General features: G+C 36.8%; 2 protein-coding genes and 1 long non-coding RNA gene across 4 annotated transcripts; 1 reads left to right on the forward strand and 2 right to left on the reverse strand.

The window, feature by feature from the left end:
• The first annotated feature begins 12,265 nt into the window (after positions 1-12,265).
• Positions 12,266-20,039, forward strand: LOC141592059 (receptor-like serine/threonine-protein kinase ALE2). 2 transcript variants are annotated; one of them, XM_074412623.1, is made up of 9 exons: positions 12,386-12,798; positions 13,850-14,018; positions 15,199-15,297; positions 15,401-15,502; positions 16,397-16,765; positions 16,866-17,132; positions 17,672-18,061; positions 18,662-18,902; positions 19,042-20,039. In XM_074412623.1, the coding sequence occupies exons 4-9, from the start codon at positions 15,472-15,474 to the stop codon at positions 19,724-19,726; spliced, it is 1,983 nt and encodes a 660-aa protein (XP_074268724.1). In that variant the 5' UTR covers positions 12,386-12,798; positions 13,850-14,018; positions 15,199-15,297; positions 15,401-15,471; the 3' UTR covers positions 19,727-20,039. The 2 variants fall into 2 exon arrangements, with proteins under 2 accessions (XP_074268722.1, XP_074268724.1); XM_074412621.1 differs by lacking the exon at positions 13,850-14,018 and having other exon boundaries at positions 12,266-12,798.
• Positions 20,040-25,035: 4,996 nt separating this feature from the next.
• Positions 25,036-29,725, reverse strand: LOC141592051 (uncharacterized). Its single transcript, XM_074412608.1, has 3 exons — positions 29,471-29,725; positions 27,077-27,234; positions 25,036-25,314 (listed from the first exon to the last, which is right to left on the reverse strand). Exons 1-3 carry the CDS (start codon positions 29,628-29,630, stop codon positions 25,207-25,209), a joined length of 426 nt encoding a protein of 141 aa, XP_074268709.1. The 5' UTR covers positions 29,631-29,725; the 3' UTR covers positions 25,036-25,206.
• Positions 29,726-41,293: 11,568 nt separating this feature from the next.
• On the reverse strand, positions 41,294-41,952 carry LOC141592052 (uncharacterized). Its single transcript, XR_012521036.1, has 2 exons — positions 41,661-41,952; positions 41,294-41,553 (listed from the first exon to the last, which is right to left on the reverse strand). It is a non-coding gene; the product is annotated as an uncharacterized LOC141592052 (long non-coding RNA).
• Between the last annotated feature and the right edge of the window lie 30,137 nt (positions 41,953-72,089).

A 72,089-nucleotide genomic window follows, 5' to 3' on the forward strand; every position in this document is an offset into this window, starting at 1 on the left:
AACCTTATTTACTTAATATCTTAAGTTATCGTATTAGGTTAATAAATATCTCTCCTATAAATAGGAGAGACTTAATTAGGTTTAGTGATCCTCATTATTGCAGAATTAATCATTCAGTTTTAATTACTTTCTTACTCTCGTTCGACGTTGCTTTCATTTTCCAGATCTTCAATTGTGTAATTTCTTTACTCTCTTTTATTCAATTCTCCTTTGCAACACTTAATCTCTCGTCCCTTAATTACTGTTAGTCATTAGGATTTATATTTAGTTTATGCAATTTTCTCTTATTCATCTTTATACCATGTTTAATATTGCTTTACTTATCGTTGTTAGTGTTATTATCGTTATGAGTAGCTAAATTCCTTTTTGCTAGGATTAGGGGAGCCATGATAGTAAAACACTGACGCTTTAATTAGTTTAGGAGGTTTATTGTGAGAATTGTTTTATAGCAATATAACTGTAATTACTTGGTTGAGTGCACGCAACTAATCTAATTAACCCGGTTAAATTCAGACCTAGATCGGAAGATGGGAATGAATAGACCTGTTATGAACAATAGACTACCCTAATAAGAGCGGAAGCTATTTAGGAAGAATCTAGGGCGGATAGCGGACCAGAAGGATCTTACCACTACCGTTCTCACATCAGACTGACTGACCTTACCTTTAGCTGATTTGCGTAATATCATGGTGAACCGACATCCTAGCATCTTTCTCTCTATTTGATCACACTCCTTTTCATTCTTGCTAATTTTGATTGTTGTTTCTTTTATTGCTTTTAATTCAGTTCATTAGCTTAGTCAAAACAACTCAATCAAACACCCCCAATTTGTGACCGTAGACAAACTAGATAACAAGTAGATAGTGACCACCTCCCTGTGGAATACGATACCCGACTTACCTCTGCTATATTAGTTAGAGCATGTTAGGTTTATTTTTTATAGGGTTGCGACAGCCGTGTCAAATTTTGGCACCGTTGCCGGGGAGGCAACTATTTTATTTGCTTGTTTTATTTAGTTTGTTTTAGTCTCAAGGGATTTTTCATTCCTTGAGACGGCTCTTATTCTATTCTTTTAGTTTTGTTTATGCCCAGGTCCAGCAGGTCAGAGTTAGTACCGGCTGATCCTGAACCAGAGAGGACATTTCGTCGTAGACAAAACTTACTGAGGGAGATTCGTCGAGAGGAAGACTTGAGTACTCTTGACCCAGTTCTAGATAATTTTACTTTTGCAGAAGCTCGGTCTTTAGAGGAAGACAATTCTATTTCTTCAACCGTTACTAAATCTGTGAAGATGCCTAACATTGCTAGTCATTGTGAGCCGACAGCTGATTCTATTCCCAAGGGTTTCAAGATTTCAACTGATAAGGGGAATACCTTTGATATTCGGCCCTCCTATGTTAACCTGGTGGAGAGAAACCTGTTTAGAGGAGTAGCCGGTGAGGATCCAAGGAAGCATATGGAGATCTTCACATATTATTGTTCTACTATCCCTGCTACTAAGGGAGTGACACAAGAAAAGATTAAGGAAGTCTTATTTCCTTTTTCTCTTACTGATGAAGCCCGGGAGTGGTTGACTGACTTGGATAGGACTACAGCCGAGATTACTGATTGGGATACCCTAGTTCTTGCCTTCTACAAGAAATACTACCCTCCACAGAGAACTAATGCATTGCGAGGGCAGATTACAAGTTTTAAATAGAATCCGACTGAGACCTTGTATGAAGCATGGAATAGGTTTAAGAAGCTGGTTAGGTCTATCCCACATCACGGGTTTGGCCAGTTATTTTTGTGCAACCAGTTCTACAATGGGTTGTATGATGACCATCGTGTCGTTTTGGATGTTGCAGTCAATGAAAGATTTCAGAAGAATATTGATGATGATAAGGGCTGGCATATTATAGAGGAGATGGCTTCCCATTGTGCTGAATATGGGAATCCAAGGAGTGGTACTAGAATAGTTGCTGGAGACAATAGTGCCCTTGTGGCTCAACTGGAAGCCATGAATGCAAGATTTGACAAGTTAGAATTACAGGCTACGGGAAATCAATAGACGGTTCATTTGTTGTCTAGAAAAGAGACCGTCTCATATGAGAGATGTGGTATTGATGGCCATAATGCAGTTGAGTGTTTAGCTGAGAAGGAGCAAGTCTATGCTTTTCAACAATTTAGGCAAGGGGACTCTTATTTTAACAACTAAGTTGGAGTTCATCCCAATTTGAGGTGGTCTAGTCAGAATGTGTTGAATCCTACACCTCCACCGCCACCACAACAAACCAATGTTCCGTCTCATCGAAATCAACAACAAGGCTTTCAAAAGCCTCATTCTTTCCCACCGCCGCCTCAGCAAGGTGCCTCTTCTAGTAGTAATAATGACATAGCCGAGTTGAAGTCACTGGTGCAACAACTTGCACTCCAAATGCAGAAGAATGACCAAGCAAAGGATGCTTCTATTAAATTGCTTGAGTCCCAGTTAGCTCAATTGGCTACTAAGCAAGCTTCAAGACAACCGGGCCAATTACCGTCACAACCTGACAAGAAAACACATGAGACGGTAAATTTGATCAGTTTAAGAAGTGGTCTTTTATATGAGGGACCCAAAATGCCAAATGAGAATACTGAATTTTCAGACTCGGAGGTTGAAGCTACTGTTCATGGAAAGGCGTCTTTTGACAAAAAAAGTAACGGATTCACCTGGTGTACTCGATCGCCTAGTTTCTGATGGTCGATCGAGCAAATTTACTGAAGAAGTGCTCGATCGAGGAGATAAAAATGATCGATCGAGCAGTGAGGAAAACAGGCCTCTCGACGAGCATCCCAAACTGCTCGATCGAGCAAAATTGCTGAGAAAACCTCTTGATTGAGTGGTGAAGTTGCTCGATCGAGTAACATTAATGCTGAGGATGATAAATTGTCATCTAAATCTAATTTGGACGATAATTCTGCAAATAAGGATAACTCCTATAAGCTCCAAGCTCCATTTCCAGGGAGGCTACGGAGGACAAAGACGGAACAACAATTTGGCAGATTTGTCAATCTTTTGCGAAGTCTTAAAGTCAACGTGCCATTTGCCGAATTACTCACCCAGGTACCCTCTTACTCAAAATTTATGAAAGAAATTCTTTTACGTAAGAGGAATGTAGATGAAGTAGAAACGGTGGCTTTGAATGAGGAGTGCTTCGCACTTCTTCAGAATAAGACTCCACCGAAATTGGCTGACCCGGGTAGTTTCTCAATTCCTTGTCATATTGGGACTTATTTGATTGATAATGCGCTTTGTGATCTAGAAGCTAGCGTAAGTATCTTACCTCTGTCTCTTGCAAAGAGACTTGGTTTGATAAAATTTCAATGCATAAACATGACCGTACAGATGGTCGATCGCTTATTATCACGGGTTTAATTCCGCGATTTGGTTAAGGTGATTAGAGATTATTATAAATTATGCTTTTACAGTTTCTAAATCATTCTTTTACCAAAACTAAACGACGCTCACATCTCTCTCTAATCACCCTAATCATTCTCAAGGCTAATTTATCGGTCGCAAGCCTACACTTCCGTCTCTTGTCTCGATTTATTTGGTAAGTCTCTAGTTTGTTGTAATCTGCTAATAGGTTGTCTTTTAGGGTTTGGCCCTAATTATTGTTTGGGTTAATTTGGGAGTTTAGGGTTTGGTCATCATATGTGTGTTGATTGTTGTTTATCATTGTTGTAGGTGATGATGTGGTATTTGTTATGTATTTGTATGATTGATTGCAGCGTAGCGGATTGCGAAAAGGTAGGGTTTCCTTACTCAGTTCCTGTTTAATTGATTTAAGTTTATATTGCAATTGTGGTAATGGTTGTTGTGATTATCTGTTGTTGTTGGAGTGTTGGAGTTGGTGTTGGGTGGTGACGATTGATGATGATGATGGTTCGCGAGGTGCATCCTCGTCTGAGTGGAGTCACTTGCGGGAGTGGCTTCACGCCCTAGTTTCGCCACCCGTGGAACCCGCCACGGGACGGGATGTGCATATTAATGGACAGGGTTATCGCTCGTTGATGAGCGGGGTTTAGGTGGGGATTGGATGCGGTCCCCCACTGGCGGCGATGATTACCTGTTGCGATGGGTAATCCGGCAGGACTACACACCTTGGTGTGTAGTCAGTGATTGTGTGTCACCGGGGGATGAGGTGGATGTTGAACAACTGATTACCTTGTTGTACTTGTCTTACTTTAATTATTAAGTAACTGGCCCCGTTGTTGTTTTGTAAAATATTTGGTGATCCATTCGGGGATGGTGAGCAGATTGTGACAGGTGATGCAGTCGTTTAGCTTTGGGGCAGTCATGGGGAGTCACCACACAAGCTTAGCTTCCGCTGTCAAGAGTTAATTCTTTGGTTTGAGTTTTCTTTGAGACGATGTAAACATTACTTTTTCGCACTTTAATAAATGTGTTTTGGATTGTTACTTTTGATATACTAACCTCGGGCAACCGAGATGGTAACAACCTTTCATGCTAGGGTAGTTCTTGGTAAGGTACCTTGGTATGAGGGGGTGTTACAAAGTGGTATCAAAGCCGACGATTCCGGCACCTAAAACTAATGAACCCAATGAACTTAGAGAGTCTAAATAAAATGAACCCGGGGAGAGTTATTTGGAGCTACCGCAAAGACTTGGGAGACGTCCCGAAGTCACACTAAGGCCCTTACGATCTCTAACCGGTCACATGGGGGAGTCTTGGAAACTGTTGTATGTCGAGTCATGTATGTGTAGTACTTGTAACTTGAATTTTGTGAAATGATTGGATGAAATGGTGAAAGTGATGGAACATGGTAGTATACGAGAGGTGGATTATGAATTCGTATATGATAGATCTTGAGCATGAAGTATGTTGATCATGTTACCTGTTTAATACGATCTTGAGCATGGAGTATGGTAGTGGTACATGTACAAACGAACAGGATGATGTTAATGTTTGGTTGTTGGTAGTAGCATGTCAGCATGTGGTTACGTCATGCGTCTATATACATGAATGTCGTGTTTAATTTTTATGTGGGTATGATAAAGGCTCAACTATGTACTGGTTTTTAGGAGTATTGAGTTGTTATTGTTGCCTTATGCATGTTCAAGTTGTTTTGGTTTAGAAAACTTGATTTGTCTGAGAACCGACTATGGTAGGGCTGTCTTAAAAATGTCATAAGTCGAGTTATAGAAATGATATTGTTGTAATTCCAATTGGAGGTGATAGCTTGTCCTCTTACGATTCTAACGATAGGTCACACGCCCAAAATGACCAAGTAACGAGTGAGATATGACTGTTTTGCGAAAATTGGACTGTGCTGAGAACTACCGAGTAGGCCCTACTCGGCCGAGTATCTTTCATACTCGACCGAGTATTCCATATTCGGCCGAGTAATCTTTATGTGATAATTATGTTCAGCTTCTGGAATCGTGAACTCGGCCGAGTAGTCTTATTACTCGACCGAGTATCCTGTACTCGACCTAGTATACCATGCACTCGACCGAGTACCTCTTTGGGCGGTCATTTTGAGTCGATGGCTATGTACTTACATTTGTTTTGAGTTGTAGGGTATGTACACATGTATGTTTTGGGTCTTAAAGCGTTCTTTTATATATGTGACGGTCTTGATACGTAAGTTACCAAATGCTATGATAGGGAGAATGCCGGCTTATGAGGGATATGTGTTGGATATGAAGGACATGAGTTATATGTGGTTGTGAGGGATAGTGGAAAAAGGAAAGGGAAGAATGATGAGCTAATCGAGGTAAAGAGCGTGTTTTTTGAGATATGGTGAGTGATATAGTCGTGTGTTGAGTAATATAAAAGTAAGTGTTTATGGGCAAGAGTGATATAAGTGTAAAGAAATGTAAGAATGCAAAGGTTGAGATGAGGGATGCGGATAGTGTTAAATTGGGATATGTAATGGTTTATGGAGGGAGACGGTTAGGACTCTGTTGGTTAAGGATATATGTGATGAAAGGTCGTTATAGAGGGATGGAAACGAATGGTGTATAGTGAGATCGAGTTATGCCGCGATGGGTAGATAGTGGTCGAGTTTGGAAATCTGGAATATCAAGAGGTGAGCCTAGTGTGTAATTCTTTGGGCAATTAACGGTATGAGGTGAATTTTTGGTTTCTAGAGATACGAAAGGGATATACGACTAATTGAAGAGTAACCGTTAGTGTGTGGACTTGATGGTGACAAGTGTGAGTGAGTAGTATGATGAGAGAGGATCGGTGATAAGGAAGAATGAGAAGATATTTATATGAATTAATGGAATTTGAGTTGTGAAGCAACAAGAAGGTAATCGGATACCAAAGAGTTAGGTAGAAGAAGGAAGGAGATGAATTATTAGTTGGTATTATTGTTTGGAAGTAAGTTGGGAGAACGTTGATCAAAGTTATGGGACATGAAAATAAGGAATCATGGAAAGGCACGATAACATCATGAGAGGCGGTGAGCTAATAGTTATATAGGAGTTTCGGATGACATGTTAGCCGTGAGTTTCGAGGTATTAAGGGGGTAAGAAGCTGGCAGAGTGTTTGCACGATATGAGATTTTGGTGGAGAGTTAGGTGACGATATAATAAAGGATAGAATTGGAAATAATGTTGAGGTAAATTTTGTTGATGCATTTGATGTTCGTTATTCGGGATGACAACCAAAAAGCGGAAATGAATTGTTATATGAAGAAGTGATAGTAAAAGAGCGGTCACATGAAGGATGGTGGTGTCGTATTGTTGTCACTAGTGGTTGAAGATGATGTTACATTAAGGAAGTTAGTGGTTCTAATGGGGTTGATTTTGTGGAGACTGATTGGTATGTATGGTTGTGAGAGAGTATAAGATGTGAATATATGAGGTGTTCGCTCGTAGTTGGGTACTGATGAAATGGTTACATTGTCAGGAAGTGATAGTTATGCGAATGGGAGTATGTAATAGGAGAGGCATACAAGTTAAGCACGGGTGAGAGGTAACCTTTATCAGGTGGTAACTTACGTAATCAGAATTTGCTAGTTACATTTGATTATGGGTCCTTGATATGTGTAAATGTTTGTGTGAGGTTCTAACCTCACGAGTCATGGTATGGATAATATTCATAAGGCTGGTATCTGTGATTCCATTTAATATGCTACGTCGTGATCTAGTAGAGCAATTTTAAGAAAGTCATGTGGTCAAGGAAGTTGTGCTGAGTCAGTGTTATGAGATTGTAAAAGTTGCGATGACTACCGATGTGGTTGTTGTGCACTGTGCACGGTAATTCGTGTTGTGATACGAGTATTTTTCGTGTTGTCATAGATTGTTGTTTATTTACTGCTATTTCACGTCAGTGTCGATCGGGGCATATAGACCGTTGTTTTGTTTCCCGATGTTTCTTACCAGTGTCGGCTTGGGAGTGAGAATAGAGTATGATATGAAAGAGAGTTGGGTATGGTTCTGTTGTTGTCATGGTATAGTAATATTTTGTTGATGGGACACAGTTGTGAGAGGCTGTTAGAGTACTTTTAATCTTGTTTTAGATAAGGCGTTGGTAGACATAGTTGTGGCAAGAGAATTGTGGAACATGTGTGGTATGAACTGGAAACTACAGGTGGTTTAGCACCTTTTCTTGGGACAGTGAGTACGGAGTTTTGGGACTTAGTATCATGTCAAGTTAAGAGTGAGTTTTATGGTAATAAAAGAGATGAACTTGAGAAGCTAATGTGAGTATGTGTAATATTTTGTGGATTGTGAGCTAAGATCGTGGAGATGAGTGTATAAGTATATAGAAGTATGTTGTTTTACGGTAATAAGGAAGAGATGGAGTGGTGATTATACTGAGGATTTTATGATATATGTAATGTGAGTACAGAATAATTGGAGGCACGAGAACTGTTAGAGAAAGAGAGCCCTGGATATAGGAATGGTTGTAGGTCTTGAGGTTATAGTGGGTTATCGTTGACATGCGGTAATAATGAGGTTTATGGGAGGTATAGCAAAGGACCTAGTATTAGTGAGTTACGAGGACGTAGCATTTATCTTAAGAGGATTAGAAGGGGAAAAGAGAGTTTGATGGTTGTACATATTATAGTACAATTGGAAGTTTGAGTGTTGGTGTAGAGTAAATGATGGATTCGTGTTGTGGTTGATTTTATTACAGGTAATGGCAGTGCTCGTAGTAGTATGATGTTTAGGAGTGTGAGTAAACTTCGAGGACGAAGTTCGTTTTAAGGGTGGTAGAATGTAACATTCCGTCTTGATGGTTGATCTTGTCCGGTGGATTGTCTTCGTAATTGAGGGTGCTAGTGAGCGTTATGGAAGTATGACAGAGTTGGTAACACTTATGTTGTGGGTATCCGATAGTATTATGGAGTTAGTATTGGGAGTCTATGCTGTAGTTGAGACGATATCGTGAGCCATGTTGTGGAAGGAAGCGTGGTTTGTGGAGGTAGTGTTAGGTATCCATGTTTTATAGGTTGGGTTGGAACTTCGGGGACGAAGTTCTTTTTAAGGGGGAAGATTGTAATACTACGGTTTTCCTAAGCTGGTACTCGGCCGAGTATGGCCTACTCGGTCGAGTAAGGGGTGTCGTGTATCCTGGTTTGGCTACTGCCCAGGAACACTCGACCGAATATGTGGAATACTCGACCGAGTAGAGGGTACTCGGCCGAGTATACTCTAAACTCGGGCGAGTATCCGGTCTGACGGGTTTAATTCCGTGATTTGGTTAAGGTGATTAGAGATTATTATAAATTATGCTTTTACAGTTTCTAAATCATTTTTTTACCAAAACTAAACGACGCTCACATCTCTCTCTAATCACCCTAATCATTCTCAAGGCTAATTGATCGGTCGCAAGTATACACTTCCGTCTCTTGTCTCAATTTGTTTGGTAAGTCTTTAGTTCGTTGTAATCTGCTAATAGGTTGTCTTTTAGGGTTTGGCCCTAATTATTGTTTGGGTTAATTTGGGGGTTTAGGGTTTGGTCATCATATGTGTGTTGATTGTTGTTTATCATTGTTGTAGGTGATGATGTGGTATTTGTTATGCATTTGTATGATTGATTGCAACGTAGCGGATTGCGAAAAGGTAGGGTTTCCCTACTCAGTTCCTGTTTAATTGATTTAAGTTTGTATTGCGATTGTGGTGATGGTTGTTGTGATTATCTGTTGTTGTTGGAGTGTTGGAGTTGGTGTTGGGTGGTGACGATTGATGATGATGATGGTTCGCGAGGTGCGTCCTCGGCTGAATGGAGTCACTTACGGGAGTGGCTTCACACCCTAGTTTCGCCCTTCGTGGAACCCGCCACGGTACGGGATGTGCACATTAATGGACAGGGTTATCGCTCGTTGATGAGCGGGGTTTAGGTGGGGATTGGCTGCGGTCCCCCACTGGCGGCGATGATTACCTGTAATCCGGCAGGGCTACACACCTTGGTGTGTAGTCAGTGATTGTGTGTGACCGGGAGACGGGGTGGATGTTGAACAGCTGATTACCTTGTTGTACTTGTCTTACTTTAATTATTAAGTAACTGGCCCCGTTGTTGTTTTGTAAAATTTTTAGTGATCCATTTGGGGATGGTGAGCAGATTGTGACAAGTGATGTAGTCGTTTAGCTTTGGGGCAGTCATGGGGAGTCACCACACAAGCTTAGCTTCCGGTGTCAAGAGTTTTTTGTGTCTTTTGTAGTTGTTGATTTCATAACAGTACTTTGGTTTGAGTTTTCTTTGAGACGATGTAAACATTACTTTTTCGCACTTTAATAAATGTGTTTTGGATTGTTGCTTTTGATATACTAACCTCGAGCAACCGAGATGGTAACAGCCTTTCATGCTAGGGTAGTCCTTGGTAAGGTACCTTGGTATGAGGGGGTGTTACACCATTTTTAAAAGTCTTGCAAGGTTGACGGTTCAGCTTTATTATAAACATTTTATAACTCGTTTGCATTTGACAGTTTGTGCTATAAGTGTTAGTTTGCTTGCATTAAATTGCTTTAAGTGGACGATTTGTAGCTAGCTCTGAGTTTTACTTCGTTCCACTAGGTTCTTAGTTGCATAAGTTTGCTTGGGGACAAGCAAAAGTTTGGTTTGGGAAGTTTGATGCGTGTTATTTATATAGTCTTTTTAAGCTTTATTTGCACGCATTTCTATGTATTTTACGTAGTATTATGCTACAAATGTCCCCCGAGTCATATACTTTGATTTGTTTTGTCTTATTGGCAGGAATGTACCAAAGAAGACGGAACTAAGCCTTTTACTGTCCTTTTAGCTTGCATTTAGGAGATGGAAGGAATTTGAGCGAGAATACTTCTGCCTTGGGATGTGTGAAAACGTCTTGGAAGCAAATCAACGAGCTATGTGCTGATTCAGTGGCAGTTAAGCCGATTGAGAGCTTTTGTTGGCCTATATGCTCGATCGACACCTTTTAGATGGTGAACAGTTCTTGATCGAACTCTTGCTATGTTCGATCGAGAGGTGGGTTTTTGGTGTTCCTCGATCGAGTAGAATTTATACTCGATCGAGAGGTTTTGGCTGGAAGTTGATCGATCGAGGAGTTTGGAAGTGCTCGATCGATCACTTTGTTATCCGACGCAAGATTTTTACTGGTAAACCTTATTTACTTAATATCTTAAGTTATCGTATTAGGTTAATAAATATCTCTCCTATAAATAGGAGAGACTTAATTAGGTTTAGTGATCCTCATTATTGCAGAATTAATCATTCAGTTTTAATTACTTTCATTTCTCTCCTTCGAGGTTGCTTTCATTTTCCGGATCTTCAATTGTGTAATTTCTTTACTCTCTTTTATTCAATTCTCCTTTGCAACACTTAATTTCTCGTCCCTTAATTGCTGTTAGTCATTAGGATTTATATTTAGTTTATGCAAGTTCCTCTTATTCATCTTTATACCATGTTTAATATTGCTTTATTTATCGTTGTTAGTTTTATTATCGATATGAGTAGCTAAATTCCTTTTTGCTAGGATCAGGGGAGCCATGATAGTAAAACACTGACGCTTTAATTAGTTTAGGAGGTTTATTGTGAAAATTGTTTTATAGCAATATAACTGTAATTACTTGGTTGAGTGCACGCAACTAATCTAATTAACCCGGTTAAATTCAGACCTAGATCGGAAGATGTGAAGGAATAGACCTGTTATTAACATTAGACTACCCTAATCAGAGCGGAAGCTATTTAGGAAGAATCTAGGGCGGATAGCGGACCGGAAGGACCTTTCCACTACCCTTCTCACAGACCGACTGACCTTACCTTTAGTTGATTTGCGTAATATCATGGTGAACCGACATCCTAGCATATTTCTCTCTATTTGATCACACTCCTTTTCACTCTTGATAATTTTGATTGTTGTTTCTTTTATTACTTTTAATTCAGTTCATTAGTTTAGTCAAAACAACTCAATCAAACACCCCCAATTTGTGACTGTAGACAGACTAGATAACAGGTAGATAATGACCGCCTCCCTATGGAATACGATAACCGACTTACCTCTGCTACATTAGTTAGAGCCGGTTAGGTTTATTTTTAATAGGGTTGCGACAGTCGTGTCAAACTCTCATCTCCGCAATCAAATAATCGAGTAGGGAGGGCGGTATGACCAATGAGGTATGATTCTCAAAAGGTGATCGAATCAATAGCCCTATTATGTTTCCAAAATAATGTAGCTTTGCCATTGCCAATCGAAGACCCGATGCGCTTTCTAAGAATATCCATCGCTTCCACAGTTCCATTCCAAGTATTCGAGCTGGCCTGTTTAGTCTTAAATAGATCGACATCGCATCGCCTTTGCAATATTTATGTCTTAAGACTAGCCCATAGCGAGTTTGGTTCCGTGACCATGCTCGAACTAAGCTTAGCCATAAAGGCTATGTTAACCTGGTGCTTGAACGAATCCGAAGTCCTTTGTCGATTTTTTTTTCATTAGTGACCATATTCCATGAAACAAGACTGAGACCCCGCGAGTCTTGGTCACCACATTGACACCACCCCATAAGAAGCGGCACGATTTTTGGTCAAGATCATCATAAAGTGAGCGAGGCCACTTGGCATGCATAAGATGGAATTGCTGATAAAGTGAACTGGATTCATACTCTCACATTATAATAACAAAACGTCTTATTTGTAACAGTCTCTTCAAAAAGATCTCTTACAAGTTACAACCCCTCCCACCCACTTACCCCTTTATCTCACGTCTTTTCAAAGTGACAGATTTTATCATCACAAATGAGAATTCGTATTATATTAAACCTTTAACGTTATCATTCTCGAAACAAACATCTACTTTTAAAAAAACTCATTGAAATATTGAGTCATACTATGAGTCAATGAGTCAATCTCTAGAATCAAGCAAAGCGAGCATAGTTTAAAACAGTAAAACACAAATCAACATTCAACACTGCTACTGCCTACTTGTACTCCCACTGCTACTACTTCACTATCACAAACCCCACACACTTTCTCTCTCTACATCCATTTTCTCTCTCTTCACCGTAACAACCACCGCATACCGCCGTAGATCGAGCTCCACATTCCCCAGATCTACTCCTTCTCCTCCTCCTTCTTCTCCGCCGCCGACGCTGCCGTTGCCCTCGTCGTCGCCGGCGGCATTGTCGGCCTAGGGTTTCCTTGAATTTTTTTAAATCAAAATGGGGATTTTAATTTCGAGCTTACTCTATAAAAAACAACAACCACCACATTTTTGACTGACTTCTTGTTCTTGTCGTTGTTGTTGTTGGTGTAAAAAATGCGGCTTTCAGTCTTTCTCCTTTGTTTCTCTCTCCTCCACCTCACTCATTTTTCCTCTGGTATATATTTTTAATTTATTTTTGTTTTTTGTTTGTTGTTTTTTAGTTACTACTAACTTTTTTGTCTTTTTGATTAATTTGTTTGGATATTGACTATTGAGTTGTGATGTTATTCATTTTTGTAGACATTGTAGGTTTGTGATTAGTGACGTTTTTTTTGTAAGCTTTTCGAATAGTGGCGGAACCAAGATTTGAAGTTGTTGGTGGGTGAAAAAATAGATTAAATTATTTGCCAACCCCGGTGTACTAGTAATTTAGGAAAAGGTTCAAAAATTTTCACTCAGATGTCATTTATTGGCGGAACCAAGATTTGAAGTCAGTGGGCGAGAACATAGATTGAATTTTTTTTTTTGCCAACCCTAGTGTAGTAATTTAGTAAAAAGTTCTAATTTTTTTCACTCGAATTGTAATTTAGCGGCGGAACCGAGATTTGAAGTTGGTGGGCAAAAACATAGATTGGATTTTTGCCAACCCTAGTGTAGTAATTAAGAAAAAAGTTCGGAAAATTCATTCAAGTTGCCATTTAGTGGCGGAACCAATAATTGAAGTCAGTGGGCGAAAACATAGTTACATAGATTGTATTTTTTTTTCAACATGACTGTAGTAATGTGATATAGAAATTTTGAAAAAAGTTCGGAAATTTTAACTAATGTTATTAATTTTCTATTTGGATGTTTAGTCCCCTCGTTCGGCCACTGCTTCCGTTATAGTTTTAATTTTGAGGTTAGCTGGGCAAAATGGAAACACAAGTTATTTTTTTTATAAGTTGTTAGGAAAATCGGGGAATGCTAATTTAGTTGGATATAAGGCGTGGTATATTGATAGATTCACAGGTTGTTGGAATGAAGGGTGCATATTCTGTTCTTAGGAACGGATGGGGGTCGATAGATTATATACGTGGTGAGGCAAGGTAGGTGATTGGTTAGTTAGGGTATTTTGTGCAAAATGGTAATTTTTAACCTTTTTCTCTAGCTTTTAGGAAACTTGGAGCAATTTTCTATTTTGGTGATGTAGATATTTTGGAAGGATTCTTACGTGATCAAGTTAATAGGAAATTTGGAGTATTCGTAAGTCGTAACGGATTTTAAGGATGGAGTAATGGTATGTGTAAAGACGAATGAGGAGTTGAATAACATGACAAGACCAGCTAAGTGGGATTACGGACTAGAGAGTAGGCAAGCAATCAAGCACGTGTCCTGGAATTTCCGCTTTGTGAGCTGGTCAGTTACTTACGGCATTTCTTGTGCTTTGATCCATACTATAATGAGTGTATTTGATGGGAAAATAGAAAACTGGATTCTATAATTTAGGAGATCAATGCCGGGAGAGCTGTTTGTTTAGCGTAACTTGAACGGGCAAGGTCATGTAGTAATTGATGCATGACAGGGACTGGACGGTTTTTACTTTGTTTCCTGCCTTAATAATGTCGGTTTGGGAAGTTGTCTTTCTTTATCGCTGAATCTGGCGGAAGTGTTTGACTATTATCTCTTTATACCGAAGAAATGTGGGTCAGTAATCAGGATCAATATTTTATATTCGATACATGGAACTAGTGGAGGATTTTGTCGTTTAAGCATTTCATACTTACTAAAGTCAGCTTTGACAGCTGTTCTTGTATGTACGCTTTTGTCGTGGCATGCCTGTGATTTTAACGACTTATGTTGTTATGTTCCAATCCAAGGAATGATAACCATTTACCTTATACGGAAAACTCTACAGGAACTAAGAAAGGAATATAAGATTTTTATCTGATTTTTTTTTTCTTCATCAATTCAAGACAGTCCTTCCTTATCTAACTTGTTTGTCATTATCTTACTATAGTTTTGGCATGGCCGTATCCCTTGTCTGATAACAAAAGCTTATAGACACAATTCCCTAGCGGTCATATAAGAATTGAGGATAGCTGTGCTGCATTTTTGCAATATTTGTTTTTTAATATATTTGTGCTATTGTTGACATTCTGACATCATGGGGAATTATTAATTCAGTGTTGATGATGTGTCCCTAACTCCCTAATGTCTGAGTTGAATGCCTGATGTTGTGTATCTCTTGCTTTAGTCACATAAATGGTTTTAATATATTTGGATTATGGAGATGTGATTTAATGTGCTGGCTCGATTTTATTTGGCTAAAATTATGGGTATTTGAGTGGTTCCCTTCAATCTATTTGATTGAAATAGGTAGTACTTCTATATGGATGTTAGTGAAGAGTGGAAAAATTGAAAGCCTTGATAATGCCATATTCTCCTTTATAAAGGAACTTTGGTTACCTCTCTCTGTACTTTGGTAGATTATCTTGTTCTTATTTTTTTAAGTAATACTTTGCTTGAAATTGTGTTTGTTTTTGTCAGCTACACTTTCCAATCTAGTCATTAAGTGAAATGTCTTTTTTTTTTTCAGGTGGTTTGTTTTTGTCTTTTACAACGAACCAATTGCAACGGAAGACTAAGCCTTCCGTTGGATCTTCAGCAGCTCCCTCACCCTCTCCTGCATATCAAGGTCTTCATCCTTAATCTTAACTCGAGACATTTCTATATCGTCAACTATAGATTGGAAAGGTGGCTAGCCTGTATTATGTTGTTTTAATCCTACGCCTTTTCAGGACCGACTACTTCACCACATCATAGGCCTTTTCACAGACGTCGTGGTCATCACCATAGATTGAGACCACACATGCCATCTCCTGCTCCTGCTGCTACACCAGGTAATAATGGGCCATTAAAATTTACTTGGGAGTCAGGAACCAATCAATTTTCTGTGTGGATAGTATAACTAATTTGTTTGTTTATGAGACTTGTGAAAACCAATGAGCTCGCATGCTTGAAAATGTCAAGTGTAGCTGATAAACTCTCACGCGTCTCTAAAATATGGTTGAGAAATAAGGCAAAGTATAATATCTTTCAGAGAAATACCACAGTACTTATTTGCTGTCTAGCATCTTTGCAAATCCTACTATCTGCTTGAACTAAGCTTTGATTTTACAGCAGAAAACTATTAACAGGGTTACCTAAACCTTTGCCTTTTCTCTTTGTATTATGTTATCTGTCCTATGGCTGCTGATAGTAATAGGGTATTAAATAAGGGCTTTGAGATTAAAACTCGACTGCTTTGTAAAGGTGTTGAAGATCACTGTAATCACATTTTTCCATATTTGAGGCAGTATTGGCCACATTCTACGAGATTAGGCGATGTCAATTAATACCATGACATTGAAAGAAACCGAGATTTAATACCATGGCTGATATTCTCTGGAAGGATGCTATTAATACTTCGTTCCAATATGGAATGTTGCAGCGCATGAACTGAATTATCATATATTCCATCCATTCACAGGGATTTACTGTATTTACTTTTGGACCAAAGGTTTTGGTGATGGGAGATATGTGAGAGAAGAATGTTGATTGTGTTATTTCTTACCCAAAATAGAAATGCAGTGAATTGATTTGAACATCTCCAAAAAAGTAAATGTAGTGAATCCAAATGTATAGGTGGGAGTAATAGGTTTTTGGTCTCTATTTTGGATGTTTGCTCTTTGCTCTCTGTCTGAATAGGTGTCCGAACTCTGATCTTGATTCTGACATCATATTTTAACTTGCAGGCTGTGGTCAGACATGTTTGGAACCGCTGGCTCCTGCTGTAATAAATACTCCTTGCGGTTGTGTTTTCCCTATGAAAGTCAGGCTTTTGTTAAGTATTGCTGTTTATGCTGTGTTTCATGAGGTTAATGAGCTAGAGATTGAGATTGCGTCAGGAACGTATTTGAAGCAAGATCAAGTTCAAATAGTGGGTGCTACCGCTGATTCTGAGAATCAGGAAAGAACACTAGTTGATATTAACTTGGTTCCTCTTGCTGAGAAGTTTGACAATACCACTGCTTTACTGACTTATGAGAGATTAAGACGAAAGGCCGTGCCTCTAAATACAACTCTTTTTGGCATTTATGATGTGATTTACATTAGCTATCCAGGTACTATTATTATCTTCCTTCATACAAGTAACTGTTCTTTTTGTCATGTCCAAGTTTCCCAACAGTTGTGTCTGATGATATTTTTTTCCTGTTGTTGCAGGACTTCCTTCACAGTTTCCATCTGGGGGCGATGTTGGCAATGGTCCTGCTGGAAGTGTTGTGGATGGACAATACCCAGTTACTGCCAATGTCATGAACAAAAACAAAAAAATAAGTTCCGGAATTGTGTGTGTTATTGTGTTCTCTGCTTGTGTTTTACTGGTAGCTTGCTCTGCAGCAATTTACATAATTGTAAAATGGAGAATGGCTAGAAACACATCAAATGCATCTGGACTGCTCTTTACACCATCTACTGATAAGAAAAATGGTAATTTTTTTTAAAAAATAATTTGTGTTCGTATCAAATATGAATATTTATACCTAGTCGTAAACTTCTAACGTCTATAATTGATTAGCTTTTTCCTCATAATTCAACTTTTCTGTTATTGACTTGTGTTAACAACTTAACCCAATCACAAAAAGCAGTAGACTTCTCGAATACTTCTAAATATGTGCTCCGACTCTATTTACATGATGTAGGGGGATGTCTATATCCCTTTAGAATTTAATGTCTTCTATAGTAAGTACTCTTTGTCTATAACCTGGGAATGCTTAGCTAGTGAGCACCAACGTAAGCGCTAAGTTGCTATTCTTACTAAACTGCTCATCCGAAAGCAATAAATCAAATTTTGTATTGATCGATGCTTTAGGACAAAATTCTGACCTCCTAAATAAGGCATTTGATTTATTCATCAAACTGAAACATGTTATTTTCTCTGTCTCTTCAGTCATATTGCTTACATATTGTGTTCTTGAGGGATAGTCTGTGCACACAAATTGTTTACTCTCAACATTGCTTAAATGCAGGCATTGGGTCTACTTTGTCAAGCAGTATAGCAAGCTCTACATTCATGTCACTCTTCACATCCATTCCTGCATATGCATTCCCCGTGAAGACCTTTACGATTGCTGAACTTGTGAAGGCCACAGATAAGTTCAGTTCTTGTAGAATTTTGGGTGAAGGAGGTTTTGGGCGTGTCTATCATGGCGTTTTGGAAGATGGAGTGGAGGTTGCTGTAAAGTTGCTGACAAAGGATGACCAGAATGGAGATCGTGAGTTTATTGCAGAAGTAGAGTTACTAAGCCGATTGCACCACCGCAACCTTGTGAAACTAATTGGTATATGCATTGAAGGACACCGAAGGTGCTTGGTGTATGAAGTGGTGCACAATGGCAGTGTTGATTCCCATTTGCATGGTGAGATTTTTATTTCGTCGTGTCGAGTATATATGCATTCTGTATAGATCACCAAAAACCATTCGATCATTCCTAGTAACCCCTTATCAACAAATCAAATCATGAAAATAACACCTCCAAGGGAAATCAATTCCAACCACTTGAACACAAGGACCCCAACTACCTAATCAACAGAAATAGTAAGCCGATTTCTACCATATAAATCAAATACAATGAAGAGTGATAAAACTGATGTAATGTGTCGCATAGCCCAAGAAACGAAATTAGCAAAAGACTAAACAAACTAAGGTTTTAGAGTTTTTTTGGGGGGTGGGGATTAGAAACTTCAACCAAAATTTTGAAAAAAATATGTTGTATCTAGACATGTATTAAGAGAATTTAATGGTACAAAGATGACACTGGTTGACCATGAAGTCAAATGGAGATGATATCAAAGCCTAAAGGGATACATTTTTTTCTTAGAACAAAAGTTGGACAAAATGCAGAAAAATTTAGTTTTCGATGTCCAGGACCCCGAGCCGTTGTTTGTAGATCTGCCAGTGATGCCACCATCCTGACTGTTTAAACAATTTACAGAAGAGACCTTTTATGATGTTTCAGGTGTCGATATGGAAAAGGGACCTTTGGATTGGGATGCGAGGTTGAAAATTGCTCTTGGAGCTGCAAGAGGTTTGGCTTATCTACACGAGGATTCTAATCCTCGAGTTATTCACCGAGATTTCAAGGCCAGCAATGTTTTATTAGAAGAGGACTTCACACCGAAGGTGTCTGATTTTGGATTGGCCAGAGAAGCAACACAAGGAAGCCAACACATCTCTACTCGTGTCATGGGAACCTTTGGGTATGTTATTGTTTGTATTGTCTAAACATGTTTTATTTCCAGAACCTGCTTTAGATGGTAGCGAGGCCAAATATATGTTGTCCTTTGGCGCCATGGACCCACCCCTGAAATACTGATATGGTGAACTTTAAAAATACAGGTATGTTGCACCTGAATATGCAATGACTGGACATTTGCTTGTTAAAAGCGATGTTTACAGTTACGGGGTTGTCCTGCTGGAGCTTCTTACAGGTCGAAAACCTGTGGACATGTCACGACCTCAGGGACAAGAAAACTTGGTGACATGGGCACGGCCTCTCTTGTCCAGCCGAGAAGGTGTAGAGCAATTAGTGGATCCCACCTTAGATGGAAAATACAATTTCGATGACTTAGCCAAGGTAGCAGCGATCGCTTCAATGTGTGTACATCCAGAAGTGACTCATAGACCCTTCATGGGTGAAGTGGTTCAGGCCCTTAAACTGATCTATAACGACAGTGACGAGACTTGTGAAGATTGTGGTAGTCTCAAGGATTCTTCAGTTTTGGACATGGACAATAAGAGTGATATTGAGCAGTCCGAGACCAGCTGGTGGAATGCAGGCTATGGACATGGTGGTTCTTTCATAACTATGGATTATAGTTCTGGTCCCCTCGATGCAACAGAAAACAGACCGTTTTCATCTCCGGGGTTAGCTGGAGAACGAGGAACATTGCCGCATGCAAATCGATCAGGTCCGTTGAGAACAGTAAAGAACAAACCCTTGTTTTACCGATTAAAGGGTAGTATGAGTGAACATGCCGGTTATCTCTCAGGACGAGCTCGAAGTGATGGGTTTTGGGGTTGATGGTCTTATTCTTATACTCAAGAAAAGAGTGTTTCAAGTGTACAATTTGGGGGGTACCTGTGACGTGAATCGTGTATGAGAAAGTATCTAGCGTGCGACCAACTAGAATCATAATGTAATCCTCATTCGTAGCAGAAAATCAGTGTTCCGGGTGTAGCTACCTAGCTAGCATAGATAATATGGTTTTCTTCCATATTTTGAGAAAACCGATGGTTTTCAACTTGAAAATCGATTCATTTACGCCATACAGAGCTGCCATTGTAAGTTGACATAACTAATTTCTTAAGTAAATAACTTTTTTTCTTTTTTCTAACTTGGACGGATGCTTGGTGAGTTTCCTCTATCATACATGTGCTCTGTGATTTTGGATGTTCTTTAGATGTCATGTACTATTATTATTCTTGATGTGTGGTAGTCTTTCCATGATGGCAATCTTGCATAAGGTAATATCCCTTGCTATTGATATTGTCTCCCTATCCTTTTTTGTCCTTAATGAGGTACAATGAGAGGAACAGATTATGAACATTCGGATATTTTGCGTCGCTGGTTTTCCTTAAGATGGCCGCATCCGTGTTAAATGTAAAAAGGGTCAAATACTCCCCCCCATATAGATAGATGGGACAAGAGTGTCATTCTTTTGGCATTATGTGTTTTGTCTCATCAAGCTATTTGACCGAGTTCTTGTTTAAGTTGGATATGACCGTCTTAAACAAGAATTTGTGATACACCGGAACTTAGAATCTTTGATTATTATTCTGGATTCTTTTGTTAAATCCAAAGTAAGTCTTGACGATTGAAAGTGTTGGTCAGTTGGCGATTTAAGTAAACTCGGGGCAAATATAAGGGTTGAAATACTTTTAAAGAAAAACGCGTTCTTGTAAGTATCATTTGCTTATTCGATCCAACGTATTCCTACAGCAGAAGGATTGTCAAGGTTTAGCTCGATCCATGCTCTAACAGAGTAGTCAATATTCGCATTTTTTTCCCTCATTGCATCATTCCGGAGGACTTGTACAGTCGTATTTTGCAACACCTTTGTGTGTGTTTTATGTGAAACGATCTCACACAAGTCGGGAAAAAACATAACAAGAAAACTTGTTCAAAACTCAATTGGCTCTCTAAATAGGTCGATACTCGATATCCAACAACTATAGAAAAAAGTATGATATTTGATCCGTTTTAGTGTTAAGACGGTTACAGAAGACTAACCGACAAGTATAATGCAAGTAGCCATCCCATTAGTGCTCCATGATCAAACTTAACACATTGCATTACATCACAAAAACAGTATTACACACATAAACAAACACAAATACTCAATCATAAACTAACGGCTAAAAAGACGCTTGCAGGCCTTGACAACCTTAGACCCCACATGCTTTTTCCCTGAATTATTACTACTACTATTATTACTATTACTATAATCATTATCATAATCATAATCATAATCATCCTTGTTCTTCTTCTTCTCCTTCTCTAATCCATCATGATTACCATAATCATGATAAACATAATCAGAATCTTCAACATTCTTAGGTTGATCATAAATCCTGCAATACCTGTCAGAATTACTACTACTATTATTAACAGATGAACATCTCCTCATTGAAAATGCTCTTTTTACTGCTTCCTGTATTACTCTTGTACTACTTTGCCTCTCTAGTTTACTGCTTTTCCCATTCTTTTGAAACCCTGACGACGTCGTTGAACCCGAAATTGTTAAATTTCTCCTTAAAACATTTCCTGACACTTTTGTTTTGGTATCTTCATGATCATGATCATCTGTTTTTGCTTGGAGTAAATCATCTTCAAAAATGTTGGGTTTTTTATCATTTTCTTGGGATTTTTTGGTGTGTAAATTTGATGAATTTACATCTAAATATTGATCAAGAAAAGGGTTTTCTTTTTTCGATTTGGATCTTTGAGAAAATGGATTGTTTTCTTTGATTTTTGCATACCCTTTCATTTTTTATCTCTTGGTTTTTTTAAGCTATAAAATGAATTTAGAGAGATTTTGTAAGGTGGAGTAAGTGAAAGAGAGAGATTTATCTAGGGTGGACTGAGTGAAGCAAAGATGCTGCGAATTTTATATTTATATACACTTATACGGATATATCCGTCTTAAACTTAAAACGAATCAAATTGCATATATATGACAAAAATAGAGATCCTAGTAGGAACCATCAAAACACTTGTCAATAGAACATTATTTAACCCATTTTATATAAAGGATATTGTATAAGAGTTTAAAAGGAAAATGATAAAAGACATGAAAGTCCTAAAATCAAGGAAGTCGGTAAGATAAAAGGATTTTAAATTCAGTCCGTCTTGATTCAGATCGCAAAATCCGTCTGAAACAATAAGACCTCTCACAACTGGAAATCACATGAGTGGTGGGACACCCCATGTACTTTTCCACTCACTTCCTAAATGGGTATTTTGTGAGAGAAAACGGTCAAATCTTATTATTTCGGACAGATCTTACGATCTGAAATAAGAATTTGTGTTTTAAATTAGGTAGTGGAGGACTACCTAGGAAAATGATGAGCAAGATATATGACTTATGAGTGATTATAACTTGTGGAGTTATGGACAAAAATTTAAATGTATTTTATGGATCCTTCTAATGTGCTCTTTTTAAAATTAAAACGAGAGTGAATTTTGTATTTTATTTCGTGTTTTATTATCCCTCTTTTTGACATATCCTCAATTTAATATAAGTCATTACTTTTTTATTATGTGAGTGACTATGTGTCGTAAGATTAAGGTTTTACGGGACACAAAAGTGAAATAGAAGGTTTCAACTCAATTCAAACTTGGATGTTAGAAAAACCGTTTATATTTGTTTGCATAAAATGAACATAATTCATGTTATGTTTACTATTTTATTTTATTTTTTAATCGAAAGAGACGGAAGAATAATACTCCTACGATATAGGTGGAGAATATGATCCTCAATCAGAAACATAATATGCACCCGTCTTAGCCGCTAAGTTAAATCTAAAAATACCTATCTTGTAAATGAGTTAACGAATTGATTAAACATTTAAAGAGTAGATAGATTGATAGATAGAACTCATAGAAGTGTGGTAGTAAAAGTAATGGTAAGGAAGAGATCTCATGTATGTGATTAATCTAAGACACATGCAATGTCTCAATAATTTTGGGAGTCCCATAACTAATAAGTAAGCACAATTAATCAAAATAATCACCACGAGATGGACATTGACTTGCTCATGCCTAATCGTAAACTCCGGAATTTGTCCATGCACTACTTCTTGTCCATGCCTTCTTTCAACTACAACCATCATCTTCATTTCTCGAAACAACTATCCTTACCTGTGACGAAAAAATACTTGTGACTAATGGAGTTTTGGGTTCAACCTATAAAGGACCTCTACTGAAGAAAAAAAAAAAATCCACCGAATCCTAACTTTGAACATTCATAATACACTAGACGACGTTCTCAATTTGTTTTGTGACTGTACTACTTTGTTTTATCATATTTTCCCTTTCAAGTAGTAGCCGATATTGTTAACACTATTAAGTTACTCCTTTCTTTCAAGTCATGAAGTTACTCCTTTCTTTCAAGTCATTTGTTTACCTTTGATTAAAATACACTTTAAAAAACTTAAAAAAATAAATAAACAAATGAATAGGACAATGTGAAAACATTTTCTCACATGAAAAACTAGAGGTATAAGATTAAAAAAAAAAAAATTCTCATTGTGTAGAATATTTTTCATTATTATGAGGGTTTTTTGTCAAAAATTACCTTATATTTAGGAGTATTTGTAAAAAAACTACCTTATATTATTTTTCTTGTTTTAAACTACCTTTGTTTTCTCTTTTCTTGGTCAAAAACTACCTAAGCTCACGATATGACGAGATTTGATCGATTTAGCGACATTAACATATCTCACATGACTCTGTTAACATCAAACAACAATGATAAACCGCATAAAAACCATAATTTAACTTCGGCTGACCAAGATTTATGTTTTTCACATTTCATTAATAACTATGAGCATCTACTAAAAGTAAGCGTAAGTACATCATGACTTTCCAAAATCTGGTTTAGGCATGATTTAAACATTAAAGAGTCGTATGAGATAGTTTAAAGCCGAGAAAATAACCAAATTTGTCTATACTCTTAGGATAGATAGTTATTGACCAAAAATAAACAAAATAAAGGTAGTTGAAAACAAAAAAATTAATATAAGGTAGTCTTTTTACAAATATCCCTAAATATAAGGTAGCTTTTGACAAAAAAACCCTTATTATAAGCCCATTACATAGGTACAAATAAGTCAACAAATTATGTACTCTGTATTAACTATAACTATAAGTTTGCTTGAAGCTTTTGACCTCCACAAATTCTTATAGACGTGGAGATATCGTCTATAATTATAGACAAGCCAAATATCCACCCACTTTAAGGATAAGACAAGTTTCATGGTGGGACCCAAAAAATGTCACCGCTTTAAGCATATTTGACCCGTATTTCACCTTAAACGGATATATCCGTCTATAGTAAGACTAATTGTTTGACCTCTCACAATCTCTCGCCCACTTACTGACTTTCCCACTTGCAATTTGTGTGAGGTCACAAACTTGTGACAAAAAATATCCGTTACAAATGAGAATTTGTATAAAAGGAGTATACTGTATATAGAGTTGATACATACCACGGTTTTATACGAGTTTTCGAGTGGAATTATTGGTCAAACACTCTTTTAACATATGAACAGGAACATCGATCTCAGACACACGAGTCAGTAACATTTGACTAAATTGGCTTCAACAAGACAACAATAGAGCATGTGTACACATAATCAACCATGCAAGCAGCCGTACACATAAAACGAAATTAAAGCATTTTCCTCCGCATCCGCCCAGCATGTAACCACACACATGTCACAACTCACAACACTTCATTCATTTCCATCTCAGGACTCCTCATGACTTGTGCACAAATTCTCGTTAGGGGAATATCCGTTTATAGCTATAGACGGTTAAATATTCACTCATTAAGCATAAAACCAACAATAAGTTGCATGGTAGGGCCCAAAAATGTCACCACTTTAAGCATATTTGACCCGTCTATAGCTATAGACGGATATATCAGTCTATAACGAGACTAATTGTGACTTATGAGTCCGACTTTTTCTTTCGTCTCAATCATTTGTTTATTTTTATTTTTTTCTTTGTGGGATATTTTAATTAAAGATTAAACAAATGATTGGAATGAAGGAGGTAATTACATAATTAAATGAAGGTGGATAAAAAAAAATTAAGGCAAGATCAACTTGTGTTCAAAGTGGGATGAAACTGAAAACTTGCGAAATAAAAATGTGTCTGTATTGCAATTCGTACTTGAGCTTTCAAAGTTTCAATGCTCTTGTAAGTGCGAGCGTAGCTAGAGCAACATGAGCATCAGACATTTCCAAGAATCATTACTCCTGATAATCATCGCCAAATTATAGGGAATTAATCATCCTTTTCATCTCGGCAGATCTGCGTGCATCTGGCTCCTCAATGGCCCTCTCTGTCAAGACATGTTTGATCCGACACATGGACTTCCTTACCTGCATTAAAGATACCAAAATATAGTATGGAGTAGCTAAAAATGAGTCCATGAAATATGAAATTCAAAAGTACATGTTACTAACACAATATACAAATTGAACAAAAAAAAATCTCGAAGAGTACATATTAATTTAGGGTTATGATAAATACAACCCAATGGGTTGTATTTAAGAAACTAAAAAAGGAAATAAACACTTAATATATGCATTAATTGCATTGATTCATGTGTAATTTATACTCAAATTTCTAAATTAATACCAAATTTGGAAGGGTATTAAATGCTTAAATACAACCCAATGGGTTGTATATAGCATTTCCCATTAATTTATGTAACAAGATAGAAAGTAGAGGAAACACAGGGTATGATACAGGCACCAGTGCACCACATTAGAAACCTAGAGAAAATCGTTCGAGCATTTCATGATAAAAGTCTCATGAAACAGAATGGAATGAAGTAAGAAATTCTGTCACCAAACGATGGATGGATGGATGTATTATCTACCCAGTCGAAAGTCGAGAGTTCCTCGTTCGTAAACAAAGACTATGTACCCCTACAAAGTCACAAATTGATTTGTGAATTCGTATTGGATAGTCTATTTAAAATGCCTTGTGAATCCATGCACTCCCTCCGTCCCGGTCAATTGTTGTCCTTTGGTTTTGGCACAAAGACCAAGGAAAGGGGAGGGGGTCAATTACTAAACGACAAGTGGAACAAATTGAGGGTGAATGATCAAATTGCTTATCAAGTTCATTCTTAAAATAGAAAGGACAACAATTAACTGAGACACCCCAAAATGGAATAGAACAACAAATGACCGGGACAGAGGGAGTAACACATTAGTAAATGATGTACACCAAATTAGCCATCTTGATGTCCTCAAGGATATTGGGAGAGGGAAATAATCCTTTCAAATCTTTTCTATTTTGGAAGGATATGGTCTTGTACAAAGGCAGATGAATCTCTCAACTCCCCTCCCTTCCAATCCAGGCAACTGACCAAACAAGGGACCCAAAAACTGAGCTTGCAATGGGTGAAATAATGCGAAGTTTTAAAGTGTAGGAGCAGTTTTAAAAGATTCAAGTAAATAACTACCACATGATAGCAGAGCAACACTTTGCCACATCTCACCCATTTGTTCCACGTTTTTGTATGGATAACAAGATATAGCGTAAGGATACATGAAGAGTAAAATTTTATGTATGACACCTGAAATTTGTCAAGACCCCCGAAGGCGATTACTGGATTCACTCAAACCCCCAACGAATCATGAATCGGTTGGAGCGTATTCTATTAAGATGTTTGCATAAAATCTATAGCCGGGGCCTATTAACGACTTAGGCAAACTTGGTACTAACCTGCACAATCTTGTAGGTATGGTCCCAGGCTCTCAGGTACAGTCACTACGTAACTCACAATTCCCACATGATTCTACATAATGATCGAACATTTGTAGGATATATTGAGAGTAGAGGATATGGGGTCATCATTATCATACCAGTGCCTCCAAGGAGGCTCTGGCACCAAGCAGAATTGAGTTGTCAAACTAAATACACAGAGTCAAAAACTCAAAAGAAATGACCACTTTGGCGGAACTGTGTTGAGATGTTTCTATGAGAGAATGGAAGACAAATGTTGACATGCCCACACATCTTACAAACCAAAGCACACTCCACAGCATTTAACATTGATGTTTCCACTTAACCATGAAAAAACTATTTTAATCTTTAAAAGGAATAGGATCACACGCTATCCACAATTACCTTTGATACTCGTTCTGGATTGGGAAACCGGAGGTTCTGAGCGTTGAGCATCTGACGCTGTGACATCAGCATGTTTTTCTCCTTCAAAAGTACATACCAAAGCTTATTGAGATCATCCCAAGATTTGAGTCGCAATTCGCTGGCTTTCCAACTTCGTCCTACAGAAATTAGGCACGGCAGATGATTTACTTCAGTAGGAAATCACGAGTACAAATGGAAACACAAATGTAAAACAACTTTTCTATCACAAGCAGAAAAGTAGGTAAGATGAAATTTTTTGAAACAATTCCTTGCATTAAACATTGATGACCTACAATCCAATAACCAAGTGACTCTAGAGTAGACTTAAAGAAATGTTTAGATAGAAAAGGGGGAGGGATGGGAAGAGGAAGGGGTGGGGAAAAGGAGGGGGAGAGTTCTCCTTCAAATATTTCCTTTGTTGAAGAGATTTGATTCCCTCCACCTACATTTTGTTTAAGAAACAAGTAAACCATCGCCCTTCATTTCCCTACTCTCCCTTTCCCTTCAAATTCTTCATTTCAAACAAAGCGTAAATAGTCAAAAGAAAGAATAGTGTCATATTTGGCATGTGTCCTTAGCACCAAGCAATGGAAACAACAGCTTCAACACCTCACCAGCTATTTGCTTCTAAAAAGTTTTGCTTTATAACCCTTACATGGAGGAACTACTATCTAACCAATCAGAATCAGATCCCTCACATAGAGTCCAACGTAGCTACAGGGAACCGACATTACAGGATGGGAAGGAAATCTGTTGACAGTTAATTCGTCCAAACACTTTACAGTGTCACCATTTGACATTAGTGGTCAAACGATGTCGACTTTAAGTGTACTCCCTCCATCTCATTTTTATTGTCCCTTTTTCGCTCAAAAATATCCCAAATTAATTGTCCCCTTTGAAAATTTAGTACTCCGTAAGTAAAAGAGTGGACATTCAAATGTACCCTTACTTAAGTAACTACTATTATCTCCATCACAATTAATTATCCCCAATTCTCCATAAGTCAAGGGGTAAGATTGTTATTTTCTCATCTTTTGTTTAATCACCCCAAAGGCAAGTAGGACAATAAAAATGGGATGGAGGACGTATTTTCCTTTCTAAAATAGTTGCGACTTTTTAAAAATGGTAATATGAACATAAATAGTTTGATAAATCGAACTTGACAAAAGTTTCACTCTTAATTGCTGAGTACAAAATATCGAGAGAATTAATGGTCAAAGTTCTCATTGGTTGGCCATAAAAGCTAAACGGGAATGGGTAATACCGTATACACTACATATAAAAGTAATAGTGTACTCATATTGAAGGTTGTGAAGATCACACCTTTACTATCTGTCTATCTCCAAATGTAACTTATAAACCAGACAAAGCTAAAATTCATTAAATCCTTCCTTCAGCCAGCAAAAACAAATGAAATGAATTTACAAAAGATCCAGCCTATTGCTACTGCTGCTATTGCTATTTCCACCGAGATTTAGGTGCAAAACTAAGCAGCGGCCTTTTCATTTTAGACTAAAAGCCTCGTGGATAAGGGATATTAGTACTTGGTTAAAACCGTGAAGTTGATATTCACAATTTTTATATACAAGCAGTCAATTACGCTATGGCATGTTTGGTTAGAATTGGAATTGAAATTGGTTCAAATTCTTTACAATTCGAACCTAGTCCTTTCAATACATCACTATCCGGTCTCTAATCTTAGACTTGTGTCACTTGTCAAGTAGTTCATTTTTAAAAAGGATTTTTAACTTAAAAAGAGTTCTAAATGTTGATATTTTATACACACTATTTTTATTTTCTCAAAAAATACATACTTCACCTTACACAAACCTGGACCCGTCCCACTCAATTCCAATTCCAACTCCAATTGGATTTGGAATTGAATTAGAACATATTAATTTCTACAATTGAAATCATGAAAATGAAATTAATTCCGCGTTTCCAAACAATCTAAGCAAATAACAACGAGCTATACGATGAGTAATACAAACAAACAAGCAAACCAACGAAGTATTCATATCGCTGCGACGACTATGTTACTAAGACGGGATAGAAGTATCCTACCCACCCACGGTGCGTGACCTAAGCGACAGAGAGAGTCGAAATAACAAAGGACCGGGAGACTCACACAGTCACGCTCAGTGAAAACCAATGCAATCAACAAATTAAATACAACACTACAAATCGCACAAAAATCATTACAATTTACAATCCTAGTAGCCTAATCTTCCCTCCGTCCCAATCATTTGTTTACCTTTGATTAAAATAACACTCGGAATTCGGACAGAATAAAACGAGTAAAGAAATTAATGAAACGGAGGAATAACTACATACTCTAGGTATTAGGAATGAAAAAAGCGAAAAGAAGCGAACCGTAAACAATGCGCTTATCATCATCAGCAGAGCGATCGGCCTCGAAGAACTCCTCAAGAGGATTACGCAAACCCGCGGAAGCAGCAGCGGCGGCACCAGGATGTTCAGAATTAGCTGCTGCTGAAAGAATTCTACTGCATATTCTTCTCAACATCGCCATTGTTTCGATAAACCCTACCTTAAAAACAACTGGTTTGTTCAGCAGTTCAGAGGGAAGTGGCTAAGTGAGGGATTTAGTCACTTTAACTGTGCTCTATTTTTGGGTGGTGAAAATGGTTTGCATTTGACTAGTTTTGTACCCGTGCACTGCACGGATGGTGATATATGGTGTTAATCGAAGTAGATCTTATGTATACATGTTTTTGAGTGGAGGCGTAAAATTAGGTAAATTATACCATGCACTCAGGTGTATGGTGCATGATACTCTCTTTTTTAAATTTTTTCTTATACTAAATAAATCTTAAATATAATAAATTAGAAAATAATAAAAAAAACATATCATTATTCATAATTTTTATTTCTCTACAAATAGAGGTCATATTTGATATATTTTGTTATTTATTTTATTTTTCCTTAAATATTCACATCACGAAATTGACATATTCATATCATATCACATAATTATTTTTATTCCTTTAGATTATTTTATATTATGCGGTTTTGATATGAAATAAAACGTTCATGATTATTGTTCAATATATTTGAACAAAAAAAATTCATATTCACTAAACTATAAATGTCATATTACTAAAGTGAAAGTAAATATAATAGAACCATGGGATGAATATCACACTACATAATACATATTTATCAAACTACACTGTCATATTCACTAAACTGAAAGTGAATATGATAGTGTCATATTGTGAATATCGCACTATAAAGCACACATTCATTAAGCAACATTGTCATATTCACTAAACTTTTTTTTTTCATGCATTCCCGCACCACCACATGGACTATGTAAACCACCCCCTTCGGGGGCTGCAGTGGCCAAGTGATCATCGCCCCAGCTGGTAGTCGAACCCGGAACCTCTCAACTCCTGCATTTCTGCAAGCTTCAAGGTTTAACCCGGCTACCACTGGACTAACACCACTTGGTTAAAATGAATATATATAACATTGTTATATCGTGAATGTAACATTATGTAACACTTAAACTGAATATGACTGTGGTAACTTTCTTAAAAGTGGAAGTTAATTTTTTGCTTTAAAATAAAATAAAAATAAAAATAAAATAAAAAAGAGGAAGTTGAGGATAAGTGGGGATTGGGGGAGTTGGAGGAAGTATGGAGTATGCTACACATGGATGTAGGATATAAGAATTGGTAAGATTAATTCATTAGTAGATTTTAGATAAACTTTTAAAAAGTTATTTTGTTAATGCATACTCATATTAGTATAGTTAAATATCGCAATATATTTATAGTAGTGCTCGAGACCCACCACCAGACGCACCACCGCACCCAACCCCTCCTTTCTACTGGACCACAACCTCCCACTCAATTTATATCTCAACACCTCCCTACCAACCAACCAACCAATTCATATCTCATTAGTCACCTCCTCGATTGAACATCCCCTACCCCCTCTTGTCTCCACCATCTCGTACGCCCCCTCACACCGTCCCTCCGACATAACTACAATCCCCTGACCCTTACCTATACGTGACCCCTAATGTAACACCCCCATATACCAAGGAGCCTTAACGAGACCTTCCCTAGCATATAAAGGCATTAACATCTCGGTTGCCCGAGGAAAGTAATTATCAAAAGTCGATAAAAGAACATTTATAATTTATTACAAGTGATTAAACCAAACTACTGATACAAAAGATACAACTCGACATCCTTTGGTGAACTATCTTTTGACGTAACTTGTGAAAGACCCATCCCTGCCAAGACTCCAGCCAACTTCCAAGACAACACCTGAAAGACCGACTGCTCACCATAAGGGATCACGGCAGACACAACAGAAGCAAACAAGAAACAACCACACAAGGTCAGTAACTGAGGCAAGACACAACTTCGACGACCAACATACTACAAACACAACCAAGCACACACGCAAGTCACAACCACTCCAGCCAATCACCGTCACCGACTGTCCACTGGACCAGCCCTACCAGTGGGGGACCGCAGCCGTACCCACAAAATCTCCGCTCATCATACCGAGCGATAAACCCATGACCATTAATGTGCACATTCCCTCCTCTGGCGGGTTCCACAGAGGGCGAATCAAGGGCGTGAAGCCACTCCCGCAAGTGACTCCACTCAGCCAGGGACGCGCCCCGAAGAACACAGACAGTTATACAATAATTACAAACACGCCAATCGAAACAACACAACACCAACCAACACCACAATCAATCCAATCATACCGACACTACAATCAACACAACAACTGACACACTAAACAACCAACAGAAACTGGGTAGGCGAACCTACCTTTAGCCAACCGCAGCAATTCCTTGTTCAATCGTATGAAATCAACCAAGCAAGACCCCTATACAAACAGTACAAACACCTATTACTATTACCACAACCCTACAAGAAACAACAATCGACAAAGATGACGATGATGACATACCTACGCATAGCATATCGGTGTCAAGACCGCTACCCGACTCAAGCAACCTATCCCCAAGGCGCAAGCATCCTCAAAGGCTCCCATGGAAGGAATTATGGTGAAGGAAATGAGGAAAGGCGACATCTAGGTCTGAAGGAAGGAGGCGAAAATGATTTGCGATGCTATCAAAACACGATTATAAACCCTCGTTGTAAAGACGCTACTTGATCGAGTAACCAACTTACTCGATCGAGTGGCCCCTACTCGATCGAGTAACCAAGCTACTCGATCGAGTAGCCTCTACTGTATCGAGTACCACTCATCCCCAAAGTCTAACAAAACACAAAGGATCTCTTACACGCACTCCTAAAGGCTCTCACATGCCCCCAAGGTCGGTCAACGTTGGTCAACGGGTCCCTAAAAGGACGGGTATTATAGTCTTCCCCCCTTAAAAAGAATTTCGTCCCCGAAATTTGACTCACCCTCCCCCAAACCACACGACAAGAAACCAAGGTCGACATCACCGTTTTCCCGACACAGGTCCACAACTCTCTAAAAGCATTATCCCACTATGTCATCATCATCAACTGTCCAACCCACACCACATATTCAAGCCTCTGAAAACCACTACTTGAATTACCGAACACACCACACGCAGCAAACGGTTCTATCACGGACTCAACAATGTATGATTCATAGTCACATAATGTAAAACTACCAATGATAACCCTGCTACTGCTCATGACATCTTCTTCTCATTATGACCACCTTCTCATTATAACACGTAAATTACTCATTTTCACTTAAATATGCAATTTTCTCAACAACACCATTAAAACAATTACAAACTCGTACTTGAAATGTAACAGAGACATTATAAAACGTTATAACACCCCCAAATAGCAATAAGCCTTAACGAGACCTTCCCTATCATATAAAGGCATTACCATATCGGTTGTCCGAGGAAAGTAATTATCAAAAGTCGATAAAAGAACATTTATAATTTATTACAAGTGATTAAACCAAACTACTGATACAAAAGATACAACTAGACATCCTTAGGTGAACTATCTTTTGACGTAACTTGTGAAAGACCCATCCCTGCCAAGACTCCAGCCAACTTCCAAGACAACACTTGAAAGACCGACTGCTCACCATAAGGGATCACGGCAGATACACCAGAAGCAAACAAGAAGCAACCACACAAGGTCAGTAACTGAGGCAAGACACAACATCAACGACCAATATACTACAAACACAACCAAGCACACACGCAAGTCACAACCACTCCAGCCAATCACCGTCACCGATCGTCCACTTTGGACCGACCTACTGCCCGGTGGGGGACCGCAGTCGTACACACCAAATCCCCGCTCATCATACCGAGCGATAAACCCATGACCATTAATGTGCACATCCCCTCCTGTGGCGGGTTCCACAGAGGGCGAATCAAGGGCGTGAAGCCACTCCCGCAAGTGACTCCACTCAGCCAGGGACGCTCCCCGAAGAACACAGACAGTTATACAATAATTACAAACATGCCAATCGAAACAACACAACACCAACCAACACCACAATCAATCCAATCATACAGACACTACAATCAACACAACAACTGACACACTAAACAACCAACAGAAACTGAGTAGGCGAACCTACCTTTAGCCAACCACAGCGATTCCTTGTTCAATCGCATGACATCAACCAAGCAAGCAAAACCCCTATACAAGTAGTACAAACACCTATTACTATTATCACAACCCTACAAGAAACAACAATCGACAAAGATGACGATGATGACATACCTACGCATAACATATCGGTGTCTAGACCGCTACTCGACTCAAGCAACCTATCCCCAAGGCGCAAGCATCCTCAAAGGCTCCCATGGAAGGAATTATGGTGAAGGAAATGAGGAAAGGCGACATCTAGGTCTGAAGGAAGGAGGCGGAAATGATTTGCGATGCTATAAAAACACGATTATAAACCCTCGCTGTAAAGACGCTACTCGATCGAGTAACCAACTTACTCGATCGAGTGGCCCCTATTCGATCGAGTAACCAAGCTACTCGATCGAGTAGCCTCTACTCTATCGAGTACCACTCATCCCCAAAGTCTAAAAAAACACAAAGGATCTCTTACACGCACTCCTAAAGGCTCTCACATGCCCCCAAGGTCGGTCAACGGGTCCCTAAAAGGACGGGTATTACACCTAACCCTGGCCATACCTGTATGAAACCCCACCCCATTTTACCCACTTATCGCAACCCTTCCCCTATCACGACCTCTAATCCCACCATCGACAGAGCCCCTTCATATCTTTATTCAAGTTGTCAAATACCAATAGTTTTATTTATTTTCTTTTGTTTATTATTTTGACACTTGTTTCACAACATTGTTCATCATTTTGTCATGCAACCAAAAAATTCAACTTACTCCGTTCCATTGAATAGTTTACGTTTTTCATTTTAAGCTGCACCTATTCCATTTGATCGTTTACGTTTCCTTATATGGATTTCTTTGATCAATTAAACGACCCACATACCCTTGTCTACTTTTGTACCTTTTGGTGTGGGTGACAAAAGGTGTGAGGCTCCTATGAGGGTAGTTTTGTAAGTACACCAATTCTCATTTAAGACAGCATTATTCGTCTTAAGCTTAAGATGGGTCAAGTTTCATACCACTTGTTGCTTTTCCCGAATAGTGTCGTCTTAAGGGAGACTTACTATTGTAGGTATGCATATGAAAAGTAGAGACGCCCACTTTCTTAATATTTGTGATATTTGTACAAAAATGAATGTAAACAATTCAATAAAAATGGAGGATGTATAACCTTTCCCACTATCATGTTTTCCCCCATTTACTTTTTTTTTTTATTTGTTTCCCACCATTTACTTGAATCCTTTTATTTTCATGCCAAACGAAGTCTAACTACATAATATACACAAGTGTTCCCACCATTTCTGAAATACCATTTGTATTCAATACCATATAAGATTTTAAAAGCCCTATTCAAATTTTTGCTTCTCGTATATTTGTAGATATAGACAGCCTTAATGGTTTTGTCCTAAAAAGATTCCAAATGACCTAATCCATAAGACCCTTAAAATAGCAACCCAAAATTTTAATGAATAGAGGCACTCTAAAACAATTCATCAACGATGAAAAATACAATTAACATGAGTAGATATCATCCCGGCCTCACTTGACCAAGTCTCGTAGGAGACGATCTCATAATAAGTTTATTACGAAACCATCAATTGTAGTAAAAATTGTAATATAGGAGTTAAAAAACCAAGTACGAATCGCGAATAAAGGTAAAATAGGTATGCTTATTATGCAAATAGCCAGATAGGTATGTGAAAAGGGTGTCATTTCTGCTTACCATCAACAATAAAAAGGTCACAAAAAACAAACGAAATGGTAGGGAAAAGTTGTCTCTCATTAATAACTTAGTAAGAGATCGTCTCTTCTAAGTTTTTGTGCACTGATATTTTGACCTTGAAATTATTTTCTCACTACTCGGTGTCATACTATTATAAATACCGAACTATTATGAAATAAATATTTGATACTATATATGGGGTTCATCTCATCATGATTTTATTATGAGACTATTTCATTCAATATATTGTGACCTTCGTGTTGCTGTTTATTAATCCGTAGTATATATATTTTATAACTATATAAATAATGACGTAAGTATTCACCTTATTATTGTAGTCTTGTAGAGTATGTAGACCATTTTTATTATGTACTTCATCCATTTTCATATGATGTACCCATTTTATTAAAATACTCCACCCATATACTCCGTATTCAACAAATGGGTACATCATATGAAAACGGAGAAAGTACCATTTTAAATATTGATATAATTTGACACCACCTTAATATGTACACAAGAAAGTCATTATTCTCACTTCGTTTCTTTAAACAAATGGGAATCAAAAGAAATCATTTTTCTCTAATTCAACATATATAAAATGTTACTGTTACCTTTGTTTCTCTACTCATACAGATATGTTCATATTCAACTTATATGGAAACGTTTTTTTTTACTTAGTTCAGGAAAAAAATGTGTAAAATTTTCTTTGAATATTTTAATATCTTTCAACTAATTAGTAAACTAAATTACCCAAAAATCAAAAAATTGAGAATTGATGTAAATCAATTCTCTACAATATGATGTAATATTGAAATGGAAAGTCATAACGTAAATATGGGAGGAAGCGAAAATTGATCATATTGGAAACGTACGGATTAATTGATTATCATAATCATAGCCTTTAATATTCTTAACTTAAATAAAGGATGTTAATTAAGGACTTGATTAGTTATTTTGTATAATTGAATAGCAATAATATATTTGTATAAAATGATAAGATTCCGGGTAGTCAAATATATCCCGGATATCAAGGAGTATAAAATGATAATATCCCGGATTGTGCTTGTTACTCTGATTAGAATATTCAATGCACATTTGAAATTATTGTTACTGTGATTCCCTAACATGTATTAGGAAAGCTATTTAATAGTGTTAGGAATTTGTACGTGATTGCCTATATTAATATTTTTTTTTAATTTTTATAGTTTTAGGATTTTAGCAAATGACACGTGGCGTAGGAGTAGATGTTGACACGTGGCGATCAAATAGGATGCTGGTTACAGCTTTAATATAATACTAGTTTTAAACCCGTGCAAATTGCACGGGATTGCTATTTCAACTTTGTTATATAAAAAAAGTACAAAGAAAATAAAAATCGTATTTGATATGTTTTTTTTGCTGATATTTGTTCGACATGGTTTTTTTATATTAAAAACTATCAAATGTTCAAAAACTCGCACTATTAAATACCGCTTCATATACTTGTAAGAAAATCGTATTGTAAATTTTTGCTCACCCCTAACATATATGAGCTTCTGACTTGTGAGAATGTGCGTCTCGAGTTATAGTCTGTATACAATAATCCAAACATGGTCCAATTCGTTATGCATTATCACTCAATAATAATAATTACAGTATTATTTTTGTGTTGGGCCATTTACTTCAGATATATAGTGTAAGATTCTAGTACTCGTATAAGTTATAACTACTCTGCAATAATCAGCCAGTTTTTTTAGGGTAAGGGTATTCGTCTTAATATTAAAACGGGTTAAATATCACCCTCATATGTGCATTAAGACAAATCTTTTGTTTTTCCCTATGCATTTTACATTTATTTTATTCACCCTCACATAAACATATTTGACCCGTTTTATTCTTAAGACACATATACCCGTCTTAAATAAGAATTTACCCGGAAAAAATAGCCCACGTAACTAAATAAGTTCTGAAATGCACATATAAATACTCCGTACATCTCTACCTGTATAATAACTTAAGCTCATAAAACCTAACCCTCACCAGCTCACCCCATATAAAATATACATCTTTACCCATTCTCTCCAAATAAATTCCTTGTTTAATCCCACATATCATTGTCCCATATTTCCGCGGCTCTCTGTCATTCACTCAAGATTTGTAAAATCCTAAAGGCTTTTTCTCCCTTATTCAAGATCACCATCAATACTTCAATTAAAACATTTGATCTTCATGCATTATGTTTTGACAATAGAACTTCGTGTAAGTTAAATTCAATTCTTAATCATGTATATTCTAATTACTAAATGAATATACGAACAAATAAATTGCGGAAGCGATAAATAAAGATCGAGAATTAAACCTCCAGCCATTGCTTATCGGTATTCCTGAACAGCTTTACCCAATAATCCGATTTAATAAAACCCGTTCCGTAAACTTGTCTTCCGTATGCTTTTTCGATTTCGGTCGAACTCTCGCACTCACTATATAGATGGTGTATTTCTTTTTATTGAGAGTGAATTCAGTGACCTTGTCAATCAGAAATTATGATGTATTTATCTTGATTTTTCCATCAAAAATCGAGTTGCATAAACATGGAGAGTGGGGTGGTGGTCAATGAAGTAAGGGAGACAAAATAAAAGGCGTTTTTGTCATGGTTTTGACTGCCAGATTAAATGGGCCATAAAATAGGATTTTCATAAAACTGAAATTAATATTATGGTTTATAATATTTACTGAATTAATTATGAAAATCTAACATTCTCCCACTTGGCCCATTTAAGCAATAGAAACTTCATGTACGAATCATAGCGACGAATTCTCTAGAGCGAGAATTAATCTTCCATGTATTACGATACACTTAGTCTCTCACCACTCACACTTAACTTAATGAATAAACCATATGTTTACTCCAGGTCAAAACATAATGATATTTCTCAATAAAAATAAATAACCAAAGTATGTACGTACATATAATCTGAAATGAGAAAATATCCAACTAAAAGAAAAATTTCAATACAATAAATAAATGTATCACATTATGGAACCAAGTCCCATATTCACTACATGACCCTTGAACCCTTTAGGTGGCATGCCTTTAGTCAAGGGATCAGCAATCATTAATTCAGTGCTAATGTGTTCTATGATCACTTTCTTTTCCTGAACACGCTCTTTTATGGCCAAATACTTAATGTCGATGTGTTTACTTCGACTTCCACTTCTATTATTCTTAGCCATAAATACCGCAGCTGAATTATCACAATACATTCGAATTGGCCGACTAATAGAGTCAACGACTCTTAGCCCAGATATGAAACCTTTCAGCCATACACCATGTGAGGTAGCCTCAAAACAAGAAACGAACTCGGCCTCCATAGTAGAAGTGGCTGTCAATGTCTGCTTAGTAATCCTCCAGGATACAGCTCCGTCAGCTAGCATAAACACATATCCTGATGTGGATTTTCGTGAATCAATGCAGCCAGCAAAGTCTGAGTCGGAGTACCCCACCACTTCAAGACTATCAGTCCGTCTATACATAAGCATGTAATCTTTAGTACCCTGAAGGTACCTCAACACTTTCTTTGCAGCCTTCCAGTGGTGATCGGTGCAGGTTACTCGATATCCGCCTAATACTCCAACAAAGATATGCAATGTCGGTCAGTACGGACTTGAGCATACATAATGCTACCAACAGCTGAAGCATATGGAACATTTTTCATTTGTTCCCTTTCTAAATCGTTCCTGGGACACTGGTCTAAACTGAATCGGTCACCTTTCACAATAGGTGCTACAGTTGGTGAACAATCTTTCATTCTGAACCTTTCAAGTACTTTATTGATATAGGCCTCCTGAGACAAGCCTAAAATGCCTCGGGATCTATCTCTATGGATCTTAATGCCAATGACATAAGATGCCTCGCCCATATCTTTCATATCAAAGTTATTTGAAAGAAATTGTTTCACCTCATATAGTAACCCCTTATCATTGGTTGCTAGCAAAATGTCATCCACGTATAACACAAGGAAACAAATCTTACTCCCACTGACCTTAAGGTATATACATTGGTCCATGATATTTTCTTCAAAACCGAATGAAGAAATTACTTCATGGAACTTCTTATACCATTGGCGAGAGGCTTGTTTCAAACCGTATATGGATTTATTTAGCTTACAAACCAAATGCTCACCATCTTTAGAGGAGAATCCTTCAGGTTGTTTCATGTAAACCTCTTCCTCTAAATTGCCATTAAGAAATGCCGTTTTCACATCCATCTGATGTAGCTCGAAGTCAAAATGAGCTACTAATGCCATGACCACTCGAAGAGAATCTTTCTTTGATACAGGGGAAAATGTCTCCGTGTAGTCGATTCCTTCCTTTTGAGTGAACCCTTTAGCAACGAGCCTTGCTTTATGTCTCTCGATGTTGCCAAGTGAGTCTCTTTTAGTCTTAAAGACCCACTTACATCCGATGGTTTTTACACCATCAGGCAACTCGACGAGATCCCAAACTCGATTAGAAGCCATAGAGTTCATCTCATCTTTCATAGCATCCATCCATAAGTTTGAATCTGTAGAACTTATGGCTTGTGAAAATGACATAGGATCATTATCAGCTCCAACATTGCAATCCGATTCTTGTAAATATACTTCATAGTCGTCAGGAATAGCCGATCTCCTTTCTCGAATAGATCTTCTTAATGGAATTTGTTCAACCTCACGGTGAACTTCTTCCTCATTATGATCCACCCTATTTTGATCGACATTTTGTGGAATTTCTGTATTTGGTTGTTGAACTTGCGGTCGATCTTGGGACCGTGAACAATAACCAACTGTCACTTAAAATAGAGGTGAAGCTTCATGTTGATCCTTTTTAGGTTCAACTTCTATAGTACTCCCCTTTGATTAAGTCATTCTCTAGAAATTTTGCATTTCTAGATTCCACAATCCTGGTACTATGAGACGGACAATAGAACCTATAGCCTTTGGACTTTTCGGCATATCCAATGAAATGCCCACTAATAGTCCTTGGGTCTAGTTTCTTTTCTTGTGGGTTGTAAATTCTCACCTCAGACGGACATCCCCAAACGCGTATATGTTGCAAACTCGGTTTCCAACCTTTGAATAACTCAAAAGGCGTCTTTGAGACGGCCTTGGAAGGAACCCGATTTAATATATACGCAGCCGTCTTTAGTGCATCAACCCACAAAAATGAAGGAAGTTTAATATTACTTCTCATACTACGCACCATTTCAATTAATGTCCGATTCCTTGTTTTCGCTACACCATTCGATCCGGAGAACCGGGCATAGTGTATTGGGCAACAATCCCATGCTCTTGAAGGAATTTAGCAAAAGGACCAGGTGCTTGTCCATCCTCAGTATATCTACCATAGTACTCACCACCTCTATCGGATCTCACAATTTTAATGTGCTTACCACATTGTTTCTCTACTTGACCTTAAACAATTTAAAGGCATCAAAAGCTTCGTCTTTGGAACGAAGTAAGTAGATGTACATATATCGTGAATAATCGTCAATAAAGGTAATAAAGTATTTCGGATCATTAGCGTTCATGTCCGGACAACAAATATCCGTGTGTATGATTTCTAATAGGTCAGAACTCCTCTTAGCACCTTTCTTAGATTTGTTAGTTTGCTTCCCCTTAATGCAACTAACACAAGTATCAAAATCGGTAAAGTCTAAAGTACCAAGTACCCCTTCCTTTACCAATCTCTTAACCCTCTCAATGGAGATGTGTCCCAATCTCCGGTGCCATAACATAGAGGACTCCTCATTCATAATACTTCTTTTTAAACCAGTATTAACATGCATAGTGTTTTGAGTGGTATCATTTTGTAAATAAAGACGATATAAATTATCAGACAAAGTACCATGACCAATAACTTTAGAATTTCTGCAAATACTGAAACCAGAATTCGAAAAATTAAAGGTAAATCCAAACGGTACAAGCCTTGAAATTGAAATTAAATTCCGAGCAAAATTCGGAACATAAAATGTCTTTTCTAAAACCAAAACAAAACCACTACTCAAAACTAAACTGCATGTCCCTACGACCTCCACGTTCGAGCCTATCTGGTTTCCTGAATAGATAGAGCTTTCACTTGCCAGTGGTTTCCGCAGGTTTGTCATACCCTGCAAGGTATTCGAAACATGGATTGTAGTACCAGAGTCAATCCACCAAGTATTATGAATAACATTAACCATATTAGATTCATAACAAACAAACGCATGAAAATTACCTTTCTTTTTAAGCCAAGCCTTGAACTTTATGCAGTCTTTCTTCATATGTCCCTTCTTTTTACAGAAGAAACATGAAGACTCCTTCTTAATGGTCGGCTCAACAGACATCTTACCCTTTCCCTTATCCTTATGGTGACCCTTCTTAGTACTAGATGATTCTTTATTAGTACTAGTGGTTAGGTTCACCTTTTCGCCCTCCTCCAACAACAACCTCCCCTCCTCTTGAACACACATGGTCATTAATTCATTAAGAGACCATTTATCCTTATGTGTATTGTAAGAGATCTTAAAGGGAGCATATTGTCTTTGGGAGAGAACACAAAATGAAATGTACCAGGAAAGAGTCAGACATAGTAACTTCCAATACCTTAAGTTGGGCTGCAATATCCCTCATGCGCATGATGAAATCACGCACTCCATTAGTGGCATTGAGCTTCAAAGAAGTAAACTTCATTATTAAGGTGCTCGCCAAAGCCTTATCGAAGTTTGTTGTTCATCTATTGCTTTCGGAAGGTCTCGAACTTTAGTATCTTTGCTCGACGGAACCTCGGATACTAGCACACAATTTTGTCTTTATGAACATCGTGCAAATATAGTTTGATTTCTCCCACTTTTCACGATGATCTACTTCATCTGGTGTGCTAGTTTCCTTTATCTTAGCCGGTTCATCATGCTGTATAGCATAATCGAAACGCGTGAATCCTAAATGCAATAGAACTCTTTCCTTCCACACCTTAAAATTATCACCAGTTAATTCAGGAACGTCTATTTTGATATCATAGGAACTTCCAGGTAAACTTGCTGCAAATTTTAAATATACATGCTTAGTAACAAAAATTGAGACTTAACTTTATCACAACTTACCAATGTAAATTATGCTCATATGAATCTAGTGACATAAACTTGCCTGTGGGCTAAGGTCTACTCAAATTAGATGCATAAAAAATAAACTTTATGATGAAACTATCAAATTATATTCATTTCTCAACTCCTGTGGGTATATTAAGAAACATAATTTAATATAACATCCTAATTAATCACACAAATATAATAAGATTCCTGTGGGTAAGTCTCATTACATTACGTATAATTAATTACAATAAAATGTCTAGTTTCCACATGTGATTTCGAATAAAATTTAATCAGTTAGAGATGCTGTGGCTACTCCCCAACTAATAAATTTAAAATCACTTGACATTAAAATTTAGTCTATACACTTAACTTTATGTATATAGAAAAATAAAAATATATGACCATAATAAAATATATACTGAACTTAATGTATATAAGGGATACACTGTAATACATACCAACACAGAAACCTTATAACAATTGAATTTTGTAGGCACTAAAAGTAAACACACACATAGTGTAGAAAACCAAACTACTGTATTTTATAAGGCAAGGTGATGAACTAACTGTATTAAGTATGTCAATGTTGTACCATATGTTGTAAATGTACACCACATAACAACACTCTATGTACAACAAACAAAATAAAGACAAGCTATCAATACTTTACTTATTCATGTGCAAATATGCCGAAAGGTACAACTTTCAAAAGCAAAACAATGCTAGTGGGGTACAGCAAATCAAAGCACAACCACACAATTACTACTATACTATTTTTAAAGCAACCAAAAACATAGTACAGTAGACCATATGCACTCCTCCGAAAAAAAAAAAAAAATTAAGATGTTAAGTCATCTTCAACCTTCCGTCAAACACACCAAAAACCCAGAAAAATTCCACAACATTTAAATCTTCCAGATTTTAAATTCCAAAACGGAACCAAATTATTAATCAAGCCAAACAAATCCCAGAATCCGACAGAAAAACGAGATTACCAGATTCACATATCAAAAACGGAAACTGAAGACGGAAATACAACAAGCAAGACAGAGGCGATATACTCGCTCTGATACCAAATGTAAGTTAAATTCAATTCTTAATCATGTATATTCTAATTACTAAATGAATATACGAATAAATAAATTGCGGAAGCGATAAATAAAGATCGAGAATTAAACCTCCAGCCATTGCTTATCGGTATTCCTGAACAGCTTTACCCAATAATCCGATTTAATAAAACCCGTTCCCGTAAACTTGTCTTCCCGTATGCTTTTCTGATTTCGGTGCCGAACTCTCGCACTCACTATATAGATGGTGTATTTCTTTTTATTGAGAGTGAATTCAGTGACCTTGTCAATCAGAAATTATGATGTATTTATACTGATTTTTCCATCAAAAATCAGTTGCATAAACATGGAGAGTGGGGTGGTGGTCAACTGAAGTAAGGGAGACAAAATAGGGCAGTTTTTGTCATGGTTTTGACTGCCAGATTAAATGGGCCATAAAATAGGATTTTCATAAAACGGAAATTAATATTATGGTTTATAATATTTACTGAATTAATTATGAAAATCTAACACTTCGTGCATTGAAACATTTGATCTTCATGCATTATGTTTTGACAATAGATCTTCGTGCATGAATGGTAGATTATAAAGATTTCAAAAAAAAATATGTTTGGATCTTTTTGCAAACAATTTCTGTCTATTAAAAACGATATTCCCACATTTCTAATTCATATTTTCCGTTAACACTTCTTTTGAATCATTTTTATTTTTTCTAGGAAATTAGTTTATTTTGCCATTCTTAATTCTAATAATTTGTCCAATCTTTAATAATTTTTTTTGGTTTTTCACTTGATGCAAATTTAACATATTTAATTCTCTTGAACCTTAATTCAAAAATTATTTATGCTATTGATATGGTTCGAATTTGTGATGTTTATAATTATTGTTATTATCATTAATAGTATTCTGATTATAATTTAATTGTATTTTCTCTAGCAGTAGTTTTTTTTAATGAAGTCATGATAAATGCGAAGTATTAGTTGTAAAAACATTAATCAATGTCAAGGGAACTCTTTTTTAATGAAGTCAATGACAAATGATTCTTCTAAATAAATAGGACTGCTAAACGTGGGTGGGGTCTTTATTAAATAAATAAAAGGGTAAATTGATAACTTATACCTCATATAATCCACTTTTTCAAATTTTATACCTAGAATAATTTTTTTTCAAAACTTATACCAAATATCTCTATTTCTTTTATACTTCATACCAAATTTTAGGATTGACTATTCTACCCTTACTATTAACCCATCACCATTCACCACCCATTCCCAACCAAATTAGTCCCCTCGGAAAAAAAAAAAAAAGTAGTCCCCTTTCCCAGATTAGCCCAACTCCCCCATGAACAATCTCCCCCCTCCAACACCACCACCATTGGTACCACCTCCATCACCGCACAGGCGCACACCACCATCCTATCCCACCTTTCAACACCATTAACATCAAACACCTCCATTTTCATCCCTCTTATCACATCTCTACCACTCCTAAAACCACGACCTGTTACCACCACTCATAATCACCGCCACCATCAAGCACAACCGCCATCGACCACCTCACCCTACAGCAGACCTTATAAAACCCATTAAATAATTAAAAAAAACATAACCTGAAGAAATTTACGAAGAGGGGGTTATTAAACTTGCAATGGTTACCAAATTTATAAAACGAATTGTAATTGTCTTTGAATGAGAATTTGATTGTGGTGGAGTTGAATTAGGGAACAAAAATTGTGTTTTTCGGAGTGGGGAGAAGGATATGTGAGAGCTTTAATGAAATTATGGGAATTTGATTGTGGTGGAGGCGAATTAAGGGTGGCAGTGTCAATTATTGTTGATGGTAGAGTAGAAGTCAACGAGTGGTGGTAGTATGCAAGGTTAGTGCTGATGACGTGAGAGGATCGGGTTCGGCGGCGAATGTTGTGAGGTAGGTTTTGTGGTGGGGCGATGGGTTGGGGTGTAGATACCTCATTTCTGCACCTCCCGCAAACCACCCGGTGATGATTGGGCCGCATGTTTGGTACGCGGAATGATTTGTGACAGTTCGTAAGTTTATCGTCAAGTGATTGCTCAAACACTGATGTCTACCTCTTAGTTGTCATCTACGCGCCGATACGGTCGTTTTGACCGTAATTAGAGTACATTTGGAGTCCGGGCCTAAATCCGTCTTCATTTTCTGATAACCGTTAAATCCCGAGTCAGAATGTTCTGGAATGTTCCGGATATTTCTATTCCATATTTTATAAATATTTCACAATCTTTTAATCTTTGGTAAACAATTTCCCGTAATATTCATACAAAATATTAAGGAAAACCAAATTATCCCGTCATTCCATAACTTAAACACGGAAATCTTTCTTCCGCAGAGGAAAACACTGGGAACAGGCGGCGGAGTCTGCACCTCTTCCAAGAGACGCAGTGATTGTTGCGCCTCTTCCCAGGTCCTTTTCTGCGTATTTTTCGTATCTTTTTCATATCTTTCCGAGATTCACTTCCAAAGTCTCTCCGAAAACCCTATTCCTTCACGTGATTAGTATAAATAGGAGCCTTCGCTCCTCATATTTCTCACGCGAGTGTCCGCCCTTCTCTTCTCCCTTTGCATTCTAGACCACGTTCTTACTTTTTGGCGTCTATGTGCTTGAACATTCGACCACGTAAGCTCGGATCTTTCTGAGTACCGGCCTCGTTTGCATGACCGACCAATTTGACCAACTCCACAACTAATTAACTTAATTAATCTAATCGTTTCCTCTTACGAGGGCACTTTCGTTACATTCGAGTCGAGCATCACTAATCGTAAACTTAGTTCATCTCGTTTCGTCAAACATGTAAGTCTGAGGGTGTAAATCCTTCTTTATTTATTGTTATTTACGTTTTGTATCACTAATGTAAGGTTTATGTCGAAAACATCTCTTAAAACCGATTTATAAAACCTCGTTTTAAACCCTTTTTACGGATTACCAGAAGACAAACCGTCGAGAAAGGACGCAGCAACTGCTGCGCCTCTTCGAAGGAGCGCAATACCTGCTGCGCCTCTTCGTGAGGTTGTGATTCGCTTCCTTTTTCTTCCTTCGTCCTCTGTAATTCGTCTTCTTTATTCGTTTTCGTTTATTTTCTTTAATTCTTTGGTACAATAGCATAATCATCTCACATGTATATTATTTATCATTCATTAACGTATATAATTCGTCATTAAATCCGACTTAAATCCCTTATAATCTCATATTTGCGGGTTTTCGTCATTAAACTCAATCCGGGTTGTAGAGATTCAATTCGTTCATATTGAGTTTCTGGAATTCGATCTTTGATATATTTTCCATCTGTCTATTGTCATATTCATCGCATATTCGTTGTTAATTTGTCATCAATTCGTCATGTCTAACCTATTTAATTCACCAATGTCGCTAATCAATCGTTCATCCATGTAAATAATTCGTTTGCATTCGTCTCGTCCATGTTTTATTGCTTTTATGACTCGTTCATATGTAATTAATGAATTAAATCACTTCCATCCGAGTAAATATATTAATCAATCCTTAAAATCACCAATTAATGTTAACGATTTGCAGTTCCGGCTTCACAGCCAGAACTCACCCTTGGAACAGACGCAGCAACTGCTGCGCCTCTTCCAAAGAGCGCAGTCCTGTTGCGCCTGTTCCAGGTTGATTTCTGTCTCTGAACTTCCGTTTTGCCTTGACCTAGTTTATTAGCTTACGTATAATTAACTATTATCCGTATTATCACCCTAATTTCTGTTCGTTAATTCCTTTATTCTTTCTTTTTCCCAAATTATCCGTTTTAAAGGTATTTTCGGCATAAATCGCTAAACCCATTGTAATTATGGTATTTTTTTATTATTGTAATTTTCCTTTATTGTATTTATCGTTGTATTTTGTATCATTTGTATGCCTTCACATGTAATTGAATCTAAATCCCAACTTTGACTAAATTGTTTGCTAATTAATTGTTCACCGACTTAGTCTAATCTTCACATGCTAGGATCAAAACTTGGATGTTGCATTGCATGCATATACTCGACGATATATCGAGTATGAATAACTTCCCTAATCATTAGTAGAGGCCGCTATCGAGGCGGGCGGGATTAGGTGTTCGATCAAAAGAGCTTCCTAATACATACCCTCACCCCTTACTCCAGATCTCTGTGAACATCCGTGTTCATTGGCATCCACGAGAGTCATTCTAGACATAGAATGCTAAGGGTAACGAGTTCTCGGTGTTCATGTCTCTACTTTGTGTCTTGACATGGCACGAGGTATTCGAACGGTTTCAATTTCCCATAAAAATTGGTGGCGACTCCACAAATGCAAACACTTGTTTCCCAAGCGCCCCCGTGGCCCCATTGTCCACATGGGGATGGCAATTTGGTGGCGATGCAGCGCGGGCTAAGGCTTTGGTGTGCTGTAACGGTGGCATCGACGGGGGAAGAGGTGGTTTTTGGTGGATGACGTTTTAGTGGAATGGTGGGGATACAGGGTGCTGGATTAGGGGTTTGGAAAAGGGGTGGTGATAAGTTAATAGTAAGGGTAATATGTCAATTTCATAAATTTGGTATGAAGTATAAAAGAAATAGAGATATTTGGTATAAGTTTTAAAAAAAAAATTATTCTAGGTATAAAATTTGAAAAAGTGGATTATAGGAGGTATAAGTTATCAATTTACCCTAAATAAAAAATAGCACTTTCAACCACAGGCTGACATATCAGCTCTGTGGTTGTTCGTTTAATAAATAGGATATGATATATGATTGGGGTTTTCATTTATCTGTGTCCCCTCGGCCCGCTAGTGAAGGTCGAATCGGATTTCAACCTTAAAATAAACGAAAAATCCACGATATCCTAAATTTTGTCATTTTATAAGTGGTATCTAACTTTTAAGGGTTTTGCAAATGATACCCTTGAAGTTGTATTTTTAACCCCGACATGCTTTTTTGAGCATAAATCATAATTCGGAATTTAAAATTGCGTAATTTTTTTTAAAAAAATTATATTAACTCTTCGAGAACTATAATTTGATAAAATGAAAATAGTCATTCGGATATTAAGATCAAAGTTATGATTGATTTGATATTTTCGTAAAAAAAATGCTAGAAATTGTCAATTGACAATTTTTTTTCCTAAATCGTAAATTATGACGAGATAATCATTGTATAACAAAAAGTGGTTGATTCTGAATTCCAATCTAGGAGTTATGCTCGATTCGAATTTTTTATAGTGACAAAAAAGGTATGTTGTGCATGAAAATCAAACATAAAGGCTATTATGTGCATAAACTTAAAATACTGGGTCATGTAAAGCGTGGCAAAGTTTAGGGGTATCACGTGAATTTTCGGTAAAATAAATGAATAATTTTGGGTTTGAATTGAGCGGGTTGCATGTTAAGATTTTTTGTGTCTTGATTTTGAGAAAACAGGCGAAACAGATTTTCATGGGTTTAAATAGGTTAGATTGAATTGGTGAATTGAAGACCGAAACGAGGTGAAAATGTGATACATGATTGTATTGGTCCAGTTCGAAATGAACTGAAAATATGTGTGAGAAGGAGTCGGCCGGATTCGATGGAGTGACTTAAGCTTTTGATACACAAATTTATAAAACTACTAATGTTTTATGTGCGTACAAAAAAAAAAAAACGGTGTTACTCTTTCACATACATGTTCTCATAATGTTTCCAAACACTACCCTTCCCTCAACTAAAAAAAACTTAGTTTATCTTTTCCCTCTCTTCTAAAATCTAATTAAATTCCACTCAAGTTCTTCAATTATGGATCTTATTGGACAAATTATTACTTTGATTTGTCAAAAAAACTACATTAATTTGCTTTATATTAGAAAAAATTATATTGCGCAAGTTGATTGCTTTGTTTGACGCAAAATTGCAGTGCCGCATTTCTTCAACTATATGAAAATTATTACCAATAGAATGTCCATATTCATTGTCAATTTGATATTTCAATAAAGTTGTCTTGTCATTTTGTTCAATTAATTAAATTTAACATGCCTGGGAGAATAGGAAAGACGGTGGGGTGCGGCCGTGCGAGAATTACTAAATTATCAAGATTGACTAGGGTTGTTTGTTGGTGGAGTCGCGGCTGAAATTATTGTCGGTTGGGGAAAACGGGTGGTATCTCTGGTGGATGGGATCGCTAGTGATAGGGGTTGCTGGTGGTCCGATAGGGAAATGGAGGTGGTGGCGATGATGGGTAATATGAAGTATGAGAGACGAGGGATGAAAGAAAATTGAAAATGGAAGGGGTAAAAGTGTAATTTGGTATGTGAAAGAGCAATACTTAAAAAAAAAGGTTTTATGTAAAAGGGGGTTAGTTTATATCGACAACGTTTTAGTCACTATCGGCGATGTTTTCCTTCCAAAAGACTATATTGCCCTTGACCAAATAAAGTAACTTTCTCTCTCTACTCTTTTTTCTCTCAAAATCTCCTAAAATCAAGTAAATTAAGGATAAAAAAACAAGTAAGAATTTTGATTGGCATGGCGGAACCTGAATCACCATTACGTTAACAAATTAATCATATCGTTAATTAAGTTAAATATTTTTTAGGATAAGGTTCATATATACTTCATAAGTTGTAATTATAATGTTCAGAAAATTAAGCAGGGAGAGAGAATAGGATAAAAGGAGAACCATGGAATGTGTACATCATTGGCATGCCGCATGCGCTACCAAGGGAATATACGTCGAAGTATTTTTGTTTCTCAAAGAACATCAATCACTAATGAGTATCGTTGTGTCTGATCTCATATTAGCCTAAAAGTAAAAAGTAACATCCAACCAGTCTATTATGTTGTTTTCTAACTTTGATATGTCCAAAATGAGCTATCTTATCAGCATCGCCATTTATGTAGTGACCATCACGTTTAATGCTTATGTTTTTACTCATTTATTCTCACCCATTTCACCTTTTTCTTTTTCCCATTGGACAATAATTGACACTACCTGAACTGAACTAAACTTGATAATAAGGCTCGAATTTACGGCCCAATCTCTTAGTGAAACATACACAAGGTATCGACCCATAATACGACGGCCCTAAACTTGGATCCAAATGTCTATGCTCAGATAGACCGCCCTGACTACACCAGGAGAGGTCATATGAGTATCGGGCCAGCACACCCCGACCATATGGTTGGCCCTAATCCCAGACCAAGCCAAGACGAGGACCCAGGGAGAAAAGTTGCCAGCTTGGCGACATTACCTCGACGCCATGACGTCAGATGAGAATAGGTTCACGTGAGAGCTGCCATGTAAGTATCTCGAGATTATCACCATTCACCCTATAAATATACTAACAAATTGTTTAACTACTACCCTAAGATACCTTTGAAGTCCCATGAAATAAAGTTTCTGTATTGTCAGCCAAACAAATTTTGAAAATCCAATAAATTAGGCAGTTAATGTATTATACAACTAGTTGTATATAAAAATTTTTATTAAACAATTAAAAACTTTTTCTCTCTAGCTTCCCCTCCCTCTAAAAAAACTAAAAACCCTGATCAGTTCCTTGCGCCGCCGCCTTTCCCTTCCACACACTTCCTCTCCTTCTTCCCCTACCCTATCGTCGGAAATGGGTTCACCCTTTAACCTATCTCCGGCGATGGTTTATGCCTCTTGTGATCTTCGGTTTTCTCACTCCTCTTCTTGGTAACGGATCTTGGCTCCGTCTCGATCGTCCGGCTACCTTTTGTGGTGTTTTTGTGTCGTTCGCTGAGGTCGTTTCGTTCCTCCGTTCTCATGTCCTATCATCGAAGGACTTGCTAGCCCCTCTGGGGGTGTTTCTCCTCTCCCTCGCCCTTTCCCCGTCCCGATATGTCCCTGTCTCCTAAGTGTCGCCTGTCTTGTCGATGAGCTTAGCTCATCCTTGGTGTCGTTGTTTTGTTTTTGGTTGTGGTTTTGGGACGATTTGGTGTTTCCCCTACCCCTCGCCCCTTCCCCCACCGATCGTTCCCTCTTCCTTTTCCTGCTGGTGTCGGTTTGGGTAGTTGTGTTGTTTGGTTTTGTTGCATTTAGCCGATGGTCCGGGGGGGGGGGTTCAGTTGGATTTTGTTGTCTCAGTGTCTGTGTCGAGTTTAGGTGTTTGTTGGGTCGGTCGTGTCGTTCGTGGTTGGTTTATGGGGTCCGTTTTGTTTGTTGGCTGGAGTGAGGTGTCGGCTTTTCTTCTGGTTGTGGAGGTGTTTTGGTAGGTTGAAGTCGGTTTGCTGGAAGTGGAGTTGGTTGGGTCGGATGCGGTGGATCCGTCTATAACTAATGTTTATTTCCGTTTTTTCGTGTTTTTTGTTATTTCAAATAATAATCTCCTTGTGGTTTGGGGTCTCCTGTCCCCTTATCCACGAGTTAATTAGGCCGACTGGTACATTGCATCGCGTATGTGTTGAGACTAGCTTGATGCGGTCTCCTGAGATCGTTTTGGTAAGGGGGATGTTTCCCCCTTTGTTATCTACCTTTTTACTCGATCTTCTTCGCTACGAGGTTCTGGTCAACGGGGGTTGTGTTCCAAAGTGTAGAAGTTTGCTCTCCTTTGGAGACAGATTTTTGTGGTCTGCTTTCCGCCTTTCCTTTCTACGTCCTTGGGGCGTAAGTGCACTTTGTTCTCTTTCGTTGGGTCAAGGGGCTCGTTGGTTTCCAGATGAGGTGTATCACAGCCAAGGAGATGAATCTCCGAGACGCTATCTTGGGTCTTGTTGCAGGTATTTCTCTGAAGCCGTATCGTTTAAGACAAGTAAAAATGAGTTTGTGGAGGCGCGTTGGTTTTTTGAGGAAGATTTTCACAGCCAATGAGATGAATCTCCGAGACCCTTTTTTGGGTCTTGTTGCTGGTATTTCTCCGAAATTCCATCAATCAAGACAAGCAAGTATGGGTGTTTTCCTTTGGCCAGCGTTGCTCATCCATTAGAGAATGTGGTAGATATTGAGTTTGAAGAGCGTGTTCAGAGTTGTATATACAACTTATTCAATGTAGTTGAGCTTTGTTACAAAGTTGTGGAGCTTTATTAACAAAATTATCGAGCTATGGTACAAAATTATTGAGTTTAACAGAATAATTATTAAACTCAATAACTTCGAAAAATAGCTCAATAACTTGTGTAAGAGCTCAACAACTTTGTGTAAGAGCTCAACAACTTTGAGACGGTTGTACAATGCTATTATACAGCTGGTTATAGGATAATATTTGTGATGAATTAGGTGGTGTGAGTTTATTTATTTCTTATGAGTTGTCATTTCATGTAAATTTACATTTCCTATATGATGATACAACTTTTGTGATTTATTTATTGACTTTTATTAAATCAAGAACGGACACTCCTTCGTAAAATTAAACTGAGAAAGTATCATGCACTCCGGTTATGAAATGAAAGGCGGATTGTCTCATGGAATCGTGGTCAACTGGTCCGTGTATATAGTTCAATTTAGTTAGTTTACTGCCATGTTATAGGCAATTACGCATGTATCATGGAGTGTTTTGAATGGAATATAAGTTGGAAAAGAAAGATAAGACGATGATAGAAATAATTATATACTCCATAAAAGCATCTCTAACTATGAAAAAAGCTAAAGTTACGAGGAGATGAGTCGTCAACACTCAACATGTTTCTTCAATAATGAAAAAATGACTATTAACGGAATCGTTTGGCACCTTGATGTCGACTCATCACATCAATGAATTGAGAAGGATGTGAGGAAAAACAAGTGCTAATATTTTTTTGTGGTTGTACAATTTTAAAAAAATCTAACTAGTTAATTAATTTGATGAAAAATATCGAAATAAAAATATTTTTTTGATAATTAAAAGTGCAATAAAAAGTCGTGAGAAAAAAATATATGCACTGGACCCGTATATAACTCGAGATCTCGAAGAGTATTTAAACCCGATTTTGAACTTGATTTCCCAATCAATTAGACAAGTCTAACATCTAGCTATAAGTGAAGTTGCGTTCATTATATAACCTTCACAATACTGGATTAAGTGTCTATTCCAATTTATCGAACGAATAAGTTTCTATATGTGAAAAGTAGAATAGTGGGAACTGATAGGCTCGTATATCTACTATCTATTTAGCTTATTTTATGCATAATAAAGCGGCATTGGGATGTGGTTTCACATGATTTACGTCACATTTACCATATTTTTAATGCCGGGTTAGTAATGGAGTTTTGAGCAATGATCGGAAGTAAAGGCATGTCTTGAAGTCTACCATGGTACAAAACATCTACAAGCAAGAAGGAAGACTAGCTAAGACATGAAGAAGTGAAAGGATGGAGCAATTGAAGATTTGAAGTGTTGTTTGCATAAGGATCGACTTAAAATGGGTATATCTTGAGTTCTAAAGCTCATATCGATGCAAGGCCAAATGGAGGTGAAATCTTATGTTTTTAGCTTTCCAACGATAGGTCACACGTCTCATTTGGCCAAGTAACGAGGGAGATATGACCTTTCGAAAAAGTGATGTCCAGGCCAAAAACCACACAATGCGGTTTTCTCAGTCCCAAAACTCGCACGGTGCTATTTTCTTGCTGCCCTGTTTTCGCCAAGCTGCATTAGCTTTGTTATTCGAGGCCCATTACTCCCAATTAGGTTTAGGCTATAAATAGGTGATTACATTAGGTTTTCACACCTCTCTCATACCATCTTTTGCATTATTGAAAAATCAAAGTTGTAATTTGGAGATTATTCATCTTTTAATTGGGTTTAGATCCATTATGGAGAACTAATCTCCTCTTCTTAATTCGACTCAAAGGTGTAATCTTTGGTTGTAAGACTCCTTAATCTTTCCTTAATTATTAGTATTGTTCTTAATCTCTTGTGTTTAATTGCTTAATTTTGGAATCCTTGTTAGATTATGGTGATTAAGTGTGATTTCCTTGTTACTTAATCTTTCCAAGTTCCTTAAGTTACATGTTGTTGGGTTTATTAAGCGTGATTTCCTTGTAATTCCATGTTGCAACAACTTGTTATTAGACTAATGAATGTGATTTCTTCTTGGTTTAATTGACATTTGAGAGATTAAGTTGTGACTAGTATTTGTGCCCGGCTTCGCCCGGGCTACCTCTACTTACCATTAATTTTTTTTCGTTAAATAAAATTACTTAAAGTTGCATAACCCATAAATTTATCACTAATATATTTTTCTATGACATATCCTAAAATTACGATGAAATAAATTTTGAGACGAATTAACTACTCCCGCCATTAATATTTTACACTTATTAATGAAACAATAGTAATAACATTTCACTACTTGCCCGTAACCATTGTTACTTTCAGTACTCCCGTCGTAATTATTGTTACTGCCGCATTAATATTGATAATTTCACTACTCCAGTCGTAATTATTGTTACTTTCACTATTGCCGCATTAATCTTGATTATTTCACTACTCCCGTTGTTGTTTCTACCACTTTCATTAATCTCGCTGATAATATTGTTACTTTTATTATTTAAATGAGTGATTACTATTATATAACTATATTCAATTTTACTACAATTCTTTTCTTTATTGATGAAATTACTTTTACTACTTAGGCATGCAATTTTAAGAGGATTATATATTTATATAATCATATTTCATATATGCATTAAATCAAATCGAAAGAATTATACAAGATTACATATTATGGAATCTAACTTAAATTATTTATAACCTACTTATATTATATTTGTGTATGTTAAATAATTAACATTTCTATACATCTAATAAACTATAAAGTTTAATAAAATTGCATAAATTTTAAATTTAATATATAATTTTATGATTATAATAATTAATACCATAAGTGTGCATGTTTATACTAAATAATTATTTTATTTTAAGGAAACTGACCTTCTTCTAGTCTTCTATAAATATTTAGGAAAATTACCAAGAATCTTCTTTCTTTTAGAAATTGTCCATCTTAATTAATTATTTTATTTTAAGGAAATTGACCATATTAGTTAATTATTTTATTTTAAAGAAATTGACCATGTTACTATATAATATTTGCATTGAGATCCCTTAATCGGGTCCATCACACGGTGCTAGTGATTTAAAACTATATAGTATAATTAATTTGTATAACTTTCTTTAATTACATTAAAGTCCCTTGTTTTCTGGAATTAATATATAGTATTGATTGCTCATTAATTGTGATTTCATTGTGAGTAATTGCACCTATTAGATTCATATTGCTTCATCTTCTTGTTAATTAATCTGTGTGTGTGATTTTCATTAGAGGAGTTAATAAGTTGGGTCAATTATTTCCTTGTGATTGGCTTCTAATTAAGGGAATTTGGAGATTCAATCTCACTAATAGGGCAATAATATTAATTAGAAGGATTGATTGAGTGGTTTTATCAACTAAAGTGCCTCACTTTATTGAGTCGGATTAAGTCTCTCTTAAACTTGATAAATTTCCATCTTAAAACTTGATTGCTTGATTACTTGTTGTTCACTCTTGTTTGAATTTCCTTTTGTCTTTGAAAACCAACCAAAACAACCCCCCCTTTTACATACTTGTTGTTAATTTGTCACAATTGTTCTAATTGCTCTCTTGATTTCACCATTGCAAAAACCCCCCTTCTCTTGGGTTCGATCCCATTACTTGCTACTTTACTAGTTTATAATTATTATTAATTAGTACGTATTGTGGTATATAAATTGTTAATTTGGCCGTCTTAAATAGCGACGTTTTAGGCGTGTCAGGAACCTTTCCAAAATGCAAGATAAAAATATGCAATTACACGCATAATTTCAATAGTACTAGTATTTTGAGCAATGAGCATCCCTTGAAAGGAATCGTAGCATACTAGCATGTTAAACGTCAAATGATAGACAAGAAAGAAAAAACGGTAATTCAAATTCAAATTGAAATGCAAAACTTAAGGAAAGGTGAACTAATTAAATTCCAAAGTGACAATCGATAAGTAGAAATCTACTACTCCCTCCTATTTTATATGATCTTTCACATTGGTTTGGACCAATATTTAGTGGAGTAGTAATATGTGGAAGAAAATAAAAGTAGGTGAGAAATGTGGGGTGACATGTTATATACTCCCTCACATCCAAACCAAATGTAACACTTGCTTTTTTATACTATTCATGGTCGTAGGGAATCTTTGATATCAATACTATATATTAATTCCAGAAACTAAGGGACTTCAATGTAATTAAAGAAAGTTATACAAATTAATTATACTATATAGTTTTAAATCAATAGCACTGTGTGATGGACCCGATTAAGGGATCTCAATGCAAATATTATATAGTTTTGGTTAAAATTAAATTATATAGAAGGTTGGTAATTTTCCAAAACATTTGTAACATGGTCAATTTCCTTAAAATAAAATAATTAATTAAGTTGGTCAATTTCCTTAAAATAAAATAATTAATTAAGATGGTCAATTTCAAGGAGACTAAAAGAAAGAAGATGTTTGGTAATTTTCCTAAATATTTATACAAGACTAGAAGATGGTCAATTTCCTTAAAATAAAATAATTAATTAGTATAAACATGCACACTTATGGTATTAATTATTATCATCATAAAATTATATATTAAATTTAGAATCCATGCAATTTTATTAAACTTTATAGTTTATTAGACGTAAAGAGATGTTAATTATTTAACATACAAAAATATAATAAGTAGGTTATAAATAATTCAAGCTAGATTCCATAATATATAATATTGCATAATTCTTTCGATTTGATTTAATGCATATATGTAATATATTTATATAAATATATAATCCGCTTAAAATTGCATGCCTTAGTAGTAAAAATAATTTCGTTAGTAAAGAAAAGAATTGTAGTAACATTGGATATATTTATATGATAATAATCACTCATTTGAATAGTAAAAGTAATAATATTATCAGTGAGATTAGTGAAAGTGGTAGAAATAACAACGGGAGTAGTGAAATAATCAATATTAATGCGGCAATAGTAAAAGTACCAATAATTACGGCGGGAGTAGTGAAATTATCAATATTAATGCGGCAGTAGTGACAGTAACAATAATTACGGCGGGAGTAGTGAAAGTAACAATGATTACGGGCAAGTAGTGAAATATTATTAATATTGTGTCATTAATAAGAGTGTAAAATATTAATAGCGGGAATAATGAATTTGTGTTAAAATTTATTTCATCGTAATTTTAAAATATGTCATAGAAAAATATATTAATAATAAATTTATGGGTTATGCAACTTTAAGTAATTTAATTTAATGAAAAAAAATTTAATGGTAAGTAGAGGTAACCCGGGCGAAGCCGGGCACCAATACTAGTACTATATATTAAATCCAGAAACCAAGGGATTTCAATGTAATTAAAGAAAGTTATACAAATTAATTATACTATATAGTTTTAAATCAATAGCACCGTGTGATGGACCCGATTAAGGGATCTCAATGCAAATATTATATAGTTTGTGTTAAAATTAAATTATATAGAAGCTTGGTAATTTTCCTAAACATTTGTAAGAGACTAAAACATGATCAATTTCCTTAAAACAAAATAATTAATTAAGATGGACAATTTCCTTAAAATAAAATAATTAATTAAGATGGTCAATTTCAAGGAGACTAAAAGAAAGAAGATGCTTGACAATTTTCCTAAATATTTATAGAAGATTAGAAGATGGTCAAATTCCTTAAAATAAAATAATTATTTAGTATAAACATGCACACTTATGGTATTAATTATTATCATAAAATTATATATTAAATTTAAAATCTATGCAATTTTATTAAACTTTATAGTTTATTAGATGTATAGAGATGCTAATTATTTAACATACAAAAATATAATAAGTAGGTTATAAATAATTCAAGTTAGATTCCATAATATATAATATTGCACAATTCTTTCGATTTGATTTAATTCATATATGTAATATATTTATATAAATATATAATCCTCTTAAAATTGCATGCCTAAGTAGTAAAAGTAATTTCGTCATTAAAGAAAAGAATTGTAGTAACATTGGATATAGTTATATGATAGTAATCACTCATTTGAATAGTAAAAGTAACAATATTATCAGCGATATTAGTGAAAGTGTTAGAAACAACAACGGGAGTAGTGAAATACGAGTAATCAATATTAATGCGGCAATAGTGATAGTAACAATAATTACGGTGGGAGTAGTGAAATTATCAATATTAATGCGGCAGTAGTGACAGTAACAATAATTACGACGGGAGTAGTGAAAGTAAGAATGATTACGGACAAATAGTGAAATGTTATTACTATTGTTTCATTAATAAGAGTGTAAAATATTATTAGCGGGAGTAGTGAATATGTCTCAAAATTTATTTCATCGTAATTTTAGGATATGTCATAGAAAAATATATTAATGATAAATTTATGATTTATGCAACTTTAAGTAATTTTATTTAGTGAAAAAAAATATTAATGGTAAGTAGAGGTAGCCCGGGCGAAGCCGGGCACCAATACAAATTAATTATACTATATAGTTTAAATTGATAGATGTTGGACCATATAGATATATGATTAAGTTTTGATAATGACAAGTGTGTGCTTCGTTTTATATATACTCTTGCTCGTAATCCTTTGTTTAGTCTTTGTTAGATTGACTTAGGTTTACAAGTTTAGCAAGTAATGTTATAGCATTCTTAGCTATAACATTGAAGATTTGTGAGGCATCATTCAAGTAATGTTATAGCAGCTTGAGCTATAACATTGAAGATTTTTAAAGCGTCATAGTAACTGTAACAAGTTTCAAGTATGACGATCACTCAAGTAAAAGGCTAGATCAAGTCATTAACAAGCTCAAGATGAAGAGCTTTTGGTCAAGATAAAGAGAAGATCCTATCACTGAAGATCTCCAGGAAGAGTAGCTAGTATAGGTCTTCATCTAATGACGGTATCTTAAGAAAAGAATATTGGAAAGGTAAAGTTATAGCTATTTCACCTATAACTTTACTTACCAAACTTAAAGTTATAGTTGTTTCTACTATAACTTTGGGTAGCATTTTAATGGCACGATTTTAATAGTTTTAAAATCATTTTTCAAAGGATAAAATTCTTTAAACATATTTCGAAATCATATGTGTATATAGTAGAGATGATATATGGGTTGTTATAATGGATAACTTGCATATCTCTATTGGTTAGTAAAACGACTTATGGGTCGTCATGCTACCTAGGGTTTGCTAGTTTATTTTAACCTAACCCTAATCCAAGAAGAGAGATTTTCGTCTAGATGGACACGGGCCTAGGGTTTCGGCCGCTGGCTTTGATCCTTTAGGTTTTACAAGTCCTCTAGTACAAGTAACCTATCTAATTAAATCTAGCTTATATTTTTATAAGATATTTTCTTATCTTAAATATATATATGATTTATTTTGTTTACTTATCTGAAAATCTTAAAGATATAGTTATACAAAAATAAGATTCACTTTTATCTTATTTACCTAAACTAATATATCTTGGATTGAATTAGGAAAGAGATAGAGATTTATCTCTTGCGAGATAAAACCGCCTATCTCACGGCATCCTAGGGTTTCGTGCAAACCCTAGTTCTTTCCTCTACTATAAATACATATGATCATTCTTTATTGAAGTGAAGCTTTTCGAAATATTTAAATTCCCTTGCAAACAAAATTGAGTTTAATTTTTTAATTGGCTATTTTTATTGTTTTGCGTTTGGAAAATCTTGCGAAAAGTCGTGCTTTTTAATTTGCTTATTTTTCTTAAGGTTACGTCATAAGATAATAGTACTTCATATTGTTTCTTACTCGTTCAATTGTGTGAACACTTAGAAGAACAATCAAGTGCTTTCTTAGTAACTTAAGATAGTCAAAACCGAATATCTAGTGATATTCAAATTGAGCTATAGCTATAGTTAGCTATACGAGTTGGGTTGATAATTTTGTAATCCGGAGAAAGGTACTAAAATTAGTAATCGAGAATAGTGGACGTAGGCTTCGACGTGTGAAGCTAAACCACTTCAAATATCGTGTGTCCTTGCAGTTTTTCTTTTCGTTCATTTCATTACGTTCATAATCACTTAGTTAATTAGTTAAAGTTTAATTAATAAACTTTAAGTAATTAATCATTGATATAAAATAAAAAGTAGGCATAAGTTTTTAAATACTCAATTCACTCCCCCCTCCTTCTCGAGTATTTCGAGTGTGATAGACTCTTCAATTGGGATCAGAGCCTCGTGCTCTTGATTACCTAACCGCAAAGAGGCTAGATCTGTCTATCTTTTTATCTTTTTATTTTATTTTTATTCCGCTGCCTTACACGTGTGAAATGGATTCCAAGTATCTTAAGTGTCCCGTCTTTGATGGGAAGAATTTTGGACTTTGGAAAAACATGATGACACACTATATAAAAGGACATGATTGGGAGTGCTGGACGATCATCAAGAATGGACCAAACAAATTTTTTTTTGCATCTTCGGAAGGCACTACCTATGAGAAAAAGGAAGAAGACTATATTGAGGTTGATTACAAGAAGGCTGAGAAAAACTCGAAAGCGATAAGCCTGTTACAAACGGCATGACATCGACTGAATTCGATCGCTTTTCCTCTTGCACTTCGGCCAAGGAAATATGGGATGGTCTTGAGTTGGCCTATGAAGGAACGTCGGCTGTAAGGAAATATCGCATTGACCTGCTGATTCAAAAATATGAACTTTTTAGAATGGAAAAGAATGAATCACTTGATAGCATGTCAGCACGATTTTCTACTATAGTTAGTGAGCTTAAAAATCTTGGTAAAACTTTTGACTCCGAGGATATTGCTAGAAAAGTACTTAGGAGTCTAACCAAGAAATGGCGTCCCAAGGTCACGGTTATGGAATAAGTCAGAGATCTCACTTCTCTTCCTTATGCAGAACTTATTGGTGCTCTCATGACTCATGAACTCGTCTTGGAAGACGATGAGGCCGAGGCCAGTAACACTAAGAGCATGGCTTTACAAGCCTCTTATAAGTAAGAAGAAGAAGATGTTGAAATAGAGGACGAAACGGTTTTGTTTGCTAAACGATTTAACAAACGTGTCTTCAGAAATAAGCAAGCAAAATCGTTCAACAACCATAACAACAAGTTCTCTAATAAGAAAACTTCTGAGTCAAAGAATACGTTTGCTAATAGAGGATGCTTCAAGTGTGGAGAATCTAGTCATATGATTAAGGATTGTCCCACATGGGAGAAAATTAAAGACAAAGCAAAACGTGAGAAGACCAAGAAGGAATTCAAGCAAGTGATGATGGCATCATGCTGGGGAGATCTCGACTCTGAGGACGACGAAGCATCAGAAGAAGAATAATTTGCTAACCTATGTCTAAGCAACGTTAGTATTGACCTCTTCTCAGACAATGATAAAGATAGCATGGACTCCTACTGCTGTTTTCTAGGAGATTCCGATTCAGAAGAAGAAGAAGAGGTAAGTTATCTTGAACTTAAGAAAAGTGTTAAGAAATTGCCTAAGAATGCTTTAATTGAATATTTTGAACAATCTCTTGATAAGTGTCACGAACAAGAGATGGAATTGAAAGACTTGAAAGAACAAATTCTCAATATTGCTGAAGAGAATCACCTCCTTAAAGCAAAGGCCAAAAAGCTCAAATCTAAAGTTACAGCTAATATGGCTACAACTTCAGATACGACAAATGCTGAGAAGAAGGCTCTTGAATCTAAAGTTATAGCTAATGAAGCTATAACCTCAGATCTGAAACTCAACATTAAGCATCTTCAAGCCAAAGTTATAGCTAGCGAAGCTATAACATTGGAATTGAGGAAAGTCAAAGAGCTTCTTGAGACCAAGGCAACGGCTAGAGAAGCCGTGATCTCAAATCAAAAGAAGGAGATTGAATCTCTAACTCAGCAATTAAAGGAATCTAAAACCGTTCTTTCAAACACTAAAAGAACGCATACCGAGACGGTACGAGTTCTTAATGATAGATTCCAGACCTTTCGTGACAATTATGAAGAGACTCATCCTCCCAAGATCATAGAGTCAGACCATTCCAAATGCAACGAAGAGATACAATCTTTAAAATAATTACTCTTGCATGCTAGAAAGGTTCACGAAAAATGGGAAGGTAGCACACGTGTTCTAAATTTCCTAACTGAGCAATCAGATAATAACATGAAAATGGGATTAGGGCACGAGTGCTATGGTCGTAAAGATCACTCTAAATGCAAATCAACTCCTTCCGAACGAGATTTCAGAAGGAGAAAATATACAAATTTACCAGAATATTTGATTTGCAATTACTGTAGTCATACTGAATATATCCAAGAAAATTGTGTCAAATATGCTCAGGATTTAAGAAAAGGAATCAACTTTGTTAAAGCATCTGACACTATTTTCGAAGATAATGATTATACCCCGTCAGAACCAAGTACAAGTGAAGAACGCAACAATAATCATCGTTGGTTCTACGATATGAGCTTTGATTTCAAGAAGGCTATCAAATCAAAACAAACACCTAAACCTAAAGAGCCCTTCAAAACCAAAGCTCCTCCAAAACAACCTGAAAGACCACGACATAAGGAACCCACAACTCAACCTAAGACGCCTCCAAAACGTAAAGTTACAAAAAGGTTTGGGTTAGAAAAGATCTAGTTTTTAGAGTGACTAACGTCAAAGGACCCAACTTAGCTTGGGTACCTAAAAACTGTATCTAATTATTTTGCAGATTGTGGTGAAAGAAAATAACCTATGGTACCTTGATAGTGGATTCTCAAGGCACATGACTGGAAATGTAAATTTATTTCTTTCACTTTAACCCTTCGATGGAGGTAAGGTCACATTTGGTGATAACAAGAAGGGTAAGATCATCGGTGTTGGTAAAGTTGGAATATCCACTTCTCATGCTATTAGTGATGTTTATCTTGTTAGTGGTCTCAAACACAATTTACTGAGTATCTCTCAGTTATGCGACAAAGGAAATAAAGTTGTCTTTCATTCAGATTCTTGTCGAATAATAATTGAAGGAACAAGTAGTGTTGTGCTTGAAGGACACCGTAGAAGCAATGTTTATATGATTGATCTAAATAATATTCCTACTAATTCATTCACGTTCATGAAAGTAACGACAGATGATCCGTGCCTTTGGCACAAAAGATTTGCTCACATAAACTCAACAACGTTGAATAAACTAAAGAAATGGGATTTTGTTGAAGGACTTCCCTCAATCAAATTTGATTAAGAAACATTATGCGACTCGTGTGCTCGTTGCAAACATGTGAGATCATCGTTCAAACCCAAGAGAATGGTAAGTACCAAGGAACCACTAGAACTCGTGCATATGGATCTTTGTGGCCCAATGAAGGTAAGAAGTAGAGGTGGATCCAGGTATGTCTTCGTTCTAGTTGATGATTACTCTAGATATGTTTGGCCTATATTTCTCAATTCAAAGGATGAAACTTTCGAAGAGTTTGCAGTTCTAATGAAGCTTGCCCAAAATAAGTATAAATCAAAATTTGTTTCCATTCGTACGGATCATGGCACCGAATTTGATAACCATGCTTTTATAGAATACTGTAGAGAGAATGGTGTTGGGCATAACTTCTCAGCACCACCAACCCCACAACAAAATGGTGTTGTTGAGTGTATGAATAGAACATTGGAGGATATGGCACGCACGATGTTGTTATGTAGCGGCCTACCTCGAAATTTCTGGGCTGAAGCTATCAGTACTGCATGCTATGTTCATAATCGAGCTTTGATTAGACCCATTCTCAAGAAGACTCCTTATGAGCTTCTTAGGGGACGTAAACCTAACATATCACATCTACGTTGCTTCGGGAGTAAATGTTTTGTCCACAAGAATGGCAAAAATAGATTAAGCAAATTCGATCCCAGAAGTGACGAAGCGGTGTTTATCGGTTATTCTAATCATAGTAAAGCATATAAGGTTTTCAATAAAAGAACCTTATGCATCGAAGAAAGTGTTCATGTTGTTTTTGATGAGAATAATATGTTTGATAAAGCTGAACAGGATGAGGAATAAGATTTGAGCGAACCTGATTTCCGACTATCCAGGGATGAACTTCCAGAACTGGATGAAGTAGATAAAGAAATTGAGGGCACAAATGATGAACAAGGAAGCCCTTCGAATGATAAAGGAAAGAGAACTGAGAGTTTAGTTGATGATACTAAAACCTCTTCTCAATCTAAGCAATTGGAGGATAAAGTTATAACTGATGAATCTATAACTTCAACTCAAAATCAACGAATTAGATCCAATGTTATAACTGATTCTGTTATAACTCCAGGATTGGATTCAGGGGGAACAAGGCTTGAACCCCAATCATTCGAAGAAGGCGAGACTAGTTCAGATGAAGATGTGCCTCCTGTTTCTAAGAAATGGAAATATAAGGATTCTCATCCAATGGAAACCATCCTAGGAAATTTGAATGAAGGTGTTCGCACTCGTAGAAGACTTAACAACTTTTGTTCGTTCTACTCCTTTCTCTCAACCATTGAGCCAACAAATATCAAAGAAGCACTTGCCGAACCATATTGGATCGTTGCTATGCAAGAAGAGCTTCAACAGTTCGAACTGAACAAAGTGTGGCATTTGGTTCCAAGACCTAAAGACCAAATGGTTATCGGTACGAGATGGGTTTTTAGAAACAAGCTGGACGATACAGGAGTTATTGTACGAAATAAAGCTAGATTGGTTGTACAAGGGTATAATCAACAAGAAGGAATTGACTATGATGAGACCTTCACTCCTGTAGCCAGACTTGAGGCTATTAGATTGTTAATAACGTTTGCTGCTCATAAGGGAATCAAACTTTATCAAATGGACGTTAAGACAGCATTTCTTAACGGTTATTTGAACGAAGAGGTTTTTGTGGAACAATCTCCAGGATTTCTCGATAGCAAGTTTCAAAACCATGTTTTCAAATTAGATAAAGCCTTGTATGGTTTGAAACAAGCTCTGAGGTCGTGGTACGACAGATTGTCAAAATATCTTCTTGAAAGTGGTTTTAAAAGAGGATCTGTCGATAAAACCCTATTCCTGAAAACTGAGGATTCCGATTTATTAGTTGTACAAATATACGTTGTCGATATTATTTTTGGTTCAACTAATAATCGTTTATGCAAGTATTTTTCAGATTTAATGACCCCAGAATTCGAGATGAGCATACATGATGGGGGAACTCTTAGACTCCAGATTCAACAAACTTCTGAAGGAATTATGATACACCAACAAAAATACATCAAGGAGCTAATCAAGAAATTCGGTATGAAAAATTCTAATTCTAAGCCAACTCCTATGGGTACTGAGAAGAAGTTGACTTTGGATGAAAACGGTAAGTCTGTCGATGAGACGACTTATCAAGGTATGATTGGCTCACTTCTTTATTTAACTGCAAATCGTCCGGATATTATGTTTAGTGTATGCGTATGTGCTCGATTCCAATCGTGCCCTAAAGAATCGCATATGATTGCAGTTAAGAGAATCTTGAAGTATTTAATCGGTACATCTAAATTATATCTGTAGTATCCTCTTGAATGTAATTTCGATCTCATAAGGTATGCAGATGCAGATTATGCAGGTTGTTCACTTGAGAGAAAAAGTACTTCCGGGATAGCCACGTTTGTTGGATCGTGTATTATTACGTGGGGGGTCAAAGAAGCAAAATTCCGTTGCGTTATCTACAGCTGAAGCCGAATACATTGCTGGTGGATTGGTATGTTCTCAACTTTTATGGCTTAAGCAACAATTATGTGATTACGGTGTTAATGTTGGGTGTATACCTATTTTGTGCGACAACACGAGTGCTATAATCATATCTAAGAACCCGACACAACACTCACGAACTAAGCATATAGACATCAGACACAATTTTCTACATGATCATGTAGATAAAGGCAACATAAGACTTGAATTTTGTAGTACAGAAAAACAATGGGCTGACATTTTTACCAAAGCATTGGCTAGAGAACGTTTTGAGATTTTACGGTTGGAAATTGGTTTAATTGGTGGCAACTAAACTTGTCACACATATTCTACTCTCCGTATGACTGACTAGATTTGACGAGATTGTATGACTGTGTCCGTATTTTTCGTTGCAAGTTTATTTATGTCAAATGTTAGTTTATAATATGAGAATATTCCATTTGCTAGTCATGTATATTTTGAGTTTTATTACGAATCATAAAGTCGTAACAAATTGCCTCCTTATTTATTCCCTTAAACCGAAATTCTCTACCAAAATTTTATCTCTTGCCATATCTTATCTTATCATATCTTATAAATTATCTACCCTAACCACTTATATTATTTTATGGTAAATAAATAATTAACAAAAAAAAAGGAGAAAATATTTACCTACCTAATTCCACACGTCACCTCCACCTTCCTTATCTCACTCAACCTCTTTTACCATAATTCAAAATTAACACTCCCCATAAATACCCCACCCTCTACCGTCACCATCAACACACAACTCTCAATAATTGATTTTTCTTTCTACACCTTTCCACACTCAACTTCCAAAATCAAATCATCATCATGACTCCTCCCTCAACTCGCCTCCACTCACCCTCAACTCGGTCCACAACTCGGACCGGGTCCTCCAAATCACCATGCAACAAAACCTATGTCCCTCTCAAAACTCCCTCACCTTCATCAAACCAAAAAACAACTAATCCCGATCATAACCGGGTTGATCCTAACTTAGAAGGGAAAAGACGGAAGTTAAATAAGGGGAAGAAGAAGGTCGTAGGGTTTGAAGGCTCGGTGGAGGAAACCGAGGTCGTAGCTACTCAAGAAGGTCATCAAAGAGCAATGTTCCGAGAGTATATGCCGAATGCAACATCATCGGGACTTGATAAGCTTTGACTTACCGCGGACGAAAGAATCCGAGTCAACAATGTTATGCGGTATGGTATTCATGGTGGTCGTTCTTACTCCAAAAGATGGTATGGGAAAATTGAAGCTTTACAATTTTTTAAGGATTTCTTGAATTTTCAAGAATGGAAGAAAGTTAGTTCCTTTGTTGGTCCGGTTTATCCTATTGAGGTAATCCAGTTTTATTCTTCTGTCTCCGTAAAAAATAATGTGTTGCATGCTATGGTGAATGAATCAGAAGTCAAAATCTCCCTTGCCGATTTTTGTACTCTGTTTTTGGTCCCTGATGATGGGATCGAAATAAATCCGAGTGCAGAATGGGGAAATGTGATGGTGTAGATACCTCATTTCTGCACCTCCCGCAAACCACCCGGTGATAATTGGGCCGCATGTTTGATACGCAGAACGATTTTTGACAATTCGTATTATTATCGTCAAGTGATTGCTCAAATATTAATGTCTACCTCTTAGTTGTCATCTACGTCCCGATACGGTCGTTTTGACAAGAATTAGGTACATTTGAGTCCGGCCTAAAACCGTCTCCATTTTCTGATACCCGTTAAATCCCGAGTCAGAATGTTCTGGAATATTCCGGATATTTCTATTCCATATTTCATAAATTTTATCTTTTAGTAAGCAATTTCCCGTAATATTCACATAAGATATTAAGGAAAACCGAATTATTTCCGTCCTACCATAACTCAAACACGGAGATCTTTCTTCGCAGAGGAAACCACTGGGAACGACGCAAAGCAGTGCCGCGCCTCTTCCAAGAGACGCAGTGGCTCGCGCGCCTCTTCCCGTGCCCTTTCTCGCATGTTTCTCGTATCTTTTCCATATCTTTCCGAGATTCACTTCCAAAGAGTCTCCGAAACCCTAATTCCTTCACGTGATTAGTATAAATAGGAGCCTTCGCTCCTCATATTTCTCACGCGAGTGTCCGCCCTTCTCTTCTCCCTTTGCATTCTAGACTTTGTTCTTACTTTTTGGCGTCTACGTGCTTGAACTTTCGACCACGTAAGCTCGGATCCTTCTGAGTACCAGCCTCCCCGTTTGCATGACCGACCAATTTGACCAACTACACAATAATCAACTTAATTAATTAATCGTTTTCCTCTTACGAGGGCACTTTCTTTGCATTCGCGTCGAGCATCGCTAATCGATATCTTAGTCCTTCTCGTTTCGTCAACATGTAAGTCTGAGGGTGTAAATCTCTCCTTTTATTTATTGTATTTATTTATTGTATCATCATTGTAAGGTTTACGTCGAAAATACCATTAAAACCGATTTCTAAAACCATGCTTTAAAACCTCTTTTTACGGATTTCCAGTAGATAACCGTCGAGAAAGGACGCAAAGAATCGTCGCGCCTCTTCGAAGGAGCGCAGTTCCTGCTGCGCCTCTTCGTGAGGCTGCCGCAGTTCCTGCTTCCTTTCTTCTTTGTTCGTCCTCTGTTATTTGTCAAAATCCTTTTGTTTGTTTCGTTTGTGTGTTAATTTTTCACCATGATAGCATATAATTCACATGTATATTAATCATCATCTTTAACATGTTTTTAATCATCACAAATTCGACTTAAATCCCAAGTAATCCAATATTTGCGGGTTTTCGTCATTAAATTCAATTCCGGGTCAAGAGATTCAATCCATCAATATTGAGTTTGGAATTCGTCTTTGATATAGTTTACACCTGTCTATTAGCATGTTCATCGTATATTCGTCATTAGTCCATCGTATCTAACCTAGTTAATTGAATTAATTTGTTTGACTCATTAATATTTTTCACTTCTGTCATTATTCCATCATGTATTAATCCGTTCAAATCCGTCTCATTCATGTTTTACTGTTTTCATGACCTATTCATATGTTAAATAACATGTTAATCACTTTCATCCGAGTAAATATCATCAATCGATCATTAAATTCACCAATTAACATTAACGGCTTGCAATTACGGCTTCACAGCCAAAACTTAGCCAAGGAACAGACGCGCAATGTCTGTCACGCGCTTATTCCAAAGGACGCACTCATTGCTTTGTTCTGGCTGAGTTCTGTCCCTGAACTCCGTTTCTGCCTTGACTTAGTTTAATTAGTTTACGTATTAACTAACTATTATCCGTAATATCACGCTAATTCCTGTTCGTTAATTTATTTTATTCTTTTATTCTTTTTCTCAAATTATCCGTTTTAAAGGTATTTTCGACATAAATCGCCTATTCCTTTGTAATTAATGTAATTTTCATTATTGTAATTTATAATTATTGTATTTCTTTTATTGCTTGTATGCCTTCACATGTAAATCAACCTTAAATCCTACTTCGACCCAATTGTTTGCTAAATTAATTGTCCACCGACTTAGTCTAATCTTCACATGCCAGGATTAAAACTTGGATGTTGCATTGCATGCATATAGCCGACGATATATCAAGTACGAATAACTTCCCTAATCATTAGTAGAGGCCGCTATCGAGGCGGGCGGGATTAGGTGTTCGATCAAAAGAGCTTCCTAATACGTACCCTCACCCCTTACTCCAGATATCTGTGAACACCCGTGTTCATTGGCATCCACGAGAGTCATTCTAGACATAGAATGCTAAGGGTAACGATTGCTTAGTGTTCATGTCTCTACTTTGTGTCTTGACATGACACGAGGTATTCGAACGGTTCCAATTTCCCATAAAAATTGGTGGCGACTCCATACAAATGCAAACGCTTGTTTCCCAAGCGCCCCCGTGGCCCCCGCTGTCCACAGTTTGGCGACTCACTGGGATAATACACTTACGTGTAGCCAAGGGTGAAACTTGAACAAGGTTAGGGAATAGTTTGTACAAGACAATTGTCGGTTTTCATAACTCGGTCTTCCTAGACCGTTTTATTCGGCCTTCCTAGGCCCAACCCAACCCATTCGACCAATCGTCCCGTCTAAACGGTCCTAATTCTTATTTGGGCCCAAGGATGGATAGCGATTGACGTCATCCATACCATGGTGCTTACTCTTGTTTGTATCAAGGGCCTTCACTACTTGAGGAAATGGACTAGGAATCGGCCTTACTCTTGTTTGGTACGAACCTCTCCACAGACTTTGGGTTTGATGGTTCGGTATGGCAACCCACCCTTTAAACCAAAACCTTTCTAAATGCACTCAGCATCCCGTTATAATGCTTGTATAAATGTGTATACCTTACATGATCACCATTTCTAAACAAAACCATGACGATTTTTCAAAAATCAAAACCCTTTTTTTTCAAAAATTTCGAAAAAGGCTTTTAATTAGCGCAAAATCCGGTCAAAACTCTGTCCATTTGTCGTGTCAAAATTCGGGCCACAAGCCCATTTCAAAACCTCACTTTGAGTCCACTCCTACAACTACACTATAGTTGACTAGGACACACATTTTCAAAGACCTTGTCTTTCTTCAAAACTCACTCAACACAAGTGGCACACACCCACTTCACGAGTCAAAACTTTTCCTCTTTTAGCAAGTGTGTTAGAATGGTCGATCGTGTTTTGATTCGTCGCCGATATCTTATCCAGTTTCCAAAATGTCGGGATCAAGTGATGAAGCAAACTTCAACCAACTTCAAAATAGTAATGATCGAATCCTAGCCGCGCTAGCCCAAATGCAATCTACTCAAGAACAAACCTATGACCGCCTTGAGCTCATCGAAGGCCGTATCTTTGCCGTGGAGGGAAGGTTGCCTCCTCATGAAAGTGAAGTACTATGTGACTCTGACAACGAATCCAAGGACGAAAATCCTCTCATGGGGATGACTGTAGCTGAGAAAAGACTCCAATACCTAGAGGAGCAATTGATGTACCTTAAGGGTGATGACATTTATAGGGAGAATAATCGCAAGTATGAGACCGTCAATTCCAAATTGTCAACTAACTTTAGTATGACGGATATCCCTAAGTTCAAGGGACACGAGAACCCTTTGAACCACATTCGTGCCTTCAAGGATTACATGTCTATCAAAGGCATCAAAACCGAGATGTTCTTAAGGATCTTTCCTTCATCTCTCGATACCATCCCAAGGCAATGGTTCTACTCTTTAGATCACAAGAAGGTCGCTACTTGGGAAGATGCCGCAATCGAGTTCTCCAAGCAATATGCGGATAATGCCGAGATCCAAGTCAACATGCGTACTCTAGAGGTTCTTACCCAAAATGACAAAGAAGGATTCACCGACTTCCTAAGTAGGTGGAGGAAGACTAGCACTCAACTAGTTGAACGCCCGGATGAGGCTACTCTTGTGGAGAAGTTTGTGGATAATCTCAAGCCCATCTATGCCAATCATTTGAGATACCAAAACATCAAGACTTTCAAAGACTTGACCGTACTAGGGACGAGGATTGAAGATGACATCCGTAAAGGACTCTTGTCCAAAACGGTAGGTCGAGGATATCAAGGGTCCACAAGTCGTTCATACGGCTCTACTAGTAAGACCGATGAAGTTAACCTTCTCGAGCCATCCAAGAAGACTACCCCACCAAGGAAATTCACAAACCTTAGGGACACTTACTCCAACGCTCTAAAAAGGTTAATGAAGCAAGGTAAACTCCAACCCATTGGACCTACTCCCGAACCCGAAAGGAAGTCCAAGTTTTGGGACGAGAATTCATACTGTGAATACCATAGGGGCAAGGGACACGACAC

The sequence above is a fragment of the Silene latifolia genome, chromosome 7, assembly GCF_048544455.1.
Source record: "Silene latifolia isolate original U9 population chromosome 7, ASM4854445v1, whole genome shotgun sequence".
Classification (NCBI taxonomy): Eukaryota; Viridiplantae; Streptophyta; class Magnoliopsida; order Caryophyllales; family Caryophyllaceae; genus Silene; species Silene latifolia.

Excerpts from the sequence above, each read along its gene's own strand:
- LOC141592059 (XM_074412621.1), top strand. The coding sequence starts at position 12,738 with ATGCGGCTTTCAGTCTTTCTCCTTTGTTTCTCTCTCCTCCACCTCACT. Across the intron at positions 15,503-16,396 it reads TGCTCCTGCTGCTACACCAG|GCTGTGGTCAGACATGTTTG; the intron begins GTAATAATGGGC and ends TTTAACTTGCAG. Across the intron at positions 18,903-19,041 it reads CGTGTCATGGGAACCTTTGG|GTATGTTGCACCTGAATATG; the intron begins GTATGTTATTGT and ends TTAAAAATACAG.
- LOC141592051 (XM_074412608.1), bottom strand. The coding sequence starts at position 29,630 with ATGGCGATGTTGAGAAGAATATGCAGTAGAATTCTTTCAGCAGCAGCT. Across the intron at positions 27,235-29,470 it reads TGATAAGCGCATTGTTTACG|GACGAAGTTGGAAAGCCAGC; the intron begins GTTCGCTTCTTT and ends TAATTTCTGTAG. Across the intron at positions 25,315-27,076 it reads ATCCAGAACGAGTATCAAAG|GTAAGGAAGTCCATGTGTCG; the intron begins GTAATTGTGGAT and ends TCTTTAATGCAG.